Genomic DNA, 56,060 nt, shown 5'->3' with positions numbered 1-56,060 from the left:
GAACAAAATAAAAGTATATAATTTTATGTTTGTAGTTTATTAAGAATATATTTAATTATCCCACAACATAATTTAATATCCACTTGGGGGAGCAGTTAAACAGTTTATTAGGGACAATCAAAGCTTACTTTCAAACAAATTTTTTGGCATCCTTCAGTCACACAATCCTTCAGAAATCCTTTTAACAATCTTATTTTCTACCAAATAAACCCCATTTATTATTATCATTATCATTATCATTATCATTATTATTATTATTAATGTTGAAAAGAGCTGAGAATATTTTTCAGTTTTTTTTAGGGGGAATAAATCGAAAGAACTGCATTGTTTTTACATTTGTTAGAGTTATCTCTATTTGTCACATTTATATTATTTACATCAAGCTTTTGAATGGTATAGTATTGTATATTGTTATTGAAACTTCATAATGTTTCACTTGATTATACATTTAGTCAGGAATTGTAGTTTGGAAAAAGTATTTGGAAAAAGTCTAACTAGTAAAATGTTTACACTTTATGTGAAAACTAGTACAAATAAATAAAAAGAGACTTAGGCTACTCATGTTTATGATCTCTGCTGAATAAAGTGCTTCATTCTTTTTTCTGAGGAAATCCATTTCTCAAATCCTCAACCACATCACATCTTTTTGGGGTGAATTATGTCTTAGTCCTCTCATCGCGAAGCAAACAGTAAAATAAAATAAAAACTTGAAGAACAGTCTCACTGCTTTTTGTTCTGTGTGGGCGTATTCAAGCCGTGCGCTTCAGTTTGAATCTGAATAGCCGTTCAGCGCGGGGGCGTGGTCACATTAGATATAATGAAGGGAGACTTGAAAAATGGACATCGCGTTGTTTTCATATGGATTACTTTATCTCAGAATATTTGTTATATATTCGGCAGCACTTGTTTAGTTTAAAAGTAGACATTTCAGGCTTTCTATAGATATCTCTCTCATGTCTCTTTGTTGAGTATTCACGGAGTTACAGTTCATTTTAATGACGTGTTTGTACATGACGATCAGCGGAGACAAAGACTGCAGACAGCGCACTTTGTTTGTTATCTTTAATTTATAAGTGCACAAAGGTTCTTTGTTATTATGTCTGTATCCAAAAATAAACTAGACCCTTTACAGATTCGATTGATGTATTGCCCTTATCTGTACGATTAAAACTGAGAGTGCAATTTAAGTTCTTTTCGGGGTTATCAGGAGAAAATGACTCAAAACGCATATATGCGTTAATCGACTCGAAAGGGTTAAGAAAATGGTATCGGATCGGTATATTGGTTCATGTACTCGCCGACGCCGATGCCAGATTTTTTTGTGGTATCAGCGATATTTCTGATACTAATATCAGAATCGGAACAACTGTAAAAAAAACTTACGAGAATACTTTCAGAGACAACTATTTTGAGATAATTGTGTGTGTGTTCATTCAGAATTTATGATGCGATAAAGATTAATTAATTATGTGTATACGCATTGTCTGAAATTCTACTGTAAGCGCGTACTTTGAACGAGTGCGCATAAGCTCAGAACGCGCGAATTGTTTAAAATGCTTGAACCGGCAAGATTTAGAAACAAGTGCAAACGATCAACTACGATCCGTTTCACCCCTTCAAGCGAGAGAACAACCCAAATCAAGTTAGGGGATATATTTTGGAGTCCTACTGGAAAACGTCGGGCTAGCGATTGTATGAGCGCTGCACCTCAGATCTATCCAGTTTGTGAACCGTTTTCCACACTGGTTTCGTTCAACAAAATAAATGATTAATTTAAAAGATTGACTCAAAAGAATCATCTGTTCACTAATCGGATCATGAACTTGTATTACCGAGCCAAATATTATCTATTATTGAACACCTCGAATGAATAAAGATCAAGTTCATCTGTAAAGCACATAAAGCTATCGTTTGACTTTATAAACTTCAATTCGATGCATGATTCGTATGGATCTGTTAACTGAATGCAAAACGTGAGTTCTGGGAGATGTTTTGTGTCGTGATGAGCATGTATCGCTAACTAGGAGCCGCTAAATGAACAGCTGCTGCACGCAGGCTTTTTTTTTTTTTTTTTGTTTCAACGGAGGATCAGTTGCCCTATTGGTTAAAATCCCCAAACTGTATACTTAAATATTAAATTAATAAATTAAATCAAAACAGGGGCAGATGTGTTATGATGTCGTGGGCTGCTGTGGGCCAGAAAGTCCAGGGCCACTTTTTGGTCCCAGTCCGCCCCTGAGGGTGAGTAAACAACAGAATTTTCATTTTTGGGTGAACTATCCCTTTAAGGCTCAAAAAATAAAGACATTTCTAACAGTTATGTGAAGTGCGTATAAATCGTTGAAAGTCTTTATTTTTATTTTTTTATTAATTTTGCTTGCTAGTAAAGCTGTATATCAGTGGGCGATCTTTACACACCAGGATGAAAGGCCTTTTTCTATTGGTCACTCTCAGTTAAAGTCACAGTTAGACCACGCCCACTACATTTGCCCAGATTCCCCGCCACTGCAGCCACAGTCTGACAGAAGAGCCAGGAGGTTGTATCATTGCGAGCAACAGGTTGTGTACTGGTAACTTCACATCTTAAAAAGTAACAAGTGAACTTAATTATTCTCTCGTGCTGTAACATCTAAATATGTAATGCTAGCTAGTACCATTGTAGATTTTATTAGCCAACATTATAGCTAGCTTCCAAGTGTCAGGCCAATATTTTCAGAGAATATCGATTATTATAGCTCCAGTGACATGAGGTGAGTAAAGCACATCAAATCACTAGCCTATTTGGCAGATTATGATTCATAACCACTGTAGCCTTGCAGAGACTTTTCTTTGAAGACCTTTTAATGAACTAACTTCCACATTTCAATATGCCCCTGACTTCTAAGGGGAGTTTTTATTTGTGACTACTCCAAACAGCCTAGAACATCACGTTTTTCTTTTCTGTTTGCAGGAAGATTTGGTGTTGATAGAGGAGGCAATATCTTCGACCCGATGCAACATCATCCAATGTTGCAATAACCTTTAGGGGGTACAGAATCAAAAGCTGAAATGAACATAGTCAATTATCAATTTCTATTTTGCTAAATTTGTCCTGGGTGGTGATTTTCAAAGCGGATAAAAAATTATAACTATAATGTATGGGGGAAGAGCACTTCGACCTCAGCTCAGTAATATCATCACAATATCAAAACTCCTCAGGTTGGTTGTATTGATGGAAGTTAGAAGTGAAGTGAAGTGAAGTGACATTCAGCCAAGTATGGTGACCCATACTCAGAATTTGTGCTCTGCATTTAACCCACCCGAAGTGCACACACACAGAGCAGTGAACACACACACACACACACACACTGTGAGCACACACCCGGAGCAGTGGGCAGCCATTTATGCTGCGGCGCCCGGGGAGCAGTTGGGGGTTCAATGCCTTGCTCAAGGGCACCTAAGTCGTGGTATTGAAGGTGGAGAGAGAATTGTACATGCACTCCCACCCACAATTCCTCGACTCGAACTCAGAACCTTTCGATTGGGAGTCGGACTCTCTAACCATTAGGCCACGACTTCCCCTTAGAGAGAGAGAGGGGGCGAGGGAGTTTTCAGGAGTGATGATATTACTGCACCGAGGTCGAAGTGCTGCAAAGTGCTCTTCCGCCATACATTATAGTCTTCATTTTTATCCATTAAGGAAATTGCCACTGTTTATTTTGTGTCATCATACTTCCTGTGTAACTACTCATGTAACTGTCTTTCAATAGGGAAAACATTTGTGTTTGGTAGCTTCTAAATTCATCCCTGTTTGGATCCTAAGGAATGAACGGTGCTAAGCTAAACACTAACATAGTGGTGCCGTGCGTTACAGCGATTGAGTGCACGCACTGAGACGGGAGAGGTACGTGTCAACTCATCTAAGTTGAGGGCAGAACATAGTGGAATATAGAAAAATGGTGGCATTTTCCGTTTAAGGAGCTGATGAATTGGTTAATTGAACCTAAATATCCAAATGAATCGTTTCACAGAAGTGAATCTGACTTTGCATCACTAACACGGATCACAAAAAAAGAGTTTGTAACATCACAAGATGGAAGGAGCGTATACTTCACAAAAAGCTTTAATCAGAAGTCCAATGATTTAGAGCACTGCCAAGTATGAGTATTTTGGGATATGGATCCCCGGTGGCCATTTTTGAAGTCTGAGGTGTATGCTGGGTATTGTAGTTCCCTGACCTGAAAGTCTATAGCGCTTGAGTGAAGTATTAGTTAAATGTGTTCAGTTGAACACCTTTGTAAAAAAAAAAAAAAAAAAAAATTATTAAAACAATTTTAGACTAAATGATAATATTCAATAATAATACAATATAAATAAATATGCTAAAACAGACTTGAAGTGTAGGCTATGTTGTAATTTTTTTATGTTGTCATGTGAAGCATTAGGAATCGTGTATTTCTCAGAACAAATAATTGTCTTTTATCTTTAGAAAAAGCCAGTCAGGTCCTGCTGCTGGTGTCTGAATATCCAGTCGGTCTTCATCATGAAATTATGAACCCGTCATCACTGCATTCTGGAGGATGTGCGTTGTGTTAGACAGGGTGTTTCGTGACCTGAAGGGGTTTGTTTGTTGAGTTCTCTGTCTCTGCATATTGAGTGTGACTGGTATTTTTAGACTGGTAGCTCATGCCTATTTCATCATAAACTATGTAAGCAGGGCATTGTAATAATAGGTTAAAAGTATACTTTTATATACTAGAAAATGGGCCAATTTAGTCCCAAGGAGTTTTGAAATAGTACACTTACAAGTATACTACTAGTACACTGATATTTGCTTACTCACTACATAAAGTAAACGTAAAACTATATATACTTGAACTTTACTTAAGTATACTTTATTAAATAACTTAAAGTATACTTCTTTTTGATAGGGGAGGTCAAGTCATTCAGCTACTTTTACTCATTTTATTCCAACACAAATTATTTGTCCACAGAAATAAATAAAACTTCAACTTATTTAATGCTCATTAATGCTTAAAATTTCTCCATATCTTTCATAAATATAATTTTTTTAAGATAAAAAATTCCCTTATTGCCATTTGCTCTGAGCCACGGGTTTGTTTTACAAAACAGAAAATAGTGATGAGTGGGCACATGCTGGGGCACTGTGAAGGGGGGGTAAACGATGACGATTCTCGGGGCCCATGACTAAGAGGGGGCCCAGAGAAGCCCCCAATAAAATTGTGGTGCTAAAAAGAAAATATTTGATAGTAAAAATTATTAACTTTATATTATTCTATTTGCTGTTTCCTGGTGTCAAAAATTTTATTTGTTTAGGAAACACAAACTTCCGTGGGCCCCTCTCCCCCTCTCGATTATCATAAAATGGTTTAGTCCGCCCAAATTGTATCCAGTAACCAAGGCAACACAATAGCGCCAGCAGATTCAACTTGACAGAGGATGTGAAAATGCCTCAAAAATCTGGAAGTCAAAAACGAAAAGAGAAAAAAATAAGAGAAGTGAAAGAGGCGGCAGTATGTTGCCCAATATTTCACAAGAAAAGGTGGGTTTGTAAGTAGGCCTAAATTGTCACGGGATCGCCCGTGACAATGATCGTAGCCTACGGCACTTTTCTGTGCGTACGCACGCTTTGTACATGAGGCCCTGGCTCTCTACGGTAGCATTTTTCGATAAGTTAGCACGGTTCGATAGAGCAGGGTGCAGCGGGTGCACGGCTCACATGCAGCCGGTGTCAGCATCTTTGTACGAGGCGGCGCCCACTTTCAGCACCCTGCTGCGATCCACGCTGTTGCACCTGTCTCGCAAGCAGTCTAACTTCATGAACTCGAACTATCAGCTGTTTGTGAGGTTTCAGTGCCTCTCTTGAAGATGATGTGGAGTTGTATTACTACACTGTCCCCTATATTGTCAAATACAGCATGATTCATCTCTGCCAACCATCTTCACATAATACTTTCACATTATCTGATCCAGACCGTCGGCAAAACTCAATTTAAACAGCGCAAAATGACTGCCTGTGGACGTTATAGATAGAAATGATTATATTTCTGTTTTTATTCACACAATAAATATTTAAACTAGTTTTAATGAAAATTCGTGTAGTTTTAGGAAAAGTCAGGGAGCAGCAAGGCTTTGTGATTTATTTAGACAAAGTTACTATAATATAAATATATGTGAATACACTATATGACACATGTACAGCTATGCACAGTATATACATTATACAGTACTGAAGTAGTGCAGTATTACAGAGGACAAATTACAGGTGTGGATGGACATGGGATGGAGTTCAATTGTCTGATTGACTTAAATATATGAGAATTATAGTCAAAATACCATAAAAGAGCATGATTTTATGTAAATTAATATGAAAAAACTCTCAGCTGTGTTGGGGGCCCTGTCAAGATTATTTTCATGGGGCCCAAAATCCTCAGCAGCGCCCCTGGGCACATGGCACAACCACAGCACTCTGAGTAGAGCTACTGGAGAAGTAGCATATGCCATGTGACCAGAAGTCTGCTAGAGTCAAGTTTTAAAAGAGTGAAAAAACGTCTCAGTATCAGAGAGAGTTGGGTGACAAGAGTGACCTAGAGCATAGAATTACATTTCATCTTTTTCCAGATTGTGTGAATTCTGGGTGAGTGTATTGTCTTTTAATTAAGTTTTGGTTGTTAAGCTGATTCTTAAGATAAAGAAAAATGTTCAACGTATGATTGGATGGTTTTATCTAGTGCTCTTTTAATGACCTGTTTACAAATATTAACCAGTTATTAGCATATGTGTAATAATAGTAAAAATAAAAGGTTTTATCTAGACATTTCATCTAGCCGTATTAGCTATTTGTTTAAGAAATAAAACTGAGGAAAAAAAATATTGAACTAAAGGTGACTAATAATAATTTATAAATACATTAAAACTGTAACACATAAATCTAGCATTTAATAAAATTTGATGAACCTAAGTGACTATAGAGCTTTTGAATAGATTCAGTAACACAAATTTCACTTAAACTATATGTGAGATGGTTATATCCTGGTGAGTGAAGTTTTTTTTTTTAGATGTAGAGAAATAGCTAGGTTTAATTGTGGAAATATCAGAACTGCTGACAACTAACAATAGGACATGAAAATGTGACGCAGTGTGTTGCAAGAAAATATCAGACACAGTATCACCGCAGGACAACTTATAAGAGCATCATCCAGTGAACATATTGAGAAAAAGTTATCACATACTTTCATTTAAACGTGAACAAAGAAGACAGACACCTGTTGAGAATATCAGCAGGATCTATTCATTGTTAAGCTAGAGAATCCACAAAAGGTGGAATAACTCTTTCTGGTTGGACTTTAGTGTTTAAAGACTAGTTGAATTGCACAGAGATTCTGGAGATTAACACATCAGTTCCTCTAACGGAGTGATTTTTTAAGGCGAAACAGAACTGTTTTTTGGTGCTGTTTTTCAGTTCTTATCCATGATGAAGGTTTTGATCGGCTTGTTTGTTGTGGTGTTAGTGGATGTGGTCGCTTCACAATGTAAGTAATGGCTATTTTATCTATAATTAAAACATAAGCTGTTCAAACATGCCTTACAAAGCATATACCCTACTATCTACCAAATACAATTTAAGTGTATTTAAAAAAAAAAAAATCATGAAATCTCTCTGTCTCTCTCTTTATTCCAACAGGTCCTAATTGTGACACCATGAAATGGGCCAAATGTGATGGAACACCATGCCAGTGCAATCTTCAGTTTTCTCCTTCATACTGGCAAAAGATTGATTGTACAAAATGTAAGTTTTCTTTTATATTTGCTCTCAAAGTTGTTAATTTGGTAATAATAGTTTTACTGGTAGTTTTTTATTTTTATTTTTTGGCCTAATTTACTTAAATGTTAGCGAATTTGGTTTTAAAAGATTGCACCAGTCTCCCAGTGTGCTTTAGAGAAATTGTGGTATTCACCTAAGCTTAGTGAGCCCCAACTTCCATAGTTCATACCAACAAGCCAGGCAATTTGTTCCTCCCATCAAGTGTAGTAAGTGTCTTCAATTCTCCCTATACCTACAGTGATTCCCAAGTGCTTCCTCATGAAAGCAGAGATGTATCGTGCCAGGAAAAACATGAGCACAAGATCCATTGGTGGGAAACCTGTAGAAAGTGCCTTTGTGGACAATGATGGCTTCTATGACCCAGAGTGTGAGAGCAATGGAAAGTTCAAGGCAATCCAGTGTAACGGCACTGAAGTGTGCTGGTGTGTGAACAGTGCTGGTGTGCGCAGAAGTGACAAGAGAGACAAGAACATCAAGTGTGATCCTGTGGAGACCTAGTGAGTGTTGTATTAACCGCTGTTAACATGGTGTTTTTCTGACTGACGCATGTGGTTTGAATGGTACTGCTATTTGTGGAAGGAAGCAAGACTAGTGAATTCTGACAATACCATGTTTTCTTCTCTAGTTGGGTTCGCCTGGAGCTGAAGCATAAAGATGGTCCTGTTGCTCTTGATGCTACCAAACTGAAGATGTATGTCACAATTGATATCTAATGTCTCGTGGGACCATGAGAAATCTGAAGTTCTGCTTATGTTTGTTTTACTGATGTTACTCTTTTACAGTGGGATTGAGAATGCTTTGCTGGAACGTTACAAGTTGGATAAGAAATTTGTGTCTGAGGTTCAGGTAAGAATTTACTGATGTTATCGAACCCCTCACCTTGGTGCTTGCAGTACAGAACCTAACACGACCCACTTCCTCTTTTCCAGTACGACAAAGATGGTCGTCTCATTGTTGTGGATGTCAAAAAGGAAAAGGGGGAACGTGTTCCAGACCTGTCCCTCATGACTTACTACATGGAGAAGGATGTGAGTGTCGTTTCTTATCTTCATATCAGGTGTTATGTTGTAACTTGATTATGTAAAAATTAATTTGTCTCTTGTAGATCAAAATTACACCCCTCTTTTATGATGACCGTAAACCATTTGAAGTCAGTGTTGAGGGAACAAAGGTGTCCATGGAGAACATCCTGGTGTACTATGTAGATGAAGTGGCGCCCACCTTCACCATGCAGAAGCTGACTGGTGGCATCATTGCTGTCATTGTGGTGGTCAGCTTGATTGTGATTGCAGGACTTATGGTTCTGGTAAGTGCCATATAATCAAGTTTCATATAAGTCAAGTCAAGTAATGTAACCTTTATTTGTAAAGTGCTTTATACACTACTGGTTGTGTCAAAGCATCTTTACAGTGTCAAATGGGGAAATAGTTTGTAATTGATGCAAGAAGACAATACTTTTTTGCAGCTAAAGTCAGTTCATTGAAGATTTAACTTGATGGATGCTCGTCTTAACTGTATTTCCTCCTCTATTTAGTTCTTCCTCGCACGGAGACTGAAGGCCCAGTAAAGTAAAACACAAGTTAGTTCTCATTTATTTCAGTATGGTCCAAACTTTGTGGGTACTTCAACAATAGAATGCAAACTTTTGTGTTATAACACATTTCCTTGTGTATTTGCAGGCCAGAGAGATGGAGAGCATGTCTTAAAGCTATTAATAATGACATACTTGAGATTGGAATTCTCAATTTGTCAATCAGAATTTATGGAATGAAATTTGAACAGATTGAATGGAAGCATTAATATATGAATGGGACTCTGAATATATGGATTGAAAGTCTGAATATATAGAATGACAGTTTGAATGTATGGAATAAAAGTCTGAATATATGGAATGGAATTTTGAATATGTGAAATGAAACTTGAATTTGAATTAAAGACTGAATATATAGAAGGAAACTTGAATGATAATAAATGAAAGTCTGAAAATATGGAATGGAATTTTGAATATATTGACAAAGTTTGAATATATTGAATAAAACAAATAGTTTAGTTTTATATGTATTAACATATACGTGTATACGTAAATAAACATGTAAACATAATTATAAAAAAAGCAATTTCTGTCATTGTTCATCCACTCACAAGTTGTCCCAAACCTACAGTTTATTATTTTCTTTCTTGTGCTGAACACAAAAGAAGATATTTTGCAGAAGCTGATAACCAAACAGTTGCTGGTTCACATTGTGTTTGATAGTAGTGGGGGGGGTACTCTGCATATCACTGTGAACCAGCAAGTGTTTGGTTTTCCACCTTCTTCAAAATAGAGTTTATGTTTAGCAGAAGAAGAAAACTCATTCAGGTTTAAAACTATTTTTGTGTGGGTACGTGAAGATATAAAAAAACAAAACACCAACCTAAACACTTACCTTTAAATTTTTGGGTGAATTATTCCTTTAATGTTAATAAAACACCAAACACACAGAAAAAAAAATCACTCAATACTCTGGACTGAAAAACTTTAAGACTGTTGCTTTACTAGGATCAATGTATATTGTGTTTTATTTAGTGGTGGGCATAGATAAAAAAATTTTTTTAATCTAGATTAATCTAACTGTAATCTTGGAATTAATCTAGATTAAAATGGCTCATTTGAATTCTGCCGAAGGCATTCAGAATACGTGTACCACCCAAATAAAATAATGACTAAAAGTAAGTCTTTTAGAACGGGTTTCTCAAGCTAGGTGGTGTATTAGACTAGGAGCTCATCTCCTGTTTCCAAAATGCATCACAAACTGCTTGAAAAAGCTGTAAATGAATTCCACATTGCACAAGGTGCAAACAAGTTTACACTTGTTTCACACATACTCTTATTTTTTTACACACCCATGTTAACAGATTCCATTGTTCACACGGTTGCGGTCCATCAGTGCGTTCCAGGAGCGATGCGTCTGCCGCAGTGCAGCGATCGTTTACGGATTATGTGTGAAACATGCGTGCTTCTTGTTGAGGTTTCCATTGGGAAGCTTTTTTTTTTTTAAATTCCTGAAGCAAACCTGGTAATTTCACAAACTAAGCTTGATGACGTCAGCAACCTGTCTGACAGATGTAAATCTTCTAAGTAGCTGTGCGTGCAAACTGCCATCGTTAATCTTGCAGAGACGGCGAGCTTGAGCGGGGAGCTCTTTGGCATGAGTGAGCAGGAGTAAGTATTCTGATTAATTATTTTGTATAGTATTTTAAAATGTAACGCCAGTACGCCATATTAAGTTAATTGCCTGTGAGCTTCTCCTCCTGTCTGTACAGTAATGCGACAGAGAGTCGAGTGGTTATGACGCAATCGTCAGCCTATTTTTACAAAAACTGTTTCTATGGGGCCATAATGTAACATAGAAGGTAACGGAGCCCTTTATACATTGTCGTGTATCTTTAGAAATAAATAATGGACAAACGGAGTCTTTAAATGCCTCAGATGTAAAGTTATTCGCTGTCAAAGTGACGCCAAAATGAATGGGAGTCAATGGGAATGCTAACGCAAGGGAAGTTCTGCTACAAGATGGCGGCACCCTGCCGACTTCAACTTCCGGTCGACTTCCTTGCCACCTGATACATACAGGTTTAAAGACTCGTTCTCGCCCCCTACAGATTCGGATAGGTATACATCTGCACTAAAATATCAAGGTGAAAGTCATCATAGCTCGCCTAGTATTGACCCAGCTCTCAACACAACTAACGGCCCACCACTAGTTTTATTTTTATTTGTTCATTCAAATTTTTTGAATTCTCCTGCTTAATATTATGAGACCTGAAAATAAAACACTTTATTTTTATTTGTGTATTATGTGAATGTGTAATGTGTAACTTATACTTTGTTCTAACAATCCCCCCAACCATCACCCACCAAATTACCATAATTTCCTGAATCGCATGCCATGATATATATATATATATATATATATATATATATATATATATATATATATATATATATATGCAACATACCATAAAAATGTTGTCAGATATAAAGAGTTGTCAGGTTCAGGTTACTCCATGGGCAGTAAAAAATAGGAAAAAACTAAAACTAACCTAATTATATTTCAGCTAAATTATAAGCATCTAAGATCCATATAGAAATACACTTCCTGTATATTATGCAAATCGAACCAAATACTTTGTGTTATAAATTTGTGATGCTTATCCACCATGGGGCTGTCATGAGCTGTTAAATTATAAACCAAGGGCTGATTGTAGTCCCAGCTTATCCCTTATAATAATAATAAAAAAATTGGTAAGAGGTAAAGGTACCCTCGCTCTTTATTGTCGCAGACTTTATTTTACACCCGGAGGCAAGTTAAATCCCAATGGGAGTAGTTCACTTACTAGGAGAGAGAAACATAATCATAGGAATATCTGGGTGTTCCCTATTTTGCTGGTTTAGGATGTCTCAGGTGATGAGATGGGTCATTATGCTTTGTACCAGGAAAGACAAAGTGTTGTAACTTGGGCAGAAGTGTCCGTAAGGAAGTTAAGTCGCACACCTTCCGAATCCTGAGAAGGACACGCTAAATCTGTGTACTAATGTCCGCCTTATAGGACAACCAGCCGTCAGTGAGATATGCTGTAAGTACTGATTTCAATTGATCATTTTGCTTGTCAGGTTCCTTTACAGTAAAAGTGAAATTTGTTGGCTTGTTTCTGTAAAAGTGCTGATCACTGAATCTGTCGAATAAGATTTAGAATTGATCTCTCATGATTCCTTTTAAGAGTAAAATTACAGAATTGAGCAAATAACAGTTTACTCTAATCATACAATGATTCCAGATGATACACTTGAGCTATTTGTATTCTGGATGTGTATGTTCTGAAAGCTGAGAAAACTCAATTTGATATATTGTTGTGGACAGTCTGAAAGATTAAAAAATATACATATTGCAATTATCCTAAACTTGGGTAAAAAGGGATAATTTCAATTCCAATCTGTAATGGTAAATATTTATTTTGGGTTATGATGTTCAGCTATGATGTGATGTTGAGAAGGATATTCTTTCCAGTAAATTCTAGATGTAATTTGATTCGGATGCACCTCATGGATTTCTATACAGTAGATTCCATCAGACAGACAATGACTGAATCTGACCCACATGGAAGTAAAACATTCAGCACGTAACCCAGTCAGAGATCTGGGTTTATTGTCATCATTTTTCCTATTCAGGACATTATCCATGTTGACTTCAGAAACTTGAGAAACTCTTTGTTTCACACTTTTCTCAATGATTCCAGTCATTATTTGTAACAGAACATTCCAAAAATCAAGTCAATGAATCAGTACAACTTTAGGGATCCGTGCTATAATCAGAAATGCTATAATCTTGAAATTCACTTTGTAAAGTAAAAGCAGAGAAAGTTGACAATGGATATCGGAGATGACAAAATGATAGTATACACTAAATGACTTCTTCTAGAGAACGATTTGTTTCTTTGAGTCTAATAAAGTTATTTTTTGGTGGAATGAGTATCGTACGTTCTTTTGAGCATGTCCATCCCTTTTGGGACTCATGAATTGAGACTTAGAACAAAGTAATCACAATCCCTCTGTTTTTGTTATGGGAAAACTGGTTCAACTTGATACATGTAACTCTATAGATGTAAAGATATACACGCATATAAGTAACCGGTAGGAATTCACCTAATTACAGTAAGAATAACTTCCTATTTAGTGAGTCATAATCATAGAAAAGACCATAGATCATAGAAAATTCACAAATAGAGCTTTGCTGCAAAATAATTACATTTAACAAAAACAGGTTTTGCATTTTCTGAGGAAAGAGCTTTGGATCCAATTAAATTTGAGCAAAACAATGACTCATTGGTAACTGCCACCGTCTCAAAGGCATATAGAGTCTTAACCTAACAGTGAATAAAGTGAAACATTTTTTTCTTCATATTTGTTTACCTTCTCTTGCAGGAGTCTTCTGCTGTATCTGCTATGCCTGTGTACTGGGTTCAGGTACACAACTGCAGGTCAGTAACATGATCAAGATCAGAGTGCTCTATGATTGATCAACTCACAGTACAGAATACAGTCATTTTTTTTTTGCCAGACTTACCCAACTCTTATCCATTCTGTCTACACAGCTGCGGATCTCAGTGACTGTGCAGCTGCAGGGACTATATGCCACACCAATGCAGACTGCTTCAAAACACGTGATGATAAGTTTCTCTGCATGTGCCGAATGGGGTACAGGGGCACTGGAGTACAATGCCAGGACATTGATGAGTGTACAACTGGTCTACACAGCTGTCATGTAAAAGCAGTCTGCAGTAACACTCTGGGCAGTTATACCTGTTTATGTCAAAATGGTTATTCTGGTGATGGTTTCCAATGCCAAGATATCAATGAGTGTCAAACTAATAACGGTGGCTGCCATGTTAATGCACTTTGCACCAACAGAGATGGAGGAAGAGACTGCAGTTGCAGGTCTGGTTTCACTGGAAATGGATTTCAGTGCACTGATGATGATGAGTGCGCAAGACCAGGAATCTGCCACTGGCATGCCACGTGCACCAACAACCCTGGCTCCTATGTGTGCACATGCAGTGCAGGCTACAAAGGCAATGGAAATTATCTCTGCCTTGACGTTGATGAGTGTTCAGAGACTCCTGGTGTGTGCTCCGCTTTCTTTGGGTATAAAGGTTGCAAGAACCTGCCAGGATCTTACACCTGCCTCTGCAACAGTGGTTACCAAAGCAACGGACAGACATGTGTGGACATCAATGAATGTGAAATAAACACCTGCAGCTCATTTGCTGAATGCACAAACTTACCAGGTTCATATCGTTGTACCTGTCCTGAGGGATTTGTTGGAAATGGCTTGGCGTGCGTAGACATTAATGAGTGTGACAGAAGGAACAGTTGTGACCCCAACGCAATATGTACCAATTTGCTAGGAAGCTACGAATGCTCTTGCCGTGCTGGGTTCCTGGGCACGGGTACAAAGTGTACTGACATTGACGAATGTACCACCAATAACATTTGTCCAGCCAATGCTGCATGTGTCAACACTCCAGGCTCATTCTTCTGTGACTGTGGTCCAGGCTACAGCTTTAATCAAACCCAGTGTGTGGATGTGGATGAATGTGCCACAAGACATTGCAGTGCTTATGCCTCTTGTGAAAACTTACCTGGTTCATTCATCTGCGCATGTCTAACTGGTTTCGAAGGTGATGGGTTAGTATGCGAGGATGTAGATGAGTGTGCCAAAGAAAGGCGTTGCCATGTTAATGCACTCTGTATTAATGTACCAGGAAAATACAACTGCAGCTGTATGGTGGGATACACAGGCGATGGTGTGTTGCAGTGCACAGATGTGAATGAATGTCTTCTTGATAACGGTGGCTGTAGAAACAGAGCAACATGTGTCAATAGTAGGGGGTCTTTCTCATGCAACTGCCCCTCAGGCTTTCAGCTAGTCAATCGTACCACCTGCCAGGACATAGATGAATGCCAGCTACCTGAAAAGGCATGTGGCATCAATGAGCAGTGCTCAAACATGGAAGGGTCATATTCATGCCAGTGTAAAGCAGGCTTCAGTCGAATCACTGATAATTTAGACTGCTCTGATATTAATGAATGTGAACAGCAGAAACCTTGTCATCAGAATGCCACATGCAAGAATTTAGAAGGTTCCTTCTCATGTACCTGCAATCCCGGCTTCTCAGGAAATGGCATAACATGTGAGGATATAAATGAATGTGCAATTAAGGAGACGTGCCATCTACATGCCAACTGCTACAATTATCCTGGTGATTTCTTGTGCATTTGCCACCAGGGCTTTACAGGAGATGGTTCCACCTGTACAGACGTGGATGAATGTGTCCTTTCAAATAATACTTGCCCAGACATCTCTGTGTGTGTCAATTCCCCTGGAGCATATGTCTGTTCTTGTCTGAACGGCACAGTAGCATACAACAACACTTGTGTCCTCCCCAGTCGTGAATGTGATCCTGCCTGCCATCCACATGGACTGTGTCATCCTTCAACTTCAGAGTATCAGTGTGTGTGTGATGTGGGATTCGAAGGTGATGGACTCACTTGCTCAGATATCAATGAATGTGAAGAGAATGTGTGCCCAAAGAAAGAGACGCAATGTGTCAATAAACCAGGATCCTTTGATTGCATTTGCAAAGTGGGTTACACTCTTAATGGAACGGAATGCATAGGTACGTGCAGTTCACATGCATTAATAAAAAATAATAATAATAATAATTTATATTTGCATAAGCCAATTTCCTGGGTTCAGTTAGCAAGGCAATGGCATAATTATTTCAATCTTTTTTTCTCACATTACTCTTTTTCCAAACTTTCAGATCTGGATGAATGTGAATCTGGAGCCAATAACTGCAGCAAGTTTGCACAGTGTGTCAACACAATTGGCAGTCATCTGTGTTCCTGTCTCAACGGCTACACTGGTGATGGAAAAAACTGCTCTGGTAAGCCTTTCTTCCATTTCAAAATTCATATTTACACCTCTTTGCTTGCTTGAGGATTCTCTTCTCAGTCTTTTAGGGATTTTTTTTTACCTGACCCTGTCCCATTTTGGATGACTTATAGACATTAATGAGTGCCAATCCCAACACGGAGGATGCCACCCAGCTGCCAGCTGCATTAACTCCCCTGGCTCCTACAAGTGTACCTGTCCCTTTGGCATGACCGGATCTGGGTTTGATTGCCAAGATGTGGACGAGTGTACTGAAAACTCAACTTTGCCTCATAACTGCAGCCTTCTTGCCATGTGCAACAACACAGAGGGGTCCTACATTTGCAAGTGCATGGAGGGATACCAAGGAAATGGGTTTACTTGTGAGGATGTGGATGAGTGTTTGCCACCCTCAATTTGTGGGAACAACATGACCTGCCAAAACTTTCCGGGAACATATACATGCACATGCACCCTTGGTGTAGTCTATGAATTGGGTACCTGTGTGAATGAGAAGGACTGTAAGAATGTAACCAATGCATGCAACACCCATGCCGAGTGCAAAAACATCCGTGGGTCAAACTATTGCTCCTGCATTAAAGGTTTTTTTGGGAATGGTAGAGAATGTCAGGATATAGATGAATGTACACAAACAGGAGCTTGCCCAGAGTTGTCCCACTGTTTCAATACAGCAGGGTCCTTTCATTGTGACTGCTGGGAAGGTTACCAGTACCACGGGGCAAACTGTGTAGACATAAATGAGTGCAGTGTAGGAAACTTTACTTGCCCAGACAACAGCACCTGCCACAATACCAAGGGAGGGTATAATTGTTCATGTAACAATGGTTTCCTTTACACTAACAACTCTCTGTGTTTGGATGTTGATGAATGTGCCACAGGGAAAGCACAGTGCCCAAATGCCTCCAACTGCCAAAACACAGCGGGATGGTATTTCTGTGAATGCTGGGATGGGTATACAGGCAATCAGACTGTCTGTGAGGATGTTGATGAATGCCTGAACAATTCTACATGTTCAGACCACAGTGTCTGTGTCAACACTGAAGGTTCATTCCTGTGCCTTTGTGATCATGGATTCTCCTCTAATGGTACCAGTAGTACCCAATGTGAGGATATAGATGAGTGCTCAAACCCAGAGTTTGGCACACTCTGCACTAATGGAACTTGCATTAACACAATTGGCTCATTTTACTGTGCTTGTGATATGGGATTTGGAAGCAATGGCAATAGGTGTCTTGACATAGATGAGTGTTCAGGATCAAAGAATGAATCCATATGTCAACCTCAATCTACATGTATCAATTTCCCTGGGTCTTATAAATGTAACTGCAACTTGGGTTACTTTCTAAACAGAACAGAGTGTCAAGACATTGATGAATGCCTAGCAGCTGACCCTCCCTGCACTGCCAATGCTGTTTGTGTAAACACAGCAGGTTCTTTCCAGTGTCCATGTGCATCTGGTTTTGAGGCTCAGGGTCCAAAGTGTACAGATATAAACGAATGCCTTTTGAACAGGATGTGTCGTCCCGATCAGGTATGCATCAATAAACCTGGATCATACCAGTGCTCTTGTCCACCAGGACATCGTGAGGAAAATGGTACATGCATCGACAATAATGAATGTGCAAATAACTCTACGTGCCACTCCTTGGCAAGATGCTGGAACACAGTGGGATCTTTTACTTGCCAGTGTCGCTTAGGTTACACTGGAAATGGGACATACTGTAAAGACATTGATGAGTGCTCCCAATCATCCTTACGTTGCCACAAGTCAAGCCAATGCATCAACACCCCTGGATCTTATGTATGTGTATGTGCACCAGGTCTTATTTCACTAGGGTCTCTTTGTGTGGACCTGGATGAATGTCAGTCCAATAGGGGTGGATGCCATCCTGCTGCCACATGCTACAACTCTGTAGGTGGTTTTCAGTGCCAGTGTGGCAATGGATGGGATGCATCAACCAGAAATGGGCGTGGAATGGATGGATGCATAGACCGAAATGAGTGTCTCTCACCTTCCATGTGTTATAGCAACAGAACATGCACCAATTTAATAGGATCTTACAGCTGTGCCTGCTCTACCGGAGATAACCTCTGCCCACAGCTGCCGCCAATGGGTGGGGTATTATATTACCATCATGAACACAACATTTCTATATAAAATAAGCCCTCTATATTCAATGTATTCTCATTCTTTCTCTGTCTTGTTGTGTCTCTCTCTGACGTTTGCTATTTTGGTGCTAAAAAAACTTTGGTGCAAGTAAATGATGCACACTCTCATGACTAGAGATTCCAGTCATACCTTAAACTTGATCAACTTAAATTTACCTTAAACTTATTTTCCAGACAGAGATTTCCAACATGTTATGTTGTGTACTGGTCAACTTAATCAAGCATGGGAAATGCCCATGCTAACCAGCCAAACCTTGACCCCATGGGGTGCATCTGTTTTTATATATTTTCACAGAAAGTGACCTGTATCCATTTGGAGAGGAAGTAGGTGATGCTGGGTTGCCAAAGACAGAGGCAGATGGAAATTCTCCATACATCACTCCTCCTGCAGGCTTTCCATTCATGGACAAAATATATGAGCGACTGTTTGTAAGCATGCACACTGTTCATGTTTTAATAGCAATTTAATGGTGAGCGGCATAATATATCCAAAATATCCTAAATTATATACCGTAAACCACTTTTTTTAGGAAACTCTGTGGCTACTTACATTTAGGCTTACTTCTGTTTATATTTTAAAGTTTTTTTTTTTGACAAATTAATCCTTTTCAGTTTTCAGATAATGGCTTGGTGCAGTTCCAGTCAGTCAGTGAGAATGAGAAACTGTTGCTCCCTGCTCCATTCCCAGGGGGTTTCGATGGTAAAGAGGGCCAGCCGATGCTGGCTGTGTTCTGGGACGATGCTGACCTCACCCTTGGTAATGGAAAACTGCTATACCAGGTTAGCAATGCTAATAAATAATGCAACGTTTTGTGGCCTTGCTTCTACTATGATTTTTTAAATTTGTTTTATTATTATTATTATTGTATTGTATTAATAATAAAAAAAATATTATTTTGGAAGTTCTATGATTTGTTGACCTGGTTATATAGGTACTATGCCAGTAATATAATTACTGTTTTTAAACAGATTTCACAAACATTTAACCTGTCTGCCATTACTCCACCACAAAAATTACATTTTGTCATTCACTTACCCCATGTCGTTCCAAACCCATAAATCCTTCGTTCGTCTATAGATGTTTTGGATGAAAACCGGTAGGCTTGAGACTGTCCCATAAACTGTCAAATAAATAACTCAATGCTCTTCATACTTAAATTGTGTTCTGTAACCGAACAATGCTTTTACGATTTTGGAACGATCTGCGGGTAAGTGAATAATGACAAAATGTTCATTTTGGGATGGAGTATCCCTTTAAGTAAAACTTTCCTTTTTTGTAGTATAACTAAATAATTTTGTGGTAAATACCTTGAAGGAAACTTTTAATATTCTCCATTTCTGTCCAACAGGAATACAGTCTCCTTAATATTTCTGATATCTATGCTGAGGCAATATTTCAGAGAACAGCAAACGATGTTAGCAAATTTGAGACTCAAAGAGGCAAACCCCCCTTTTCCCCCTCCTGGATATTAAAAATCACATGGGATCATGTTTTGCCCGTGTCCTATCAAAAGATCAACTTCTCTGAGGTGAGTGTTAGATGAATGAATGGAACCAGAGCAACAGTAGTTAAGAATGATGAATACTGCAAGCATCACTATTAATTTTAATAATATTGTTCATAATAAGAGTTAGTAATTTGAACAAACTAATCCTAAGTATAAAACTTTAGCATGTAACTCATCCTCCACCATGTGTACTGCAGGCTTTGGTTGATGGTGTGCTATTACTTCATGTTCCATTATATTTCTGTTTATTTTCTATTAGACTTATTATTTTTGCCTGGAAGATGATACAATTGGCCATACCATATCTAGGAGTTGTAATATGGGGATAAGGGGACAGACTCTTATGACTTGGGTCTCATCTTACACAATATGAAAGATACATCCTTTCTCTTACTAGATATTTATGGCCTTGGTGTAGTGTTGCTGTCCACACCCAAACCCCCACCCTGTCCTTGTTCGTATTGTTAGAAAAATCTTGGGAAGTGTTTTTGAAATGACTGGGAGGCCGTTCATGCAGGACACAATCTTGTTTTCAAAAACAGCTACAAGGAATGGAATGGAACAAACCATGGTAGTCTTGAGACTAAAATACTGGTAGCACTTTATTTTACAGTCCTGTTCCTCATGTACATACTATGTACTTATTATTGTTATTTCAATAACTATGTAATAACTAGGTACTAACCCTAAACCTACCCCTACCCCATGTAGTTACCTTGTTTTACCAGAACTTTCTTAGATAAATACACTGTAAGTACACTATAAATACATGTAAATACACGTACTGTAAAATAAAGTGCAACCAAAATACTTTTATCCTGGCAAGTTGGTCCTGTTTTGAAGGCCTTTTAAATGCTTTTCTAAGCAATAATTATCCTAATGTCCTCCACAGACAAACACCTTTCAGTGCATTCTGACCACAGATGGACTACGTTCATTTGCTCTGCTCCGCTACAGTGACATGAACTGGGGTCCAGGACAGAGGACTAATCATAACGCTCTTATAGGCTACACTGATGGTAAGAGCAACTTTCACAATGAGGTTCCAAAGCCACCGGACAACCTTTTCAAGCCAGGAGGGCGTTATCGTCCCCAGACGGTCATGGGTAACACAGGAAAACTGGGGCAGCTGGTGTATGACTTAACCGGCTCCCCTGAAGCAAGCTCAGACCCTCAGAGGCAATGCCAGGTATGGGCCTTCAATGAGCCCGATCCTAAAGAATGGGCATTAGGACTGGCACCTTGTCCCTGCACACGTGTTCAAGCACAGGAGGACCTGGCTTTTAGCCTTGAGAATCCACCTTCAGAACAGATGGCACAAGTGAGGGATCTGAGAGCTCTTAGGTGGGGTGGCAGCAGAGGCCGTGCCTATCAGTCTATCCTGTTTAACAAACAGAGGGCAGGAAAGAGATGTGTTTATGATCCAGAGGGCCCCCTACTGGCTGGATACAGTGAACGGTTCTTCACTGAGGACAAGATGCAACTACATATAGGTAAAGCCATTCCAAATGTAATTTATTCTTATGAAGTTTGCAGAAGCATTGTAAGTTGAACCTGTTACCACGTGTCACCTGATCTTTTATTTCATGCTGTCTTTATTACTAGACAAGGATCTTTTACCCTTCCAGTGGTGCTGTGTTCAGTCCCCTCTGTGTGACATGTACTTGGCAAAAAGACCACTAGATCGATGCCAAGGTTACAGTTGGAATAGCTCTGACAGCAGTATACCTGGGAACAGGGGAGCACCAGGCATTGGTAAGAGATCTAGGTCTCACCAACTCCCTTATTTACTGTATGACTACCAGCAGTGTAAATATTTGTTTTGAAAACAATTTGATTTCATTCGGATTTCTAACTCAAGCAAAGCATCAAGAAATCTGAAATTCGTTCACAATTTGGTGAATTATTATGGGGCGATTTAAAGTTATTTTCAAATAGTGGAGCACAACTCTGGAACTAGATTGTGGATCCAAGTCTGGCGGATTTAAACATCTGAACGTATGTGAAGAATTGTACATTCTTGTGTGGCCAGTAAATGATAAATGAGTGATATTAATATGTTATACTACTGTAATAAATAAATAAAACAAATATTTTTTGGAGTACATTTTACAAAAAGTACTATTTCAGTCTTTCTACTTCAAAATTCACATTCAGTATGTATTTACCAATTCTTCATAAGTATGAGTGAAATTTACTAGCAATTTCTGAGTGAAAATTTTAAGTGAATTCTACACCAAATGTTTTTCAGTGTATGAAGTCTACATAAAATTCAATAAAACCTTAAAAACTAAAATGCTACAGGCATCACAAAATTAAATGTACAGTATGAAATATGGATGTTAAATTCTTAGCTTTGGTAAAGATTTCATTTATTATGAAATTATTAAGGTTTTTAAGATTAACTTAGTTAACAGTAAAGGTCATCTAAATGCAAATAAAGGGCAAATGAGTGTGCATAACTGATATGGTTCTTATATACTGTGTATCATTATCATACATTATGTAATCTATGCATTGCATTTTCTTTATCAGATGTGATCATTTTTACAGCCCTAATCATAACCGCTTGAATTAATATAAAATAAATAATCTGAAGCTCATATTGACAACAATAATCTTTAAAGAGTCTCTGTTGCACTTTCTGCATTCATCCAGGCATGGCATATGGCAGTCTCCACTTTATTACCTTTGACGGGAGTGAGTATACCTACAAAGGCTTGGGGGACTACGTTATAGTCCGTCTCTCCTCCAGCACGGGATCAAACATCTTCACCCTGCAGGGACAAACAGCAGTTCTAGTGGTCAACAAGCAGCCCAAACTGGTGCCTGCTCTGGTACGATTAGCCGCCTACTATCAGGGAGCTGGAAAGGTGAGTCTGACATCTCAGATAAAATACTATGTAGATCTATGTGCATAAATGAGTGTTTCTACAATGTAAAGGTTGATAAATGGTTTCTCGAAAGGTGGAGTGGCAATGTGCCGAATCTGGTGATGGACTTAAGGTCTTGGTTAATGATGAGGTCGTTCCTGTGGCTGTTGGTAAGAAGATTTTCAAGGTTTAACATGCTCAAGCAAAGAAATAATGATGTTGTCCTCCTATTTACAACACTAGTCTAAGAAAACCTTCTCCTTTATTATTACTGTTTCACATATTTTAGAATAATTATTCATCATACTAATAAAATAACACATACTATAAGCATCCTGTTGTTTTATTTTTATTTTTTATTGAAAATGTTCCATGCTCTTGTTCAGTGCTTTTTCTCTTTTTCTCGATCCAATACAACTCATCCATTTAAGTCGTAGTTTTGTAAAGAATTTCATATGTACAAACCGCCTTTGAATGGTTGTATATAAAACCTTGCTGAAAAAATAAATTATAAACAGACTTAAAAGACTAAACGCAATGTTTTGAAAGGCATTACATCTTGACTGTGTCTGATTATTAGTAGTTTGTGACCATTAAGAACTGTGTTGTACAGTATGTATATATTAATGTTTGTAGAATGAATTTGATCACGACTACATTTGCCATGTTGCCATAGTCGGGGGAACCTACCAGCTCCCCTGTGGCCTCATGGGATAGTATCGATTTAGTCTCATTCAAAGATGTGCACTTCAGAATATCGTGTTAAAAACTACATCATCTGTGCAAATCAGCAACTTTTTTATGAATACTGTAATTTCAGACATACTGTATTGCTCCTTTCACATGCTGTTTTTTTGCCTACTGTTTAGTACCCATTTGTTTGCAATATAATTATTATAAAATAATAATTGCAAACATGAAATTTACTTTACATTATATTATTTATATTATTACATACCAGGGTGGTATTTTCTCAATTTCCTCTGATGTAACCGCGCGGCCTTTGCTGTTTTGACAGGAGTGGTGCACGTAAATGAGCAGGGTTTTGCGGTGCGCTGTAGCTCTGTGAGCCGCTGCGCGGTGGTGTACGGCGAGGGCCTGAACGTGATCGTGTGGAGAGGTAATGCTGGGAGGCTGAGCGCTCTGGTGGAGGTCCCGCAGAGGTTCTACAACCGTACACTGGGTTTACTGGGACACTGGAGCTCCAACAGGACAGACGACTTCCTGCTTTCCAATGGCCGTATGGTAGCTTCTCTAAATAACAACGTCCCCTCTGAACAGAGTCTGCTTCCCTTTGGACAGTCATGTGCGTGCACTCTTCAGCTGGGTTCAGTTGCCTATTAGTGAGAAAATGATAAATGTTGTAGAAACTGCTGTAACTCTTTATTTTAAGGTCCAGTTCTCACAATTAAACAGTTGCTTTGTAGCTTGCATATTACTAGTATATTGGCTGTTTATTAGTACTTAAAAAAGCACATATCACTGCTTTATTCTGCATAAACATATTCTACATTCCTTAATCCAACTCTATACCTAAACTTAGCAACTACCTTATTACTATTAATAATCAGCGATTTTGGATTTTGTTCAGGGAAAACTCTTTTTAATAGTTACTTGTAAATGTGTGTTACCGAAACTGCAACTCGATAAAAATGTAAGAATAATAGGCTACCCTTGTAAAAAAGAAGTGTGCTTAATTGTACTAAAATGTGTACTTATAGTGTACTATATTTCTTTTCTTTAAAAAAAAAAAAACTGCACTTGCAGATAATATGATATAAACAAAATGAAACCTTTTCATTTCAAGTGTATTTGAATACAGGAATCACATTTGATATTTCAGTTTACAATAAATGTTTGCCAGTACATTCAGCAGTACATATTAACCATATTTCAAAGACAAGTGATTGTAGAAGTATAGATTGTAGAAGATCAAAGAAGCAAATATGAAATTAAATAGAAATATGTATCTAAGCCCTACTTATAGGTCAAAAAATACACTTTTAAGTTCAACTAATTCCCTTTAATATAAATTTAAACTAAAGTACATTTTCATTTAATTCTAAATTACATTTAATTTAAAAGTTTCCTTATGTGTACTTTTTCATAAGGGTATGTATTTACCATTATTATGAACTGGCATCCTTTGATCAAATAGTCTGAAAGAAATATGTACAGGATACTTGTAAGAATCAAATAATTTCCTACTGGATAAATAATTAATAATAATTAATTGAACTGTTTCTAAATTATGTGGGGTGCGGGGGGGCTTTATTCCTTTAAGATTTCTTCACTGGTCACTGTATTTATCGTTTCTTCTGTGTCTGATTGTTGTGCACAGGGGCTGTTCCTGTTCCTGAGAGTCTTCTGCTGTCCGGACCTCCTAGTGCTCCGTTCAGTCCTGTCATGACAGAGCAGCTGATGTCCTCAGTGAGCCCAGACGAGCTGGCCAGACACAATCAGACCTGCCAGGGCAGCATGCAGTGTGTGCATGACATCCTGGCCACAGGAAACACAAACCTCGGCCAGGATGTCCAGAAAGACCAGCAGCAACTTCAGAGCCGAGTACAAATCTATGGTTAGCCGGTCATCCACATCCTTCATCTAATGCACTAAAATATCTTGACCTAAATTAAGACTTAAATAAACTAAAAATACACTACTGTTCAAAAGCTTTGGGCCAGTAAAATAATTTTATGTTTTTGAACTCTCATTTTGTCTCTTATGCTCATCAAGGCTGCTTTATTTATTATAATTATTATTATTTATTTTTTTAAATACAAAATTATTGTGTGCAATAATTGTGACTGCTAAAATATTCCTCTAAGTAGTCACAGTATAATTGTTCACTCAATCACTCACTCGCTGTCTCTAGGATATTTTAACAGCTCCCTCCCTTTGCTTTTGCTTGTGTTCAACAGGGAACCTGCCGCCCATTGTGGCAGAGCCATTTGTTATCACGTGTAGAGTCAATAGCACAGTTAGAGTTCAGTTCAAGGCTCAGGATCCAAACAGAGACCAAATCACCTTCTCGCTGGGCTTACCACGCTCTCCACGGGTCACCATCGGCAGCAGTAAGATTTACTGCAAAGCATCCTATTTATAAACTTAGCCTGCTTACAATAATCCTCTGTGAACGACAAAGCCTGAAATACTAATGGCATGCCGTACATTGTGGTGCATTAATTTTTCACAATTGGTTCCTTTGTGCCCTGAAGGTGATGGTATCCTTGTGTGGACCCCTTCTGGTATCCAGCCAGTCAATCTGACAGTTCAAGTGAGCGATCAGACATCCAGTTCTGTGATCACCCCTGTTCTGCAGCTCTGTAACTGTATGAATGGAGGAAGCTGCCAGTACAACAGTGTGGTGGAGAACCATCTGCAGGGAAAGTTTCAGGTGAACACGCAGAGAAACTTTAGATGGAAATTGCGTGTGATGATATCACCAGTTGGGAAAATACAGTAAATCTACAAAAATACAGTAATACTGTAATTTAAAAGATATATTTTTTTCAATTTGAATACATTTTAAAATGTCATTTATTAATGTGACGTTAAAGCTGAATTTTCAGCATCATTGCTCCAGTCTTCAGTGTCACATGATCCTTCAGAAATCGTTTTTATATACTGATTTGCCACTCAGCAAACATTTCTTATTATCACCAATGCTGAAAATTTGTAATATAAATATCTCATTTATTTATGTGATTTAATGCTGAATGCTTACTTGCCGAATAAAAGTATCAATAACTTTTTTTTTTAAATGTAATGTCACAAAACTGTAATGTATATTAGTATATATAATAAAAAACTGATCAGTTAATTAGTATAGTGCAAAATATAAAAAAAAGAATACCTTTTAATGCATTTTAATTTAATAATTTAAATGAATTACATTTTATTAGCTACAGCTTTATTTAGAACGTACAAGTCACAAGGGAACTTTATGTTAATCAGTGTTCATTTGTGTTCAGTTGTGTACAGTGGTGTTGTGTATAATGGCATTTAGTGCTTCTTGAATATACACAAACATGTTTTTCTGTTGGTCTACATCTAGGTTGTAGGATGTCTTTGTCCAGTGGGTTTCAGTGGCAAGTACTGTGATAACAGAGCAGATGTGTGTAAAGGCAAGCCCTGTTTTCCTGGTGTGGAATGCATGAGACAGAGAGAAGGAGACCTCTTCACATGTGGACTGTGCCCTCCTCCGACTGTATATCAGGGCAAACAAGGATACAAGTGCTTTGAAAATGGTCAGTAGTTATTTAAAAGGCACACTTATTTTGCTATTTTTCATTGCAACAGCTTTATATGCAAATTTTAGAGCCGTTATAGTCATATAACTATAATTTGTCTAACCATGTCCCACAGACTTCTGCCTCCCTCCATTCCCCTTCCCCTGTCATGAGATGGCAGACTGCACCAGCACCGGCTACAATTACACATGTAAATGTAAACATGGCTACAGTGGCGATGGAAAAGTGTGCGAAGGTATGCAACAAGAATGCACAAGCTAAAAGTCACTCTCTGAGGCACACTTGCAGTCACGCATGCTTTATTTCACTAACAGATATTGATGAGTGTCTGGACCCCTCAGCCTGTCCAAATGCTAAATATGAATGTGTGAACAAGCCAGGATCAGTGCGCTGCTCTTGCCGTTATCAGAAGACCAGAGACACTGACGGCTGTGGTAAGTGGTTTTACTTTCACAACTAATCAACACAACTTAACATTTACTGTACACAGGTAACTAACTGAAGAAACAAGGATTTCGAATGTTTGAATCGATTAAACCAATTGCTTTATAACACGATTGACAGTTTTATTTATTTTTGGGTTTTATTTCTCTTTTTTTCTGTTTAATTTTTTTAGGTGAATCTGCTAATCCAACAGGTGAGACTTTATTTAATTGCTTTGAATGACAAAGGTTTCATTATGGCGTGATTTGTTAAAATTTTTCCAACTTAGTACAGGATAAGTTGTAATGTTTAATGTACACATTTTACTTGGCTGCGTACACCTCTGTAAACAAACTCTGTAAAACAAGATCTGTGTCATTGACAGTGTATGGCACTGACTATAGATAATCTTGACTCATGTAAAACTGTTGACCTAACACTTTCAATCTGTTGCATGTTTTAATATGCTGGTAGTGAAACTTGCATCCCCATTTACAGTCTATATTGGGATCTGCAACCCTACTGACCAGACAACACCAAATTAAAATATAGCTACGAAAAGCAATTAAAGAGGTCATATGATACGATTTAAAATTTTTCTTTTTCTTTGGAGTGTTACAAGCTTTTGGTGAATAAAGAAGATCTGTGAAGCTGCAAAGACTAAAGTCTCAAATCCAAAGAGATATTCGTTATAAAAGTTGAGACTCGTCCACGCCCCCCGAAACGGCCCGTTCAAACAAGCCCCCCACATCTCTACGTCACTTCCCACATGTGGGAAGATTTGCATAACGCCACCCAGATGTTCACGCAAAGAAAGAACGCATACCTTTTATTTTCGTTGTAGTATTGTTTTTGCCGTCGCCATGTCGTATAGACGCTGCGTGTTTTACTGTGAAGTGAAACTACTTTGCTTGGCCTTCCAAAAGAGGATATCTGCTTCGTCATGCCTGGAGCTGATCTGTGCTGGTTGCTGAGGAAATACATCCACTTTGCACTGTGTGTGACGCTGGGACGTTTTGCCTTCCAAAAGAAAACACGACTTGAAATCATGTTTATATCATGTTTCTAATGGGTTTTATGTTTTTGTCACGTCGCTCCGGCCACACAAGGCATCACAATATGTTAAGAGGCGTAACATTTCCATTACACGTTTGAGGCATTCGGCCAATCACAATGCGCTGGATAGCTGGCCAATCACAGCACACCTCACTTTTCAGAGAGATGAGCCATGTAAAAAAATCGACGTGTTTCAGGAGGCGGGGCATAGAGGAGAAATAATAATCTACAGTATGTGGAAAATAATGTGTTTTTTCACCTTAAACTGCATTAACATATTTCATTACACCAAATACACAAAATAATGTTCTTTTTAGCAGTGTCATATGACCCCTTGAGATGAATGAGGAGCAAGTATGGCAAGGAAGATCAGACTAAATAAAACAATGAGTAATTAAAGACAGCTTAAGGTAATTTTACTCAAACTGGGCTAAAAAATAATTTAAAAAATCAAACTTAGCTAAAGTCAATCATTAGTAATTTAATTTAATTGTTTGTGGTCAGTGTGAAGTGACAATGGCACACATAAAGTTTGATGTCAGCATGTCAAAGCTTGTCAGAGATGAGCCTCAGATGCAGTATGGCATCGTGCCATAAAATTTGTTTCATCAGCTTGAATTCTGAAGATGTTCTGAACCAAGTTTGGTGAAAATTGGACCAATGGAGGAGTACGAAAAAATAGCCAAATATGGCAAAATTGGCATCAATATTACAAGGTATCTATCAAGACAAGTCTCATGGCAATATACAAAACTTTTAAAAAGTTATTAATGTTTTTTTTTATATATATATATATATATATATATATATATATATGTTTTGACCACAAGGAACATTTGAGTACCTTATGGGGCATGGTGCCGATAACACATTCCAAGTTTCAGAATAATACCCCAGTATTTTCTTAAAATATAGTTTTTTTTTTCACAATTCAAAATGGCCAGCATGTAAAAATGTTACTGTGCTGAAACTGTGCAGGTAACCTCAGATAATGTTTATCATAACACACCCCAAGATTGGTCTGAATTCGCTAAAGCATTACGGAGATATAGCCTCACATCCTCTTCGGTGAGCTCTTCGACAAATCGTTTGACTGATCATTTGAATTCAATGTTTTTAAGTCTAAATCAGACAAATGGTCTACAAGGAGTTTGAATGGTGATGTTAGTGGTGGTGCTAACTATCTGTAGTTCATGTTCAGACTGTCCTTTATATCTGTGCCAAGTTTCATAACTTTTACCATTAAAGAAGAAGAAGAAGAACACTACCAGATAGACAGTGAAAACTGCCCCCACATCCTCACTTGAAAATTGTACCCTGGATTTCATATTTTTCTTTTTTAGGATGGAATGTTTTTAATGTGTCTATTGGATGGGGAAAGCAAACATCAGCACAAGGACTCAGTAAGGTCAGTGCATGAATCTGAGATGTGAAAATGTCAGATAAATTCAGACATGGCATGTCATTAACACTACAGGTCACATTAACTTCTGCATTCTCTACAGCTGCAGGAGATCCTGTCAATGGGTTTCCAGAACAAGTTCTACAACGCCACTGCTATAGCTCCTGATTCAGCATCAGCAGGTGGGCAGAATGAGTACAGGATCAATGTGTCCAGTGACACGCCGCACTGGTATGTCATGGACTATCTGACCCGAGTCAGTCAGTACTACAGCATCCGTTCAGCCTTTGTGGACGGTAAGAAAATGTCCTATATATTTTATTTTCACTTAATACATGACTCAGTGTAATGCTTGACTTTGATTGGCCAATAACAGATTTACATATAATCAAAAGTGTGTGTGTGATCAAATGCAAAGCACTTTGAATTACCATTGTGTATGAAATGTGCTATATAAATAAACTTGCCTTGCCTTGCATACACTAAGACATTAACCTCTAGTTCCACTGTGCCTATGTATTCTTAAGTTCCACTTCTTGTCTTTAGAATTTGTATTTCTTGTTTTCTTTAGACCTTGATGAATGTAAGACAAATGAGGCTCCGTGTTCAAAAACAGCCCAGTGTGTCAACACCTACGGGGGCTACAGGTGTGTGTGCAATGGCACCGATCTGAAGGAAGATTCACAGTCATGCGGATCAGGTAAGAGCATCGCCAGAAAAACAGTGTTCATGCTCTGCGAGTCTGGTCTGTACATTTTTCATAAATAATAATAATAATAATAATAATAATTCTCCTCCACCTCAGACTGGAACAACCGCACAGACGTGTCAGGTGCTCAGACTATGGATAAGAAATCACTCATTTTGGGGCTGGTTCTGGGCATTGGTATCCCCCTCCTGTTGCTGCTGTTGCTGGCGGCCCTCGCCTGCTTCTGCTGCTGCTCACGCAAGAAAACCATCTCTGGGGAGTGAGTGTCCTGATCACACATACAGTGACATTAACAGTATCTACTGTAGATGATTAGATGTGTAGCATAGATCTTAACTCTCTCTCTCTCTCTTTCTCTCTCCATCAAGTATTCCTCATCTGCTGCCCGAGTACATTCAGGAGCAGTTCAACCCTCCGTTCAACTTTGAAGACCCGTCTCTGCACTACTACACCCACGTCAGCCCGCGTGTCCTTGATAACCTCACACCTCAGCAGACGCGCCGGTATCGATAACACAGGCCCTGTGCGGTTCATGCAGCACCAGTGCAGATGTACATTTGTGTTTCAAATTTATCTCAAAATGATACTATTTATATTTAGTCATGTGTGAAAGTGAAGGAGTGCCAGACACATGCAAAAGAAACATGGAGCGATTGCCTCAGTTATTTGAAGATACTAACTCTTACGAAGAAAATAATGTGCATATGCAGTGTTCTCAACAAATTTTAACAAAGTTATAAGTTTGCACGCATTAGTTGCATTTCTCTGCCAATGAAAACAAAGCTATTCTTTAAACATGTTAATGCAAAAGTAGAAATATTTGAGAACCAGTTGCAGCTATTCCTGGAAATATTGTTTAATTTGAGAAAATTTGGCATGTTTTAGGTCCACTCAAAATTGTATTAGCTCTGAGTGCATTATAGTAATAAAAATAGTGGTAAAATGTGCTCTAATGTTTTGAAATAATGTCAAATACCAAAAAAATATGGTTCTATAAAACATTTCCCCCCTTAGTTTTATGGGTGTGCAGTATGGCATTCTTCAAGGAATTTGAAATATTAAAATCTTACACACAAGTGAGTTGTTTCTCTGGTCAGAATTATCCTCTTGAAAGCAAAGCAGCTAAATGTGTGTACAGTATGTTGTCTATAAGCAAACATATGGCCCCATCAAACCCACTCAAACACTTTGTCTTAAAATACTTAGCAATGGTTATGATATTTCTATACCCACTATACTTTTTCCTCAAATACAATACAATAAAATAAAACTTCTAGATGCTAGATATTTCCTTTTTCAAACCAAATGTGTGAGGAAACATGATTTCTACAGCATGCAGTGTGTTCTAAAAGCATGAGAGCACCAGTGAATATATTTCTACTTTTCATTCTTTTCTAATATAAATTAAATGAGTAGTTTTTATTTCAAATTGTATTACTAGCATAACAATCTTAGTAAAATTTATTTTTTGTTAATGTCTTAAATTAATACTTGGATTCTGCTACATCAGGGTTTCCAGTAAAATAATAAGCAGCACAACTGTTTTCAACACTGATAATAATAAGAAATGTTTCTTGAGGATCAATCAGCATATTAGATTGATTTTGAAGGATCATGTGACACTGAAGACTTGACTAATGATGCTGAAAATTCAGCTTTGGAATAAATTACATTTTATATGCATGGCTGCTGGTCTCAGACATTCACCACTGTAAATGGTTGCATGTTGTTTTCTCAGAATAAATGTTTAAATATTAGTGTTGTTGAAGTGCACTGTTTACTTTTCACCACTGGGAGGCAGCAGCATCTTTCTGTGATGTGGAAAGCAGACAGTCAATCACAAGAGTGTGTGTGTGTCTGTGTGTGTGTGTGTGTGGCGCCTGCAAGATGAGCTCATCAGTGTTGTTTGCAGCACTGCAGAGGAAGGCCCACACAGGGAGAGGGGGTCAAGGGCAGGGCAGCAGCATACATACACTTTCCTTTCTCCCTCCCTTTATAGGAAGCACTTTTCTTTCTGTTTAAAAACCCTGCGGCCTATTTCTTAATTAACACCCTCATTCTGGCTTTAGGATTGAAATCTAGGTGTTAATGCATAGTGCAGTTCTTTTGTGTCACAAAGCAGATATGGACTTTTCAGAAATGTGTTCAACATATTTCACACTCATCAAAATAAAGGTGGTTTTTGTAGCAAGAACCATTTCTGGTTCCACAAAGAACCTTTCAGTGAGCAGTTCTTTGAAAAAAAAAAGAACCATTTTTTACATTATCTGGATGATTAGATGCTACAGTAGATCTTAACTCTCTCTCTTTCTCTCTCCATCAAGTATTCCTCATCTGCTGCCCGAGTACATTCAGGAGCAGTTCAACCCTCCGTTCAACTTTGAAGACCCGTCTCTGCACTACTACACCCACGTCAGCCCGCGTGTCCTTGATAACCTCACACCTCAGCAGACGCGCCGGTATCGATAACACAGGCCCTGTGCGGTTCATGCAGCACCAGTGCAGATGTACATTTGTGTTTCAAATTTATCTCAATATGATACTATTTATATTTTAAAAGAGCTGCTGACTTGTAGTCATGTGTGAAAGTGAAGTGAAGTGAGCGCCAGACACATGCAAAAGAAACATGAAGTGATATGTGAGCCACAAGTTCTGCTGACGTTTTGCCTCTGTTATAACTCATGTGGAGAAACTAATGTGCATATGCAGTGTATGCGTTACAGTAATAAAAATAGTGGTAAAATGTGCTCTAATATTATGAAATAATGTCAAATTATCTTAGATTGTTGGTGTAATATGGCATTCTTCAAGGAATCTGAAGTAACGGACAAAATTTTACACATAAGTGAAATGTTTCTCTGGTCAGAATTATCCTCTTGACAACAAAACAACTAAATGTGTGTACAGTATGTTGTCTAGAAGAAAATATATAAAATACTTAGCAAGGTTATGATATTTCTATACCCACTGCTTCTTTCCTCAAATAAAGTAAAATAAAAACCATCAGTGCCATGGGATCAGTTTGAATTCAAATCAAATGCATTTATCCATCTTTTATATTTAAGGTCTCTGAGACCCCAAACAAAACTTATATGTTTCCTTGAAGGTTGTTTGAAGTGAGAACTACTTGGTTCTTCAATTTTAAATATGATTTTTGAGCCTATAATAAACCCTTGGGGTCTCAGAGACCACAAAAACTACAGGAGCTTCTCACTTTCACAAGAGCAGAAATATTTTTTCTTTTACATGTAAATCTGTCATTGTATTGTATAACTTGAGAGGTGTAACCTGGGTTGACGGTATCTTCCAGCTTTTCAGGTTTCCTGGAAACAAATGGCTTCTATACACAACTCTTTATTTCCATTCAGATAAGACTCGATGTGTCTTGTTGACACCCATTCTCTCTTGTTCCATTTATGGTGACATTGTTTAATGGCATGAGGTTATGTCACCTGGGGATCAAAACTGAGGCCTAGTCGAGCCACACAAAAGCAGTAAACTCTTAAAAGAAAGAGCAATTGGCTGCCCTTATGGTCCTGCCATTAGACTCTGCACTTTGCATGTGTTTATCTCCCAGCAATAAAACTATAAAGTTTAGGAGGTGAACTAAGCTCTTTCATGCTCCGGCCTTATCTCCCCTTTACGTCATTTCTGCAAGCCCTTGACTTGCTTTTTGCCGACAGTTTAATCCCAAGTTGGGCTCTGAGAAATGCTGAGTACAGCTTTTCAATCTAAGTGTAACATGGCACTTAAGAAACTGCATGAATCCAACAACATCTGGCTGTAAATCTTTCACGAACTCGAGGGTGAAAGTATATGCTGTTTTAAACGGCCCACATCGCTACTGGACACAAACTAGCTTAATAACATTAATAGACTCACACAACTCGGCAGACATAAAGTATCGCTAACAAAAATGTATGTGTTTTGGTGCAAAGCCCAACACACGAAATGCGGGGAAATAAATATAAAAAAGGTAGACAAAAAATATAAGAATTATTTACCATGAATCTTTTTTTTTTTTTAATGGCCATGTCGTAGTAATTTGTTCGATTGTTTTAGTTCGGTCATAGTCACATTGTAGTAAGTGTTCCCTTGTGTTTGTTCAATCATGGCTATGTTGTACAACTTTGTTTCCTTGTGTTAAATTAACATTAATATTTATGCATTCGGCAAAGCCTCTTACACTGCATTCAAGGTACACATGATGTACCTAAAACCAAAAAAACTAATTAATAAGCCATGGGAACGAATTCTTCATTTGTGTGCGCAATGTCTTGATTTTCGCCCAGATGTCAGGCGAGAATTTGTATGTTAACATTCTTGCAGTAGCAACATTTAAATACAATATACTACATGGATATTTTAATCATTTTATTACCATGGTACAAATCAAAAATACCATGCTATTCCCATCTGACACCACCACTGCACTCATGAGAGCGGAGTAAGTGACTCGTAAGAGCTAAATATATGTCCATGTTGTAGTAATTAATTCCCTCATCTTAGTTAAATCGTGGCTACATTGTAGGCTACTGATCTGTTCCCTCATTTTAATTTAGTTAGTGTAAGTTGTGGCCATGATTTGCGTAAAAAGAGGAAACAAATTAATACAATGTGACCACAATGTACCTATGGAACAAAATGAATATGTCAAAGGAACAAATTCCTAATTCATTGACACGATACCTTATTTTTGTCCTTTGCATGACATGAGTGGGGCTGTATTCTTTGGAGACACTGTATCATGGTATTCTTTGAGTTGTATGAAAACGCCATACTACAAGAATATTTTAATCATTGAGTACCATGGTGAGAAGAGTATGTAAACATGCTATGTGAATATTAAATCATTTAGTACCTTGGCATTACCATCTGATACCACCTCTGTAATTCTCATAGAGCTTAACATCCTCATACACCCTTGAAAACCAACTCTATCCCCTCCAGCATTGTCAGGCTTCATAAATTAAAGACAACACAACCTCCAGTTACACAGGCGGACATCTACACCCAGACACCTGCTCTGGCCCCACTATCCACTCCCACAAGACTTTGATGAAGACTCCTGAAGTGAACAGACCTGAGCATGCCTCGCGGTTCTCAACACTTGCCCTGAAGAGGAGAAACCCACGGTGTAGTTCCTGTAAAGAGGAGCTCATGCGATGTCTTTCGAGTGCCTGACCCTGTGTAGACTTGCCTTGACTTGCTCAGAAATGCTGAAGGTATAAGAGCTCTAGTAAAGCTCTGGAATGTTCTGTGGCAGATAAGGCTTCCCTTCCTTGATGTGGCACAGTTCTGCGTGTTTCACAAGAGAAGAGCCAAGCGCTGAGAAGATAATTGGGCTTGGAAAAAAAAACATGGAAGAGTGAGTCATTTCAAGAGAACAACATGTTAAGAGAAGTATATACATAAACGCTTTGCCTTCACACTCCATTGCACCTATATCATGCCATCACATGTCAAGCAAGTTTAGGTTCACTGCATACCGTCACATTAACTCAAAATTCTCAAGAATAGCTTGAGAAATTCTTAACACCCACAACTGGGGCCTTATGATGACAATATTGCTGTTAAAAGCACATAACTTTAACTGATGCTTAATTAGATTTGTACTTATTTTTTTCTGTAGAGAGTTACTAGTAGTGGATGTTGCTGCAGAGCGACAGGAAGCCCATTTAGTCATGACTATATTACAAATTAAAATCTGCATGTATGTATTTTCACATCAATGAACGCTTTTAGTCTTCTTGTGAATGATTAATCCATGCATGTGTTTTTGACCTTGTAATTTTTTTAATTATAATCATTTTCTGGGTAAAGGACAGATTTCTCTCTGGCGATGTATGCTGTTCTCTAATCGTGTCTGTTAAAAAAATAATAATTCCCCATTTCATACAAATGACAATCACCAAATGAGGTATAAAACCAAGTTTCAGCCTCCCTTTTTTGATAGCTAGTTGGTTTCACTTATACATGTCACAATCAGAAAGAACATATCTGTCAGTTTCTGTTTCATTGTGACTGTTCATTTAATCTTTATCTTATTAGTAAATTCGATGATAAGGACCTGTTTATTGCAATTAAACTGAAATCACTGAACCTAAACACAGCAGCCTGAAAGTTACATAAATTTAAATTATAATTATTAAATGTTAGACCTTAGAACACGTTAACATTTAGCCATTCTTCCTAACATGTTTCTTCTTGAAGACATTGCTCAGTCTGAATCCAGTTTATCTTCCCCTTCTGATTAATATAGCAAGGCCCCTTTCTCCTTTCTTTGTTTTGTAATCTTCTCTATGAGTTGCAATCCCAATGTAGAAAAGCAGATTTGAATGAATAGACGCCACTGTGTTGGGTATTAGGAGGCAGAGACGTTGGCAATTGCCAAGTGAACACTGAAGCAGTTACTTATAAGGAAGGCTAAATGGTGTGCTTGTGCATGTGTGTCTGTGTGTATTTATGCATATGGCTGAGTGTTGATTGGGGCAGTCGTGGCCTAATGGTTAGAGTGTTGGACTTGCAATCCAAGGGTTGCAAGCTCGATTCTCAGGCTGGCAGGAATTGTAGGGGGGGGGATGCACAGCACTCTCTCCACCTTCAATACCATGACTGAGGTGCCCTTGAGCAAGGCACTGAACCCCCAACTGTTCCCTGGGTGCCGCAGCATAAATGGCTGCCCACTGCTGTGTGTGTGTTCACGGTGTGTGTGTGTGTTCACTGCTGTGTGTGTGCACTTTGGATGGGTTAAAAGCAGAGCACAAATTCTGAGTATGGGTCACCATACTTGGCTAAATGTCACGTCACTTTCCTGTTTGTGTGTGAATGTTTGCATTTATTTATGAGTCAATAATTTCAAGTTAATTATGCATTCTGGAAACACATTGTGGTCAGTTTAAAGGAATAGTTTAAATGAAAATGATTTAATTACACTCATGTTTGCTCCAAACCAGGGATGCTTTTCCCAAAAGCACAGTTGGGCAACTATGGTGGCAAGTTCCATTATTACCAAAATAGTTTTACAATTTGGTGTTTCCCAAATCCATTGTTCCAACTTAAATTTGCAAACAGTATCGCAAAGTTGTGTGGTTGGAAGTACAGCTCTTAGAAGCAGTTTGTCACACACAATGTGTGACAAAATTCTACATTTTTGGGAAACAATCATGGCTTGCTATAAGTTTCTTCAACATGGCATCATAGGGTACATTGATGTTCGGAAAACTCACCCCTGTATCATGCTCCTGGAGAACACAAAAACAGATATTTTAAGTATGTTTCAAGTATTTTTGTCCATGCAATTAAAGTCAGTGCTGTACAAAACGACACTGGGCTCCACTTACTTTCATTGCATGGACAATAAAATTCATGTTTTGCTTTGAGGCCTGATTAAGGAGCCTGTTGCTTTATTCTTAAACTGACCCCAGAGTTTCCACTCTCTCCCACCTGCAGCTTCTCTGGGTTTGGTCCAGAGACAGGTGGCCAGTGGGAGAGAGAGAGCCAGGCAGCCAAGCATAGCAAAGCAGGCCATCAGATACTACCATGCATTCAGTGAGCACAAGCAGGCCTAGCATCCACTGCACGTGTTCCCACAAACCTGCTGCTTCTTATGCCACTTCTGACATATCGCTAGATGAGCCTGTCTCGGCTGATGTTACACTTGATTGCTTGTGCACAGCATGCATAAAGCATACACACTTCAGTCACATGTGCATAACCTGTTACAAGGAGCTATGGATCTAATACAATGAGATGTTTTATTATCTCCATATCCATTCCGTTTAATTTCAATCAAGCTAAATTGTATTCTACTTCAGTTGATTTATATACAGCAATAATGGGATCTCAATCGCCACAGGGGCATTTGATTGCCAAAGCTTCTAAATGCTTTACTCTTCATAAAACATTTTAGGCAGACTTTCTGCAAAGCTTGCAGCGGGTCGGCCTCGCCGAATCAATCTGATAAAGAAATTAAGTGGATTGCACTCCATAACTAATGTTCAAATCCTTTTAACAGAGATGGATCGATTTAACCATTTGTTTTATTTTATTTATTACATTAATGGCATAAAATTACAAGCAATGCTCAGTCTATACCTACTGTATGCCCGGCCTGTACATTTAGTAAATTTTTCTGCAAGTTGCATTGAGAACAACTCTTTCCCCACGATATTCAGATTAGTGTGGACCTATATGTTTTTTTATGGTTTCATTAATAATTATAAAACTTGGTATCCTGAATATGTGGTGTTTTAACCATCATTGATTCAACATTGATTCTACAATTTGTTGCAGTGTCAAAAATGTTTTTATTTTATTTTTTATTATAATTAATGGACAATATTGGGTTATCGATTTTCAAGAACGTTATCAAAGCACCATAACAATTTATGTTCAGTACTTCAACCCATAATAAATGTGATAGGCATTCGAAAATAATATTAGATATATAACATTTTAAATAGATTTTTGTTCCCTAATATTTTAAAAAGTTGGTTAAATTTGTCACTTTCTATGGCATTTCTGCCACAAGCTCTGGTTAATTTCTGACCCTGATGTGTAGTGTGAGACGTGAGTGAGTCTGGCCGGGAATGCAGCGAGTGACGCATTGCGGGTACGAATGGACCAATCAGAAGCCGCCTCTCCTGGCCATAACGTACAGTACTGCTACTGCCGCATTACACTTTAGCAGAATGTATGAGTCCGCCGGTTAGTTAGTTCCTCTCAAAACAGGTCCACCTCGCTGCATATGGCACTTTTTCGCGATTTGAACACGTCGCTATCGTAAAAAAAAACCCACGCAACTTTGTACTGCACGCTAACATATCACAATAATGGCATTTTGACGCTGGTTTCTGATGGGGAAGGAAGTATATTGGCGGATGGGTAGAAACCAGGGGGAGGGGTTTATAAGCGACCATTAAAGGCGCGTCAAGCTCCGTATGATTGCATCCTGCTTGTTTGCCAGCTGCGGACTGTTGTTTTGTGTGGAGATACATCTGTTAAAACAGCGCGATGGTGAGTACAAACTGTTATATGTTACCGTCACTGCTTATTTTGTACAAAATGCTGTTATTATAGGCAGCATATCTAAAATAATGCGGGCTACAGTCAGCACACAGTTCCTTGATACTGAATGTTTGTATGCAAGTTAATTTTCTTTTAATGTACGGGAGTGATATGGCTTAATAGCAGGTATTATTCTGCCTTTAGTTTCATATACCGTTAACAGTTATGCGCAGACGTATATAAACGTCTGTTCACGAAGTTAAATATGCAGTTCTTTCAATATCATGAAATAAGCAACAGCTTGGAAAAGCGTGATAACGAACAGTTTCACAGGCGCGTCTGCTGCAAATATGGCGCAATTCTCTCCCACGAGCTCATGTTTGAATATTTGCTTTTTATCTAACACGTAATAGTTAAGTTATATGGAAAGCATTTGACCCCTGTGGTCTTGTAATTAAAAAGTGTTTACATGAATAAAGCAGTATAAAGACATTTACGAGCAGCGGAGCAGGATTGCGCCACCTTCTGCAGTTAACGTTAGTGTTAAATAGAGAGTTCACCCCAGAATTAAAACCGTCTTTATTGACTCCCATGCTATTGCAAATCCATACGACTGATAGGCTTTCTAACCTGAAATACCAAGAGATGTTAGAGACTGACCGTCTCAGTCGACATTTACTTTAACATAGTATTTCTTTTTTTACAAAATGAAAGTGAATGGTGACTGAGACTCAGTCTAATTTGGGGTTGAATTATTCCTTCAATCAGGTCTTTTATGATGTCTATGTTTTGAACTATAATAGACACGTTGCCAGCTGTATTAAAGTTTGATGGTGGATCAGTATAGGCTTATTATATAGTTATTAGATGATCTTCTCTCTTTCTCGTCTGCAGGCTGACCAGTTGACAGAAGAGCAGATTGCCGGTAAGACATCCCCGTCCTGTCCGGTGGCACATGGCCGTGCGGTGGATTCCCATGGTTCCCCCCCCCCCCCCCCAACTCTCCGTGGATTTATCTTATTTCCTTTTATGGCGAGCCTTGAGACTCGGTTGGGACCCATTCCCCAAACGAATGTACCGCTTGTTGTGATGGGAAGCCTATAACTCCAGTGTTTAAGACCAGTTGAGCGAGATACTCCCAGGGCTAGGTGTATTATTCGAGGAACACACCCTCTTCTCTGTTGGAGAGCGGTCGTAACTGCAGGCACTGAGGATCAAGGGTGTGTCCCCTGCTGGACTGAACGTCTCGACGGCTTTGACGTGAAGTTACGGTTTCACCAGCCGCTGGTTGAGTCCTTTACGACCTGATGTTGCAGGTTCTAGTATCGGGATGGACTTGTACCGGTCCTGTGGGTGGCACATGATGTTCTTACTGTCATTTGAACACATTTCCAGTGTGTTTTGGCTTAGTTAGGTGACTTTAATAGCCAAGTGTTTCTTTTTTGGTGCATTTGTGAATGTTCTTTTCACTTTATATCCAATGTAAGCTAGAATTCTGCTTGTATATGACTGTTATCTAATTATTATTTAATTTTAGATGACTCTGGGATCCTGCATGTTTCATCTGAGCGCTTTGGTAGAAAATGGATGTGAAACCCTGTCACTTTCACCGGTGTTTTTTTTTAAACTTGTGTTTTAATCGTGGTTGTGCGACTTACAGTTGAAAGCCTCAGACAGAAGTCGGTGATGTCATTGTGGTCGGTCACCACAGTGACGATGAGGTCATGGTGGTTTGTCCATCGAGACCTAGTCACCGAAGTGTGTTTCCCTGGAGAGTGTGAGGTCACGGCAGTGTTTCCATACTGCTCTGAAGTCTAGATCCTGTATCTGCTCAATAAGGTAACAGCATTGGGTCTCGATACGGTTTAGTGTGTCTCCATAGGGACCGAGTGAGGTCATTGTGCTGGCTCTCCATAGAAACCGTGCCTCAGAGTTGATGGTTTGCATAGAAGCAGGGTAAGGTTTCGTTTGCGTGGTGACAATCTGCCGTAGCAGCCAGTTGCATTTTACATAGACGTCACATTTCTCTTGTTGATGTCTGGGACTTTTATTTATTTTTTAAATTCTTTTCTAGTTTGGGTGCCGCACATGTTCTTCCTGTTTGTGCCTTGTCTAAAAACCGATGATTACAGACTGTTGTAGCAATGCAGGATGCATATGCAGAGTTTTTATTTGTTTTGCAATGTGGTGTTCATTATGAGTACAGGCAAGCTGCTGTCTAAAATATTCACAACTTGGTTAATTCTTGATGGTTGTGTCTCTGAACCTACATTTTAAAATCAATATGAAACTTGATTTTCCACAGATGTTACTTTCAAAATTAGAAATTTTTCCAAGTGCAACATGAAATACAGTGAAGGAGAATATATAATGTTATTTATTAGGAATTGGTCGGATTGTGAAAGTGGCCATTTATTTACTGGAATGAAGCTTGATGGCTTAATGATGTCAGCCAAAAGGCGAAACCTACACTTTTTTTTTTTTTTTTTTTTTTTTTTTTTTTACATTTTCTTTTCTCTTTAGAATAACAGGTTCTGATGAATCATTCATTAAGACCAGGAACATTTTCTTAATCTAAACAAGGTCAATATGTTTCATGTTGACTTTAAATGCTCTATGGCATCGTGCTTCTTTTGCATCAATATCTGAAAGAGTTTGTTGTGGAAGTGAATGTGTAAAGAAGGGCATCCCTTCTTCGGAACTGGCCCCACTGGTTCCTCCGTGTGTCTTGTTTTCAGTGGTTGTTTGTCTTTGGGAGATTCTGTTAATAATAATAATGAAAGTTCCTGTTTCATTTATCTGTCACCCCTCGCAGAATTCAAAGAGGCTTTCTCACTCTTTGACAAGGACGGCGATGGCACCATCACGACCAAAGAGCTGGGGACGGTCATGCGCTCGCTCGGACAGAATCCAACAGAGGCGGAGCTGCAGGACATGATCAATGAAGTGGATGCTGATGGTGAGGACGACCGCATGCATTCTTAACACGAGTGTTGAATGTTAAAAGTTCGTCTGAATACGTATGCTTTCTGCATAGGAAATGGGACGATAGACTTCCCAGAGTTCCTGACCATGATGGCAAGGAAGATGAAGGACACGGACAGCGAGGAGGAGATCAGAGAAGCGTTCCGTGTCTTTGATAAGGTAAAGCTCGTCCCGTTCCAGAATAAGACCCTAGTGCCACACAAAGTCACGTGCAGTCGTTGACCTGGATATCCTGTGCTTTAGGATGGGAACGGTTACATCAGTGCAGCTGAACTGCGTCACGTCATGACGAACCTCGGAGAGAAGTTGACCGATGAAGAGGTTGATGAGATGATCAGAGAAGCAGACATTGACGGAGACGGACAGGTTAACTACGAAGGTGAGTTTTAATGTGAAGTTGACTTTAACTTGTTTGTTATTACACCGTGTCCTCGATAAAAGTGAGACCGCACGGTCACAGCTTATCAGAACGTGGTTTGTTTAATTGGGATTATAGCCATCTTTCAGAAACTGACTAACATTTTCTGTCTTCACAGAATTTGTACAGATGATGACGGCGAAATGAAGGCCTTGTACAGATCCTTTCTCCTCTATAAATTTTTTTTGCCTTTTTTCTGTCTAATTTATCTGTAAAACGTTAAGTCCCCTTCCTCTTCCCAGTTGTCCAAAGGAACTGCATGTAAACTGCATAGGATCTTCAGTCCTCATGTCCCTTTCTTTTGCTGTCATCGTGTTTTTTGGAGTGGCGGTGCGGTTACACGATCAGGTGCTTGTTGCCGCGAAGAGGGGGTTGTGACATGCAAAAAAACCACGCGTCACGTCTGTCTGCCCCCCCTCATGCGTAGCAAGAGTGGAGACCTGCCGGCTGGTTGTCTCTTGGCAGCAGCGCTGGCATGGCATCAATGTAGAGGAGTAACTCTGCATGGACTATGGACAAAGTATATAATATATATATGAAATTTCTCAGCCTTGCACTACTGCAAAAAAAAAAAAAAATGGAAAAGAAAATGACACTGGTCTACCTACAAGACACTGGTGTATCTACATAAACTCTTTTTGTATCTGCTGTTCTATACCAAGAACTTGTTTGAATCTTACAATGCTTTTTAATGTTTTATTCATATTAGTTTTCTTTTTCTTTCTGTACTTTTTCTTTTTTAAACCGCTTAATGGCATTTTCATGCCTCAGATAGTCCATTCCAAGTTGTATATTTGTTTTCCAATAAAATTTACTATTTACGCATATTGAAAAGTTTCTTTTGTTTGTGAAGCATCTTTTAGCCCTCTAATTAAAAACTTGTTTAAAAAAAAAATTATGCATCCCAGAGCTGATTTTTAATTAACCGAGATGTTTACGATATTTATTGTAATGGTTGAAATGATTGGTTTTGTAAATCCCTATTCAATGAGTCTCTGAGTCAGCTGGATGATTGTGTATTCACAGGATAGGATTGGGACAAGGCCTTCATTTAAAAAAAAAAAAAAAAAAAACTTATTAAAGTACTCCTGAATGACAATTGTTGTAAAAGTCATTTTTCCATTGAGTTTACATCTGTGCTATTCAAAAGTTTAGCTATGTTTGGAAAACCTAGTATTGCACAATATTAGCCAAGTTATTCGACGCCTATAAAGAAACATGCATGCATCAATCAACATTAGGTATAAAAACTTCTAGACTACCACTAAAGGAACTTTTTTTGGGCAATCCAGAACAAAAGTATGAAGTATATCTTTTTTTTTTTTTTTTTTCATGAGCTCATTACAATAACATGAGTAAGCCGTGAAGCGTGGCTTGGTTATTCACAGTATGTCAGTGTTGAAGTGCACTGGTACGAGAGACGGCTCTGACAAACCGTGAACACTGGGCTCTTCAGCTGCGTGTTGGATGCATGTGTTCCTGGTCGCCTAACAACAGAGCAGAACATTCTGCCTTAAACTCCCAGAGAGAGCTGCCTTCTCTGCTCCTATTCATGTGTGACAAACCCTTACAAACTCATGCGTCACACACCTCTCGCATATAACAATTAGAAAAACAATACAACTATTTTATATCGTTTCAGCAACCTAGATTTGATAGATCCCGTTCAAAGTTTAGGTGATTTATTGGAGCTGTTTAACTCTGCTATTTAATTAATGATTCTTTATCAAAAATTGAATCAGACACATGTATACAGTACATACCCTATATGAGTAACATAAGTGTAGATAACAGCTCAGATAATTTAGTTGTGAAAAAAAAAAATAAGATGTCAAGTTTAGATTGAATTTTGAGAGTTTTGATTAGATGATCTGACGTACAAACTAATCAATTGTTATTAGTAGTATTTTTTTTTTACAATATGTAAATAATGGATAAGAGAGCAAAGAAATAGCAGGAACTTGTGTATCCAGTGATTAATATTTAAATAGCAGGAGTCTCTAAGCAACGCCTCTTGTCCTCAAGGTGTCTGTTACAGAAGACAAACTGGAACGACAGAAGTATGACCACAGGAAGAGAGAAAACATTACCCAAAGGAAAATGTATAGATGGGGTAAGTTTTCACATTTACTACATCGGAAGAAGGACAATATTTCTGCAGGGATCTTCTTCAGTCCTGCAGAGTTTCAGGGGTTTAGCTCCAACGCTGATCAAACATTTTTTATATTTTCATCTATTAATCAATACTTTTATTCGACAAGGTTGCATTAAATTGATCAAAAGTGACAGTTAAGACCTTTATAATTCAACAAACGATTTTTATTCTTTAAAACCTAAAATAATCAAAGTCTTCTGAACAATTTTTTTTTTTTTTATCATTATTATTCTTTTTTCCTGAAGCAGAAAGAAAGGTACACTGACAGAAGTGGCTGGTGGAGAAACACTATTAAGGTAGGTGATATTTCACAAAAAGATTTACAGCAAAGAGTTAAAAGCAACAAGAACATTTATGGCAAACACAACATAAAGTGTATTTTGGTGTACAAGTGACCTCTGTCTCACAAATGAGTCCTGTTTCCCATCACAAATGAAAGCAGGATGTATTTATTTAAGTTCTCATATTAATATATTAACTGTCTGCATAAGCAGCACTACATAACCACAGCTGCAAGTAGAGCCCATTTTTTTGTACCGAAAAAAAAAATGCATTATAAGCCTACTAATAAACACAATGATGTTTTCAGTCCAGCAGTTCTTTACACTTAGGACTCTATTCCATGCCATTTGGATGTAAATGTGGATGTCAGTGTAACTTTAGGAATCATGTGAGGTGTGAATCCAGCATAAAAGAGGTCTCCTCATTCTACCAACAGGACTATCCCATTCCTGGCAGTTACCACATTCGGGACTTCATAGAGGAGACAGAACTTAACCCTGTGCCTAGGACGTATGGCTTCAAAGGCCCCAAGCGAAACACCCTGATGTCGATTGTACATCGAGGGGACGTGCTATTGCCCGGGGCATATAACTTCACCGACTCAACCAGTGAGATTCTGCAGCGCCAGGCAACGTACTCTTTCAAAAGCTGCCCCAGACCTGACATCCACACTTTGGGCCTTAGGGATAAGGTCAGTCAGTCACCCAAATCAGGGATGCCCCGGTCTGTACCCTGAGCCTCCCCTGACGATGCAGTCCGTTGATGGGTCCATCTGTCCTCGGTAGATTTAGCATTTCATTTATAGGCCAGTTGTTCACACAAAATGTATTGCAGGGATCCGAATGAACACAGTGCAGTGGAGAGATATCAAAAGGGAAAAAGATTCCACTGGGTCTTAAGATGCATGTCACAGAAGAATTGCAGTGAGCTGAACGCAATGAACACAGAATGCTTTTTTTGCCATTAAAAAACAGTTTAAATGTGGCCAGGTGGTCAAAGAGACAGTCTAGCACATGCTGACATAGGAAAACAGAGGCAAAATATTTATCTGATAATCAGTGGCTGGAGATCTTGCTGAGTATGTGAATGGGTGTCTCAAAACAATTGGCTGATGTAGTGTTTGTGTGTGTTTAACGCAGGATATTAACCTCTCACCCGGTCAGTATGATGTTACGGAGAAGCCTGTCCCCAAATCACCTTGCAAGTGAGTAGAGCTCACACTCAGCATGCTTTCACACACTCCTAGTCAGAGAACATCACACACTGGAGCGCTGCGATCTTCTTAATCTCAGGCAGACCTCAACAGTACGGATGGGCCACTGGCTTTGCATTTGTCACTCAAATACAGGTTTTATGGAGACTTAACATTTGGCTTTCTGTGACATACTTACCTGAACACTATATATATATATATATATATATATATATATATATATATATATATATATATATATATATATATATATAAATGAAAAAGTAAAGTTCAATAATTATTTTATCTGTTGTGGACAACTAATGAATTGAACATCGAAGTATCTAGCCAAGACATCCCAAGTTTACTCAATTTAATTGTACTTAAAGGTCTAAAGTAAAAAAAAAAGTTGAACACTTTTTCTTAGATTTGGAAATTTGCTGACGAAATGAAGAAGTAGTGGAGACTTCCCCGCTAAAAAAGAAGAAATGAGAGGAATATTATTATGTAATAATGACCCGTGAAATATGTTTGCTCAAAATGCAACTGAAAGGAGTAAAGTATGACTACTTCTTAAAAAAACCCAATTGAGTAAATGTCGAAGTATTCCATTTCAGCAGTGCACAAGTTCCACAAAATAGTATGAAATACAGTTACCCGAGTATGTCAGACCCTTCTGAATTATAGAAGGTCATAAAGAAGGCAGGACAGTGCTAAAAGTGCTTTCAATTTTCATGTCAACTATCAGTTTTACCATGCACAAATGAGAATAAATATAAATAAACTAATTAATAGAATGCATTATTTTTGTGTTTGAGCCAATCAAATATTAGCAGCCTGACCTATTGTTGAGGCCTGTAGTATTTCACCTGTGTCTGTTGACTCTTTCTACTCCGTTTTATTGTGTTCTCTTATGACACCGGTCTCTTATTGCAGGCATGTGATGTTCCGATCGGCCGTACAGAGGGTCAGCTTTCTCCCGGTAAGCGTCCGGTTTCATCATAAAGATCTCAACCTAACCTATTATGTGTATATTAAATGCTTTGCCTGTTTTAGTGCAGCATGTTTTCAAAAGCATCTAGATTCCTGCGAGCGAGTGAGTTTCACTGCTGTGCGTCAGTGTTGCGCCTCAGTGGTGTGTTGGCTGGTTATTCGAGCTGTGCTGGCAGCTGTCTAGTGTTGACTGAACAGTGAGGATGCTAAATCATCCTCTGGGTCTCATTAGAGCCAACATTAGGGCTTTGTGTGGCTTTAAGAGGGTGTCATTTCATGTAGGACAAGTGTTTTGTCAAAGGTTAAGTAGCTAAGAAGCCTCAAGCTTATTCTTAAGATGACAGATCAGCAGCAAACAGCCAAATTTCTCTTATACTTATTGGTGGAATACAAACGAGACAGATAATAAAACACTAGATTTCATACACTTGGTTTTTACTAGGCATCATACATCATGCTGTTCATGTGATATCACAATAATACAATCGAAGATGATCTTTCTTTATTCAACAGTTAAAAAAGGGTTATTATTGAGTGACTAGCATTTTAGACACAAATTAATTCCTTAGTCTTTTTTGTTCTTCCAATAAAAATAGTTCCAAGCGAAGCCAAAGCATAATTAACCATTGTGTCCATGAATGAATCAATACTACTGCATGCATTGGTGAATGATTCAATGACTCACTCATATTTCTTTCGATCATGGATGAGTTTGGCTGTTTAAACAGTTAATTAATTAAATGACTTTTTCATAGATACAATCACCAATGAATTGGTTGGGTGAAAGATTAAACGACTCATATAAAAAAAAGTCACTTGCCGCCACCTACTGGTGCAGTGATGTAACAGAAAGAGTCACTGAAAATTCCAAACCAGTAATGCGCAGAATGAAAGTCTGTCTGCAACATACAAAAACAGACAGACGGAGTGATACAAACTGAAATGTCCCAATGCTGTTGAACTGTAATATCAGGCTCAGAACCCTCTGATAGTATTTCTTCGGAGATATAAAAATAGTCACAAGTGAGACAGTTGTTGGCGCATCGCCTATTAAGCTGCATTCAAGTTTAGATCTTATTCTTTAAAACTCAAGAGGGGACATTTGAGATTATCAGGGGAAAGGTATAAGAATTGTATTTATTTTCTCTCTCCTCCATTTAACCTCATTGATATCTAAGAGAAGCACTGAGATGTTGCAAAGACCTTATTTGTAATTTTTCGTTTCTAGGTCATTTTGACTTTCACAGATCAAACTTAAAGGCATTTGAAAATATAATAAAACATCCCATATCATATTTTTCCTTTATTGAGTTGTGAGTAGCGGGTGTTGGAGGGTGTTGAATCTGACTCTTCTGGACAGGACTCAGACCCTTAATGAAATTATAGCCCACTGCCTCTACAGACATGAGCAGTATGGCACTGCTATCCGCTCTTATCCAGGGGAATGTCCAGCTGGCTGGCCGTCCCACTGAGGAAGGGCGCAACGGCATGACGCCTCTAAAACCATCGGAAGTTGATCTCATGGGCGAGCAGGCAGAGGGAAGCAAGCTCCCCTGTGGCCAGCATTAACACCTCCGGCATGGTTCAGCCTGTTACACACACACACACACACACACACACACACAACATAGCACAGGCCAGCTGGATCAAGGCCGCTGTTGGAATCAGATTGCATGATAGCAGAGCGCTTTTGTAGCACAGGCGTCTTCTCAACTATGCTTTTGAAAGCATTTAAAAAGCATATCAGGGTTTATTCATTTAAGCCCAACTTGATCATAAATAAATAGTTTGGCCCGTGGGAGATGAAAGGAGAACATTAGCAGAATGTCCAAGCTGCTCTTTTCAATACAATGGAGGTGGATGGTGATTTAAACTGATATGGTTCAAAAAGTTCCAGAAAATATCATACAACTTTTTCCACATTATGCTTTTTGGGTGAAATACTCCATATACTGGTTAATTAAATAAAATTGTAATTACTCCTGTGTTGAATTTACTTCCACTGATGGATTTAGAAAGAGGGACCAGCACCTGGACATTACAACCCAAGGCAAAGCGCAGGCGTTGCAGTCACATCCTGCTTCAGGTCTACTGTACCACGGCTGTACAGTGTGCACTCGGTGAGCTCCGTTTCTATGCCTGTTTTACTTCAGCAAAGCCAGTGTATTGATCATCATAAATGGAAAGGGCATACTGTACATGTTTTTGAGTGAAATAAAGCTAAAAGTCTCAAAACCTTGCCATTTTGCCTTTTTTCTGACAGGGAACTCCAGGACCAGGTGTGTATGAGCCCACGTGGCACAGAGGTCAACGGCTTAGCACTGATGTCAAAGTGGACTGGGCCCATGACCTCCTTTTTCGCAACATACCATGAACTTTTTTTTTTGTCTTTGACCTTCCCATATATATTCATTTAATTAAAATTTCCCATTCTTTTGTAAGTAAAGTGTTCCCAGGTTTAGTGTTGAAATAATGTTAGCTGTTGTTTTAACATCGAAAATGTTCTGAATTTTTTATTTTTTTTTGTTACATAAACAAGATATTTGAACATTGAGACATTGCATATTATCATCGATTCAATCTGAAAAATCAAAACAAAGATGAACACTGATTCAACATTGATCCATGACGTTGCTTCACGCTTGAATAATTGTTGAAATGCTTGCTGGGTTGTCTCGCAAAAGGGTACAAATCAACCAAAACCAAAACTTTTTATTTTAAAAAAAATCTACTTTTCAAATTTAAGATTGAAATTCACTACTGGTTCACATTCAATACATTTACATAGCACTTTATTTTCTCAAGGGAAGGTCTCAATTAATATGTCTGCTATATGAACTGACCCGCCGTATGATCCACAAAGCTTTGTGATGACTCTCACACTCACATAACTCATTCAGCCAAAACAAAGAGGTCAGTGTCACACAACAAAACAGCTGTTTACAACGCTATCACACCAATAGCTAGATTAACTCCATCAGTAAAATGCATGCATCTCGTGCCTACGGCTGAACCACTGCCGTGCTGAAATAGAGCGCTATCACACGGCTACTCGTGTGATTTTACTCATTTATATTGTTTTTTTAAAGTCGATAAGCAAGAAGAGACACCAAAACCATTGGTGTCAATTCAACAACTGCACAAAGTCAGTATAAAATTAGTATACCCGCGCCAAGGATAATAAAGTGTTATTGTGCTAAAATGGTGAACATTTCCATTCTTCCTAAAATAGACTGTGAACGAGACTAGTGTGCAGTCAGGGGACGCTGTAGGGATTCATGCAATCGCACAAGTGCTTTCTAAGGGTCATGTTCAGAGTCAATATCAGACGAGACAAAAGTGGTTGGAGGCCTTGTATCATTTTACATTGCAATGGACAGGTGCTGGTACTACATCACAGGTCTATTATATGACTCATAATACTTTAAAGAGGATGTTCTGGGTTCAGGTTTGTGAAATATGAACAGTGCAAATTATGAAAAAGCCCTCTTTTTTCCCTCCTGAGAACAACAACTGATTGAGCACACCAAATGTGAGGGTGACGACCTTGAAAAGTCATGTAGTTGTTGAGACTGATTCAGTAACAGTCAATATATATATATATATATATATATATATATATATATATATATATATAGGCCAACAATATTCAGTAATGTTAAATAACATTTTGTATCAGAATAAAAATTATTTATTTTTATAATTTTTCATAAAATTATCTTATTTCAGTATATAATTGAGACACTATTATGGTTTTTATTAATCTTTTGAATTACCTTTTTATTTATTCATAATTATAATATAATTGTAGGCAAAGTTTCAGTAATGGTGTTGTGTGTCTGTCATTTGTATTTGTGTAATTTTCCAGCCTTTGTACCTTCATCATCATCATCATCATCAAGAAAACAAAACAAACAATAAAAATAGGCTGAATCAGTGAGCAGCCAGCTGTCAGGGCTGTAACTCAGTCTGGAGACCTGACCTTCCATGACTCCAGGGTCCCGTCCCAGTCTGAGCAGGAGCAGCAGGTCTGGCCTGCCACCTGTGAGTAACCAGAGAGCCGTCCGGGGCCCGGGACAGTGTCACACACACAGCAGAGTGATACCTGAGAGAGAAGCTTTTCTCAGGATGGTGATCTCTTTGTTTCATTAGCACATAATCAGTCCAGATGAAAAAGTAAATGAGCAGGATCTTGACAGATATGCTGTTTAGTGATGACCTGCATGTGCTGATGCAATTAAAAGCATTAACATGTAATAGAGTGCAACGGTGAACATCAACATATTTTTTTTTCTTCAGCAAACTTCTCTTATTTCCCAGTAATTGTACATAAAGTAATAGAGCAATGGTCATAGACATTCTTAAACACAACATTCAGGAGGATATGTTGAGCAGCACAATAATATACTAACAATTTTATGAATAACTCATAATAATTTCATTTATTTAAAGTCAAAATACTGCCTTACCCTAAACAAAACGAAAAAATAGACCTTCATAAATAATAGAAATCAATGAATTATTCAACAATGTCTATGTATATACACTATATATGTACTAAAACCTCTCAATTAAGTATTTTTTATGTCTCCGAATATCTGACACACCCTCTTCTGGCCTTGTAGTCTCCACTAATGAGTTGAATCAGGTGTGATAGATGAGGGAGACATACAAAATGTGCAAAAAGGACACATTAGATAACCACTGTACTAGGACACACCTCCTAATTATTGAATCGAGATGGATTTTAATCAGACTCATAACCAGAAGTATATAAGATCAAGCAGCTAGCGATGCAGGAACAGCATGCAGTATGCAGATTGAGTGCTGTAAAGTATGCCACCACTAGACCCTGGAGCAGTGGAAACCTGTTCTATGGAGTGACAAACCATGCTTCTGTTTGGCAGATGGGTGAGTCGAGCTTTGGTGGATGCCATTTGTAAAGGATGGTGAAGGAGGGATGATGGGATGGGGCTCTTTTTCAGGGGTTGGGATAGGCCCCTTACTTCCATTGAAGGAAAAACATAATGCATTTATGCATTTATATTTACGCATACGCTTTAATGTAACTTACAGTGCATTCAGGATATATATTTTTTACCAGTATCCTATGTGTGTTCCCTGGCAATTGAACCCACAACATTTTGTGCTGCTAAAGTAATGTATAACACTGAGCCACAGGAACAACTATGACTTTAGCATAGACTTTGGACTTTAGCATACTATGTTTTCAACTTTGTGGCTCAACTTTCAGTTTGTGAAGGCCCCATTCAACTTCAGCATAACGGTGGCCCACAAAGCAAGGTCCATTTAAAGACATAGTCGGATAACTTTGGTGTCTAAGAACTTGTCTTGAACTTGAATTTAAACAAATTGTAAGGCACATTGATAGTCCACCCAAAAGTGGAAATGCTGTCTTCTATTCTCGCCCTCATGTCAAACATGTACAACATTCTTCTGTGGCGCCCAAAAGTAAACATTTGAAACTGGTGGTTACCAACATTCTTCCAAATTCTTCTTCTTTTATGCTCCATTGAATAAGGAATTCATACAGGTTTGGAACAACATGAGGGTGATCAAACATTTTTGGGTAAACCATCCCTTAAACAATTTCAGAACTCATTGTACAGTACTTCTGTCTTGAAAGGTTTGTACATAATCTATTTCTCCATGGAGAACACGATCGGGAGTTTTACTTCCAGGACCCTGTTGTTGTGCTCCATTAAAATATAAACTAAGAAAATCCCAAAGAACAAGCTTCCACTTCAAAGGCCTCCATCTAATCATTCCCTTTTCTTTCAAAATGTATGCACCGTAATGAGCCCAGCTCTCCTGTGTGAGCCATGCAGGATCATTGCTATGCGATAAGACAGTAGGATCGCTCGGCTGGCTTGGTCAGGATAATTATACAGGCTGATGCTATAGGAGACAAATAACATGACTTTATCAGATACAACCTCTCCAAATAATCCCATGTACCACTACTGCCACCCCTACTGCAGGTCACAAGCTCTAACAGAAAGAGAATAAACACATTGATGAATACATAATAACAAATGTGTAAAACATTTAACAAGACCTTTAAAACTTAATGCTGATACACTGTGTTTGACTATGTTTGACATTCTGCTTTTCTGCTTCATAATGATGGACTTGCTGCTCAGGTATAATATCGCCCAACTCTTCTATAGCCTACATGAGATCCTCAGTGGTAGATCATAATGTTTCACTGCCCTGGGCTGATATTCCATAGCAGTTTGTTTTTGTCAATTTACCCACTGGCTCAACTTACCCCACTCTCCCCTACTTCTGTTGAAGATGAGGCAGAAGCAGGCTCAGAGAGTGAGGGAGAGAACACTCGAATCAAAACATCTGCAATAAAGTCTAGAACCAGTGCAACTTTTTTGGTTCGGACCACTTCCCCTCAAAATGTCTGTGCACAGCCCTGTTCCGTAGTCATTACTGTCCACATCAGTCCCCTCAGCTGGTGAATGGGTTAGTTTTAGGCAATCAGGGGGTAATAATTTGGCAGGGGTTTGAACCGGGATTCAGGTGAAGCTGAGGCTGTCCTGGAAGGGAGGAGTCGTCTAAAAAAAGACACCTTTGGCCTCTATGTATTCCGCCTTTTTGTGGAATGATTCTCCTCATCTACAACTGGCAATGTCAGATTCTCCTGTCTCCATCCCATCTTCCCAAGTACGTTTGTGGAAACCTCCTCTTAGGGAAATCGGCCTAAAGAATATACCTTTATTAGCCTGCTGATAATTTCAGGCCGTGGTTGGGGACTGCGATGTTTAGAGACATTTTTTCTTTCTTTTTCTGCCAGGTAGATTGTTTATTTTAATCATCTATTCTTAAGCTCTCTAGAATTGTGATTGCTGGTGATTTAAACATTCATATTGATCATTTATTTATTTTATTGTATTTTAGATTAATTTGCAACTCTTTGAATATCACTGAGTCATTTAATCTTACAAAACATGTTACTGGTCCTACTCGTATAAAAGGGCATATTTGTTTTTAGTTTTGGTTTAAATATTGTTTCTTTTTTTGTCTTTAGATCTTTTTATTTCAGGTCATAATTGCATTATATTTGACTTTTTTTTTTATTATTATTTAGATTCATCATCATGCAACAAGGTAATTAATTCTCATATCCTAAGTAACCTTTCTGAAGAAAAATGTTGTGCTGCTTTTGAAAATTCCTCCATTATTATGTCAAACAGTAGTGTTGATGTTCAAGATAACTTTTTAATGAGTACTGCTTTTCATTCTTGGATGAAGTTGCTCCAGTGACATCCAGAGCAGCCCCTCTGTTTAACTCCACCCCTTGCTCTTTTTAAACACACCTGCCATAAAACTGAGCATTTGGGGAAATCTGCTCGAGTATAAGCATTTAAGATCTTCTAGTGGAGTTTAATAACATGGTTAAGGATGCCAGAATTAAGTACTTTTCTAATCTCATATCTATAGTAGTAGCAAACACAATACCAAAATTGACACCAGCCATAACATCATTTCTCCTCCATCACCTACGAACCAAATCTGGTCAGTTGATGAGTGCAACAGTTTACTCTCCTTCTTTGTGGTTAAGATAAATCATATACAAAACAATATTATTTATTTTCCTTCTCTTCAAATACCCTGTACTTCCAGTTTTATTTGTTATTCCTGCTGTTAAAACACGATTGTTATGCAGAAGCAGTGCTGTAACAAATAAAGCTCTATAAAATAGTATTGCTTTGAATCACATCCACATATCAAAACAAAGAGGCCAGAAAAACCGGTTTCAAACAATAGAAATGGGAGGATGACAGAAATACCATTTAAAGAACAATTGTTCAACTGTGCCAGAAGAGCATGCATACTGTAGATGTGTGAAAGTACACAAGAAACCCACTTATAACAATTACATAACTCTATGCGTTCGTTTAGTGCTCTCCCTAATTAACATCTTGATCTCGTCATCAAACAGAATCAGCTAAAATAGCACTGCACTGTTTTCCATGAGGCTTTAGACCCACGTGTTGAAGATCCAACAGCCTCCCCAGAAACTCATACAAGGCCCGAATGCTAGGCAACCACAGCCGCCCAGAGAAAAAACACCAAGGCTTTCACCAGCAGAACTGGAAACATTACATAAGATCTTAAGTGTTGGAGCCACAGGACCGAAACTGATATGGAATGAATAAAAGAGAAAACAGTGACACTTGGATTGCAAAATCACTCTTTATCAGAAAAACAATTTTTAAACAACAAATAGTACAGACGACTATTAGGTTTATAAATACTAAAGAATTTAACGTAAGCTAA

General features: G+C 38.3%; 4 protein-coding genes across 6 annotated transcripts; all 4 read left to right on the top strand.

Annotated features, from left to right (window-relative positions):
* The first annotated feature begins 5,500 nt into the window (after positions 1-5,500).
* LOC113113033 (tumor-associated calcium signal transducer 2-like) lies at positions 5,501-9,850 on the top strand. Of its 2 annotated transcripts, none has more exons than XM_026279138.1 (10): positions 5,501-5,542; positions 7,463-7,532; positions 7,685-7,789; positions 8,064-8,322; positions 8,451-8,516; positions 8,608-8,671; positions 8,755-8,853; positions 8,931-9,131; positions 9,360-9,404; positions 9,505-9,850. In XM_026279138.1, the coding sequence occupies exons 1-9, from the start codon at positions 5,516-5,518 to the stop codon at positions 9,390-9,392; spliced, it is 924 nt and encodes a 307-aa protein (XP_026134923.1). In that variant the 5' UTR covers positions 5,501-5,515; the 3' UTR covers positions 9,393-9,404; positions 9,505-9,850. The 2 variants fall into 2 exon arrangements, with proteins under 2 accessions (XP_026134923.1, XP_026134924.1); XM_026279139.1 differs by lacking the exon at positions 5,501-5,542 and adding an exon at positions 6,508-6,637 and having other exon boundaries at positions 9,505-9,849.
* A 2,490-nt stretch (positions 9,851-12,340) lies between these two features.
* On the top strand, positions 12,341-33,710 carry LOC113113031 (fibrillin-2). Of its 2 annotated transcripts, none has more exons than XM_026279136.1 (26): positions 12,341-12,442; positions 13,788-13,843; positions 13,958-16,042; positions 16,190-16,312; positions 16,434-18,434; positions 18,785-18,918; positions 19,102-19,269; positions 19,839-20,018; positions 20,890-21,490; positions 21,603-21,752; positions 22,656-22,870; positions 22,965-23,040; positions 23,889-24,176; positions 25,212-25,448; positions 25,792-25,944; positions 26,089-26,267; positions 26,928-27,120; positions 27,239-27,358; positions 27,438-27,557; positions 27,740-27,760; positions 29,946-30,010; positions 30,108-30,300; positions 30,576-30,704; positions 30,810-30,972; positions 31,082-31,216; positions 33,038-33,710. In XM_026279136.1, exons 1-26 carry the CDS (start codon positions 12,438-12,440, stop codon positions 33,180-33,182), a joined length of 7,935 nt encoding a protein of 2,644 aa, XP_026134921.1. In that variant the 5' UTR covers positions 12,341-12,437; the 3' UTR covers positions 33,183-33,710. The 2 variants fall into 2 exon arrangements, with proteins under 2 accessions (XP_026134921.1, XP_026134922.1); XM_026279137.1 differs by having other exon boundaries at positions 31,082-31,264; positions 33,038-33,171.
* Positions 33,711-39,587: 5,877 nt separating this feature from the next.
* On the top strand, positions 39,588-43,952 carry LOC113113030 (calmodulin). The gene is made up of 6 exons (XM_026279135.1): positions 39,588-39,731; positions 40,617-40,647; positions 42,538-42,681; positions 42,760-42,866; positions 42,951-43,086; positions 43,244-43,952. The coding sequence occupies exons 1-6, from the start codon at positions 39,729-39,731 to the stop codon at positions 43,270-43,272; spliced, it is 450 nt and encodes a 149-aa protein (XP_026134920.1). The 5' UTR covers positions 39,588-39,728; the 3' UTR covers positions 43,273-43,952.
* An 844-nt stretch (positions 43,953-44,796) lies between these two features.
* On the top strand, positions 44,797-50,303 carry stpg4 (sperm-tail PG-rich repeat containing 4). The gene is made up of 7 exons (XM_026279369.1): positions 44,797-45,238; positions 45,526-45,576; positions 45,999-46,253; positions 46,702-46,766; positions 47,691-47,736; positions 49,763-49,867; positions 50,011-50,303. Exons 1-7 carry the CDS (start codon positions 45,188-45,190, stop codon positions 50,119-50,121), a joined length of 684 nt encoding a protein of 227 aa, XP_026135154.1. The 5' UTR covers positions 44,797-45,187; the 3' UTR covers positions 50,122-50,303.
* Positions 50,304-56,060: the final 5,757 nt, after the last annotated feature.

Source organism: Carassius auratus, chromosome 13 (assembly GCF_003368295.1).
Source record: "Carassius auratus strain Wakin chromosome 13, ASM336829v1, whole genome shotgun sequence".
In the NCBI taxonomy this organism is placed as follows: domain Eukaryota; kingdom Metazoa; phylum Chordata; class Actinopteri; order Cypriniformes; family Cyprinidae; genus Carassius; species Carassius auratus.
This window is presented reverse-complemented; position numbering and strand designations above follow the sequence as displayed.

Coding starts and splice junctions, on each gene's coding strand:
- LOC113113033 (XM_026279138.1), top strand. CDS start 5,516: ATGTTGCCCAATATTTCACAAGAAAAG. Junction 5,543..7,462: donor CCAATATTTCACAAGAAAAG/GTGGGTTTGTAA, acceptor GCTGTTTTTCAG/TTCTTATCCATGATGAAGGT. Junction 8,854..8,930: donor CTTACTACATGGAGAAGGAT/GTGAGTGTCGTT, acceptor TGTCTCTTGTAG/ATCAAAATTACACCCCTCTT.
- LOC113113031 (XM_026279136.1), top strand. Junction 21,753..22,655: donor CAGGGGAGCACCAGGCATTG/GTAAGAGATCTA, acceptor GCATTCATCCAG/GCATGGCATATGGCAGTCTC. Junction 24,177..25,211: donor GCTTCCCTTTGGACAGTCAT/GTGCGTGCACTC, acceptor TGTTGTGCACAG/GGGCTGTTCCTGTTCCTGAG.
- LOC113113030 (XM_026279135.1), top strand. Junction 42,682..42,759: donor CAATGAAGTGGATGCTGATG/GTGAGGACGACC, acceptor CTTTCTGCATAG/GAAATGGGACGATAGACTTC. Junction 42,867..42,950: donor CGTTCCGTGTCTTTGATAAG/GTAAAGCTCGTC, acceptor CCTGTGCTTTAG/GATGGGAACGGTTACATCAG.
- stpg4 (XM_026279369.1), top strand. CDS start 45,188: ATGACCACAGGAAGAGAGAAAACATTACCCAAAGGAAAATGTATAGAT. Junction 45,239..45,525: donor AAGGAAAATGTATAGATGGG/GTAAGTTTTCAC, acceptor TTTTTCCTGAAG/CAGAAAGAAAGGTACACTGA. Junction 46,767..47,690: donor GTCCCCAAATCACCTTGCAA/GTGAGTAGAGCT, acceptor CTCTTATTGCAG/GCATGTGATGTTCCGATCGG.